Source organism: Amblyomma mixtum, chromosome 3, assembly GCF_055824585.1.
Source record: "Amblyomma mixtum isolate Tamu chromosome 3, ASM5582458v1, whole genome shotgun sequence".
Lineage (NCBI taxonomy): Eukaryota > Metazoa > Arthropoda > Arachnida > Ixodida > Ixodidae > Amblyomma > Amblyomma mixtum.
The window spans coordinates 390,932,569-391,003,376 of record NC_143014.1 but is presented as its reverse complement, the minus strand read 5'-3'; the positions used below and the strand labels follow the sequence as shown (position 1 = coordinate 391,003,376).

General features: G+C 47.9%; 2 protein-coding genes and 1 long non-coding RNA gene across 9 annotated transcripts; 1 reads left to right on the top strand and 2 right to left on the bottom strand.

The window, feature by feature from the left end:
- Positions 1-7,991: 7,991 nt before the first annotated feature.
- Positions 7,992-10,372, bottom strand: LOC149357162 (uncharacterized). Of its 3 annotated transcripts, XR_016291789.1 has the most exons (5): positions 9,636-10,370; positions 9,255-9,402; positions 8,992-9,142; positions 8,710-8,875; positions 7,992-8,339 (listed from the first exon to the last, which is right to left on the bottom strand). It is a non-coding gene; the product is annotated as an uncharacterized LOC149357162 (long non-coding RNA). The 3 variants fall into 3 exon arrangements; XR_016291788.1 differs by having other exon boundaries at positions 8,710-9,142; positions 9,636-10,372; XR_016291790.1 differs by having other exon boundaries at positions 8,710-9,142; positions 9,255-9,311; positions 9,636-10,371.
- Positions 10,373-28,201: 17,829 nt separating this feature from the next.
- Positions 28,202-49,463, bottom strand: LOC149357161 (N-terminal Xaa-Pro-Lys N-methyltransferase 1-B-like). Of its 5 annotated transcripts, none has more exons than XM_089584465.1 (6): positions 49,298-49,463; positions 48,514-48,593; positions 46,583-46,752; positions 34,215-34,404; positions 29,567-29,882; positions 28,202-28,754 (listed from the first exon to the last, which is right to left on the bottom strand). In XM_089584465.1, the coding sequence occupies exons 3-6, from the start codon at positions 46,736-46,738 to the stop codon at positions 28,673-28,675; spliced, it is 744 nt and encodes a 247-aa protein (XP_089440591.1). In that variant the 5' UTR covers positions 46,739-46,752; positions 48,514-48,593; positions 49,298-49,463; the 3' UTR covers positions 28,202-28,672. The 5 variants fall into 5 exon arrangements, with proteins under 5 accessions (XP_089440591.1, XP_089440592.1, XP_089440589.1 ...); XM_089584466.1 differs by having other exon boundaries at positions 46,583-46,747; XM_089584463.1 differs by lacking the exon at positions 48,514-48,593.
- A 972-nt stretch (positions 49,464-50,435) lies between these two features.
- Positions 50,436-64,189, top strand: LOC149357160 (UPAR/Ly6 domain-containing protein bou-like). Its single transcript, XM_089584462.1, has 3 exons — positions 50,436-50,706; positions 52,271-52,417; positions 58,357-64,189. The coding sequence occupies exons 1-3, from the start codon at positions 50,640-50,642 to the stop codon at positions 58,569-58,571; spliced, it is 429 nt and encodes a 142-aa protein (XP_089440588.1). The 5' UTR covers positions 50,436-50,639; the 3' UTR covers positions 58,572-64,189.
- Positions 64,190-70,808: the final 6,619 nt, after the last annotated feature.

Sequence of the window (70,808 nt, the reverse complement as noted above, 5' to 3'; positions counted from 1 at the left end):
AAGAGTACATGCGGGAGCCACAGTCCAAGAAGGTGAGTTGAGAAAGGATGTGGTCGTCGCAAACACCGTCGAACGCCTTGCGAACATCGACGGTCACAAGTGCGTGAACTTGAGCCGGAGTAGGTGACAGGAAGTGTGCTGAAGAATCAGAAACGTGTCCTGTGCACAGACACGGCGTCGGAAGCCAATGAGAGAACGGGGGACGAACTCCCTCGCCTCGAGAAAATTAGAGAGACGAGTCAGGGCCATTCGCTCAAGGGTCTTACCAACGCACGACGTCAGGGAGATTTGGCGGAGGTTAGATAGAGAAGGAGGTTTGCCCGGCTTTGGAATCATAGAAATGAGGGAGGAGGTCCAGGCGCTCGGCAGGTAGCCGTTGTCCCAGGCCTCATTGTAGATTTGAAGGAGGAATTCTTTGGCGCAGTCAGGAAGGTTGCTAAGTGTGGTGTATGTAATGGCATCCTCAGCGGGAGCCGAGCGTGTAGCATTAGCAGCCAGAGCCGATTCGAGCTCCCGGAGAGTGAAGGAGTGGTTCACGTCGGGGTTAGGTCCGCCCGAGTACACCGGGTAGGAGAGTGCCAGAGGGGGCGGGAGGTAGAGAGAGGCCAGCTGATCAAAAACATCGGAGGGAGTCCCCTGAGTGAGGGCTTTAGCTAGAGTGGGAGCAAGGGAAGGCTTAGTGCCAAGGAGGGATTTATATTATACTTGCGCCAGGCAAGATGGTTAAAACTGCCCTGACCCTGGTTACATACAACATGATGCCAAGGAGTGTCGCCTGGTGGGCTAAAATTTCCATTTTGGCTTCTGCGTATTGTATCGCGCGTATCACGCGCTGCCGGCTCCTTTCTTCTCGCGATCTGAGTCGCCTCGGTATACGTGTCGCACCCGCTGCACCATGCTGTCAGCAGCTGAATATTTCGCTCACCATGCAGCCACACCTGCTCTATAGTGGCATAGCCTGGCAGAGGTCCACCACAATTGTGTTTCACCTCGCCAGGCAGATTTCTGCCGAAAATGTTTACCTTCAGTAACACTTCCATGGCTGAGCGACCCAGGCAAGGGTCGTGTAATAAAGTTCTCTCTCTCTCTCTCTCTCTCTCGTGCAAACACGCATTCAGGTACAGTGACTTGGGCGCTTTGTTGCGACGAAGCGCCTGTCAAGATCGCCATCGTTTCTGTGGTCTACCCTCTCTGCCCTCCTTTCTTTATGCTTTCTATTTACTATTTGTCGTGTCCGGTCGCTGTGTTGAATGCAGCGAAAGACGCACACGGTACTTTAAGACTTCGTTTATTTAAAGCCGATGAGGGTGCGACCAGCGTCGACCAAGGCAGGAGCCGAACTGGCCGCCCGAAGAAAGGAGGGAGTGGAGAAGCGTCCACGGCAGGGAGTGGCTTCCCAGAACAGGAGGAGGGTGCGGGGGCGCACCGTGGGGGGGCATCCGGCGACAGCGTGCGACGAGGGGCAAGCGGTCGTTAGGAGGAGGATGCGAGTGGTCGTTAGGAGGAGGATTGAGTGGTCGTTAGGAGGAGGATGCGAACTGTCGTTAGGAGGAGGACGCGGGGGCGCACACACACAAAAGCAATAAGGGGACACAACACTTCCTTCCCCCTTAGAAAGTTGCCTGGTATCGTGCAGGGGGTCGGCGCTCACGCGTGGAGGCGCGCTGGCTTTGTGCGCTCGGGGGAGAAACACTTGTAGGCTGGCTGTTGTTCGCTGTGTCTCCTGGGTCTGTCCTGGGCGAAGTCTCTTCTTCCGGGAAGAGGTGCCAGGCTATGTGGGAAAATGGTGCACGTGTTCTCTCCGCTGGCGGACAGCTCTCAGACGGCGTCGTAAATCTACGCAGCTGGTTGAGATGTCGGCGTGCTACTGTGCCATGTATGTTGACGAGCCAAGAGCGCAGGCCTATGCGTCTGACAATTGTAGCTTCCTCCCAGCGTGGCTTTTTCAGAAACTGTCGGGCGAGGACGCGCTGCCCCTCATTAAGCGTGCCGCAGCGCGGAATTGCTTTTTCTTCCCGGAACGTATCTGCCTTTGGCTCGGGGAGGATGGCTGTGAGCTGGGTTCGCATTTCACGCTCGAACATCATTTTCGAGGGGGTCTCGCCTGTTGTGCTCTGAACCGTCGTGTGCTGCTTGAAGAGAAAGCGCGCAAGGCGGCGCTGCAGCGAGCCTGTCTGATCTCTTTCAAGGGCGCGTTTTAGCTCGGCTACGTAGCGCTCGGCTTGTCCGTTTGTCGCTGGGTGGTAGGGGGCCGATGTAACTGATGAGATCCCGTTGTCGCGATAAAACTTGAGGATCTCCGCAGACACAAACGGTGTTCCGTTGTCCGACACTACCTTGCGCGGCAGGCCGAACGTTGCAAATAGTGATCGGAGGTTGTCAATGACTGCTGCCGAAGTCGTCTGTCCCATTTGCCTTATCTCAAGCCACTTTGTGTAGGCATCTACGACCACAAGGAAAGTGCAGCCCTCAATTGGTCCTGCAAAATCAATGTGCAGTGTGTGCCATGGTGTGTCTGGCTTTTCCCATTCTGGGACAGGAGCTTTCGGCGGGGCGCTCCGGCTGCTCTGGCAAGGCTTGCATTCTCGCACCACTGTTTCGATGTCGTTGTCAATGCCAGGCCACCACATGTAGCTTCTGGCACACTTTTTCATTGCAACGATGCCCCGATGTCCGGCGTGGATGAGAGACATAGCTTGTGCGCGTAGTTCTCTCGGCATCACAACTCGGGACCCAAATATGATGCAGCCGCGATGGGTGCTCAACTCTGTAGCTCGCCTGCGGTAAGCGTCGAAGTTGTCCCCTTTGAGTTTATGCACGTTGCCTTGTTGAACAGCTGTGTAAACTAGCCGGAGAGCTGCGCACTTCTGCGTAGATGCTGCAACTGTGCCTGCTGTAAGCGGAGGTTCTGGCAGTGCTTCGAACATCAGAACGTCTCCTGGTGGAAATGGTTCGTCAACAGTTGCGTCTAGTGGCAGACGGCTTAGCGCATCGGCGTTTTGATGTTTACTCCCATTGCGGTAGACCAGAGCGTAGTCGTACGCTGAGTGTTTGATGGAATGCTGCGTCGGCTCGATGACACCTTGCTGCTCCAGTTTGTCCAACTCTTTTTCAACTGAATCTCGGAGAGCAAACGGCACCGGCCTGGCCTTCAGAAATTTGGGTTGCGCGTTGTCCAACAACTCCAGTGTGACCGGGGGCCCTTCGTTTCCTGGAATCTCTTCCGAGAATACTCTTTCATATTTCTCTTGCAGTTGCTCAACCATGTTCTGGCTCGGCGTCTGGTGTATGCCGCATATCATCACGCCTAGTGGAGAAAACCAGTTTCTCCCTAGAAGGCTTGATCCTGTGCCCTTCACAACAAGCAGAGGTAGCGTATGGGTCTGGCCGTTGTAGTTAACCTGCACGTTGGCAGAGCCCAATAGTGGCAGATTCTGTCCTGACCACGTTCGCAGGTGCGTGTCGTCTTGTTGCAGGGCGGGTGCGTCAGATGGCCATGAAGTTCGGAACGTGTCCTCACTGATCAGAGTACAGGCTGCGCCGGAGTCCACCTCGAACTTAATCAGCTGGTGATGTACGCTTACTTCTGTAAAAATCTTCGGTCGCGTGCCGAGATTCATGGTGTTCAGGTCGTACAACACAGATGGTGTTGCTGATGTTGTTCCATGGAGATCAGATAGCGGCGTATTCTCTGAGGCGTTGACGCTGTGATTAGGCTGGGAAGGTGACTTTATCTTGGCAAGTCTCCGTTTCGTAATGCATGCTCTTTCGATATGCCCTCGCTTGTGGCAAAAATTACACGTGGCTGACTGGAATCGACATCCCTGGGGGTTGTGTTGGTCGTCACACCGCCAGCAGCGTTGTGCCTTTTTGACCGATTTTACAACAACAGAAGTCTTGCGCACCTGGTTGCTTGTCTGGTGTACCGGCTCGGTGTTCCGGCGAATCCCTCTCTGCTGGTGACCGGCGCTCTCCGCTCGAACGGCGATGTCGTAAGCTTTGCTGAATGTGAGGTCCTTCTCAGCGAACAGGCGCTGCTGCAGTGACTCGTCACTCAGTCCGCACACAAATCTGTCGCGTAACATCACGTCCAAGGGAAGCATGGTGATGTTAGCAGAAGCTGCGTCTCCCTCCTGCCCGGTAGCTGTTGTCGACAGCGTTCCAAAATTGCAGTCGGCAGCGAGCTTCTTGAGCGCGGCTACGTAGGCGCTCACAGTTTCTCCTCCCAGTTGATCTCGTCGTTGGAAGCGAGCCCGGCTGTATACCTCGGATGGTCTTGGGTCGTAGTGCTTTTGCAGCGCTTTTACGATGTCGTCGTAAGACACTGCCGCTGGTGTGCTTGGCTGAATAAGGGCGCAGACAGTATCGTAGGTCTGCTCCCCGCACAGCGTCAGCAGGTTGGCCCTCTTCAAGGCTGGGTCTGTGATGTTGTTAGCTTCAAAGTAGAACTGAAGGCGTCCAACCCACGATGACCACGATGAGCCGTTGAACTCTGGTATCTGATTGGGAAACCCTCGCGTAGCCATGGCTTGTCAATAGCGTTGCGTAGCGCGGGTCGAATCCCATCCTCGTCGCCACTGTCTTGTCCGGTCGCTGTGTTGAATGCAGCGAAAGACGCACACGGTACTTTAAGACTTCGTTTATTTAAAGCCGATGAGGGTGCGACCAGCGTCGACCGAGGCAGGAGCCGAACTGGCCGCCCGAAGAAAGGAGGGAGTGGAGAAGCGTCCACGGCAGGGAGTGGCTTCCCAGAACAGGAGGAGGGTGCGGGGGCGCACCGTGGGGGGGCATCCGGCGACAGCGTGCGACGAGGGGCAAGCGGTCGTTAGGAGGAGGATGCGAGTGGTCGTTAGGAGGAGGATTGAGTGGTCGTTAGGAGGAGGATGCGAACTGTCGTTAGGAGGAGGACGCGGGGGCGCACACACACAAAAGCAATAAGGGGACACAACACTATTGAAATTAGTCTCAAGCTTGTTCTTCCTTTTCCCCTGCTATGGCGGCCAGGGTGAAGGGGAATATCATTCTTTCAATCATTTGTCTGGCAACTAACGAATATAATGGGCATTTACTCCGAGCCGCCATTAATTGGCGCCATACCGTCGATTTTTACTCGGAGATGCGACCCCAAAGTCTCTTCCCCCCACTGGCGCTGTTATGGCAAACACACGAATGATAATGTTGCGTGCCGGCAGCTACAAAATAAAATCCTATACTGTTTTAAACGTGAAATAAATACTCGCGAGGTTATACATACATGTTAATGAAGCAACGATGCTTGCAACAAAAATATGTATGGACATTACACACTGGAAAACAGCCAACAAATGGACGCCAATTATGAAGGAAAACACACACAGAAGGCTGACCAACAACTGAGCTTTTATTCAAGCGAAGGAGCACATATATAGTGAACTGAGGGGGGTAACAGAGGGGAAGGTGTGTTGCGCAATGGCGGGTGAACAGAAGTAGTCACGTCACTGGGATAAAACAATAAAAAGCATAAAAAGTGAAAATCATACAACACTGACAAAAATAAAAGACGCGAAATAGCGGGGTGTAAAGGGCCACAGCGGAAATAAGAAAAAAAAAAGTTAAAAGCAGCAGTGTTTAAAAACGATAAAATTGTCCAAGATAATCAAATTTTTTATCTGTCAGTGCGAGGCACGGAGTGCTAATACAGGAATCCTTGTGTGCTGCGATCGCCATTGCTTCCAAAATTTCTCTTGTTAGTTGGTCATTTTTTCACGCCAGGAAAACAGTCTCACTCTTTGGCTCCGTTTTACTATATTTTTACTTTTTATGACTAGGCTTCAATGCTGTCGCCGGACGCTCCCTCCTCAGTTTTTTTTTTCCTACATGCGGGCTTGTAGGCGTGCGCGCAACGAGCAGACCACGCGACGAACCGGCTACGCCCACCCTTCGCCCGTCAGTTAGAACGACGCACCAATGGAGTGCCTTTAGTGAAAGTTTGCAGTATGACGCCAACCCGAAGGCTGCAGAGGATGAGGCCGTTTGCTTCTGGAAGGAAAGAACGAACGGGCTTTGATTTCAATTTTTACAGCTTTTCGGGGCGCGCATGGCTCTAGTATTTTGCAGAGCTTATCCTCGATGCCTGATCTATGCAGTGGGCTTCTTTTTCTAAAATGTCGTGACCCTGGTCAGTTGCCACACGGAGGCTATCAGGGACGCTGTATTGGAGCACTCTAAATTACGTAGACCAGCTGAGGTTCTTCAACGTGCGCTAACGTCGCAGAGCACGCACGCGTTTTTGCGTTTCGCCGCAATCGAAATGCGGGCTCCACGCCCAGACTCAAACCCGCAGCCTTGGGAATAGCAGCCGATGGCCACAGCCTCTGAGTCACCTTGTGGGTTTTATTTATTATGTGGGTTTTTATTAAGTATTTGCTGTGTAAGACAACGAGTTCTTCCGAAAGTAATTGTTGCATAACGTTACTGATCGAACTCTAATAAAGACTCTAATAATTAACTCGATTTCACATGAATTTGGCGTGCAATACTTTAGAATAGCGGAAAGCACATTTCAGAAACATCATTTAGGTTTCTTTCCAGACTTCCTTCAATTTAGTTGTGGCATACACTGGCTGCCATTTACGCACTGCCTAGCGCAGACAGCCTTCGGTGGGTAAATCTGCGCGATAGCACATCTCATACGTTGCAAAAAAAGTTTGGCTGAACCTAGTCCCGAACCGGTTCGGAGCGGTTCCTTTCAATCGTTCCGGTACAGGTTCAGTTCCAAGATGGAGAAAAAAATACGGGTCTGGTTCGGTTCCGGGTTCAGGTTCGCTTCCGGTTCGACACCCTGGTGAGCAGCCCTCTAGCAAACGGGGTGCGGTGGGGAGGTGGCTGGCTTCACTCCAACGGACACCAATCTTCCGGAAAGGGGGGGGGGGGGGAGGGGGGAGGTACAACACTTTCTCAGTAAGATGCATGACTTTTCTTTTTACTCAGAAAGGGTCACTGATGACGTTATAGAAATACAGGACATTTTAAGGCGGAAGCCTTTAATGCCTCATCGTTGTAAGCAGGAGTTGTCGACAGAAATTTCACGCTTTTCAATTGGTCGAAATGGTCGTGACGTCACAGTGCGCTAATTTCAAACGGGGCCAATTGTACTTAGGCTAGTAACCATGCAACCAATGAAAGGGATGGTATAGTGATGCTCTAAGTGGGACTGAGTTTAGGCAATTAGTTAATTAACCAATTAGCCTAATTTCTAGTCACACCAGATAAATAAATAAATAAAAACGAGTAGGAAATTGGTCGGGTTGGGGATTCGAACCAGGGTCTCCGGAGTGCGAGACGAGCACGCTAACCACCACGCTATGCCAGCTCGATGGTTTGGAATGAACAAAGGCGCGTGTAGTGAATACGGTGTCTTCATTCACTCCCATCTTCCTCCCTTCCCTTACGGCGAGGTTCAGGTGCCCACCGAAATATGCGAGATAGATACATTTCCTTTCCTCAAAAACCAATTTACCGACGAGCAAGGCGTAGAGCCGAACGGGCGATGGCGTTCTGTGGACGCCCCGTAGCGTTCAGTGTCACGTTCCACTCTTAGAGGCGAAGCTCAACACCTTAACCACACATCAGTGACACAACCCACGAAACACAAAAAGCGCTAATAGACGTCTAAAAAAAGTCTCGGAAGAAAAAGCTTGACATCTAAAAGAAGTTTCATCTAAGCAGTTTTTTAGACTTAGACGTCTACTAGCCCTCTATTAGCTCTGCTAACGCTACGCTTGTATACGGCTAGAAAACTTCTGAGGTAGAACTTTTTTAGAATTTTTTTAGACGTTCCTTTTTTTTCCGAAATGGGTGCCTGTAATATCTTACGCATTTCAAGACTGATTTTTAGTGCTGCCTTTAAACCCTCTAAAGGTTTAAAAATGTTATAGTTCATTTTTCTGGTATACATTCAAAATGAACTCAAAGCTGATTTGCAAAGACCCGAAAAATGAGCACACTTTTCAGTCACTGCATTACTCTTTATTGAATCCAGTGCATACACCCACACAAAAAAAGAAAGGGACCAGGAAATTAATGTTAGAAGCCACGGAGGAGGTAGCTTCACTGGTTTGGCTGACATTACAACGGTAAGCACTTGGATGGCGGGAAAGTGTCGAGCAGCAACCAATTGTTAAATCAAAAATTCATTCGGCCCGAGGCCTTGTTCACAACGGATGCGTTGACGATCAAGTTGCTGTGATGTGGACGGCAATGAAGAGATCGCTAGGTGTTCCCAAAATCGCTTTTCTTGCAAGGAGGATGCCAACTAGACGGTATACAAGGGGAAGTCAAATCCAGCTCTGTTCAGCAGCCTGCAGAAGTGAAAAATATTAGAGTAACCAAAAGCACAGTCAGTCAGGTGCATGTAGAATGGCCAATGAGGAGTCGGAAGCAAATAAGACCAGGAAATGGCAAGGAGTGACAGCACAGGCAATAAAATAAGCTAACTAAAAACACAGATGCATATGATGTCATTGCAAGCGGCATTTCAACACAGTGCTACGGCTCACCATAAACTCAAGAAGTCAATCAGTGTGGAGGCCTTTAACAGAAGCAAAATTCAAACAGCGTGCATGGACACTGAAAGCCAAGCAGTCAATAGCAAGTGCACTGCCTTACTGCGATGCACACTGTACTCGCAGAACCTCCTAAGCTGCATCTCGCAAACAGGCTTTCTCTTACCTGAAAGAAGTGGCTGAATCAAAAGTGGTTGATGGTTGACATCTTGCACCGTCGCACGAAACCATAGAAGAGATGCTGCTGTCCTGGTAATACCTGCATCACTTCGGTATACACAAGAGATGCGTTAAATCTTGGACCTAACCTTGACAACAACACAGGGGCACATCTGAAAGATAAGACAAATAAAAGTGCGTGTGTATAAGGCTCTTAACACTGCATTGCCAAACAAGCCCTTTCTAATCTGTACGATGAAGCTCAAACAGCGGGCAAGAGATTACTTACACCACTGCACAAGAAGCATTAGTCCGGATTCCCACCTCAGAACTGAAACAATCTCCAGACCAAGTCTTCTGAACAACCAAGTACAAGGTGCTGCAATTAATTTGCGCGAAACTAGACCAGGTCCTTGCTCCTCCAGCCAACAGTTGGGGTCCTAAGGGACAAACACATAATGGGGCTTGTGGAATGAACATTAGCAAACAGCCTAGACCTATACAAGAAATCATGAAGTGAAAGAAAAAGTGTCAGCTGCAAAGCATGCTTACCAAAACTTGAGAAGTTGAGCAGGCAAGGAGGTCCTCTGAAAACCACTGTTCAACAGCCTGTACCCAAAACGAAATGCACACAGTGAAGCAGGGACAACGCCAGCTGTGCATTGTGCAATGGTTTCCCAAAAAATAAAAGCTGCCACGCCTGCAAAGAGCCGTAGTACTTCACTGCACTGTCAAACAGCCGGCACACATACAGAGCAGCACCACTGAGTAAACTAACTTTGTGCCGGCCGGGGCTCTCAATCGCAATGAAATAAAAGCTTGACGCAGTTAAGATAACCAAAAACTGAAGGCACAGCGCACGAAGGACAGGACAGGTCCTTCGTGCCCTATGCCTTCAGTTTTAACAATGTACCGACTAGCCCAAACAAATACCTTAGTGAAGATAACCAAAGCCTTTTTAACGGGAGTTTCACTGACGGCAATCACAGCAAGGAGAATTGGAGCACACAGGTGGCCAGATGAGAGTCCTTGGCAAGAATAAAACCCTGCCAGAATGCAATAGAGCACAGACTTTAATCAATGTCTAGGAAAAAATTCGCGCCTTATCAACGTACGCTTAAACAAAGCTGGTTGGTTTGAAGCTTTGTCACGTTCACATTGTCACCGCCTTGGTAAAGAAAGTAACTCGCATAGCCTAGCTGTATCCACTTAACAAAAGCTCAAATAGCACTTTGGTATGTAAAGCACTGGCTGATACTGTTTTGTGATTTGTAAACCAAAGGAGTGACACACTAGCCGACCGTTCAATCAGGCGCGTTAGAGGCTTAGCTAAAGCAAGGCCGACACTTTCACCACAGAAAAGAAATGGAAGGTTACTTACTTTTGCGGAAAACGAGGCTCACATCTCAGTGAAAAACTGGTAGTAAACGATACCGCAGAAAAAGGGGAAACTGCGAACTGCAGCGGCGTCAAGTGCCAACCAGCGCGGAAAAAAGTGCGCAGCGAAACGTACAACGTACGCAGCATCCACTTCGCGCGCGTAGCTATCGCTAGCCTCTGCAACGCCAAATGAAGTACTAAATTTTTAAACGTAAAAATATACAAATCACCAAAGAACCAAAAAAAAACAAACTGAATCTAATACTTTCATGTAAAACTAAGCACTTGCAGCTTGCGCTAAGATTTAGTTCTGCTTGAAACGGTTAAAACCACTTTGGCAAACTAGCCTGCATCGCCACCGTGCGGAGCGACACCAAGCAGCAAGCTGCGGCGTGACTCAAGAAAGATTATTGCCTCCAAGATCTGCCGACACGATAGCGCGCGGGTGACAAGCGCGCGAGCGAGCTCGGCGAAGGCGGCGGGAAGGCATATGGGAAGGCGGCGTAGGCAGCGTACGCTGCGCCTGTCAATCCGCGTGCTGCCGCCAGCTAGCCGAGGGGTAACAGAGGCGTTCGCAACATGAAGCAAATTTTTTCGCTCGCGTAACTACCGTCGGCTTTCAGGGCCATTATATGTTACCAAAATCCAGCCTTACGAGTGGCGGCTTAGCTGCACTCATGGGCGTCCGGAAGGGGGGGCAAGGGGGGGGCGGTTGCCCCCCCTTGGAATTACGGATATTATTTATGCCCTAGTAGAAAACAACTACAAACCTACCGCTTCCCCCATCCCCAGACATCGGGTGCACCCCCCTGGAAAAAGTTCTGCGGACGCCCTTGGCTGCACTCGATGTGGAACGTGATTCGGGCTCCAGAGGAGAAAACGCGCTTTCAGTGTTCGAATACAAAGAGCGGTCTGTGGACCGGCGCGCCTGCTCTTCGAAACGTCAAGCAGGAGAGCCACCCAATTTATGTGCCGTGATTTACAGCATGTTTAATCCACGGCGGCAACTCCCTGCTGATTGCTAGGCGCGTCTCATTGACGTGGTCTCAAGTTCCACGTGTTAGAAACAAGTCTAGAAAACATCTGACTGCAGATGTTTAAGAGACGTCGCAGAGGAAACTTCTTCTTGTCGACATCTATGAGACGTTTGAACGCAGCGCAAGACGTTTGTAGTCATTTTTAGCTGTTCCGAGACGTTTGTAAGACGTTTTGTGTTTCGTGGGAAGCAGCAACACCGCGCTTAAGGCTTTCGCCTCACCGCACTTTAGGTCAACAAAGTGCCCCCCTGAATTTTTGTGACATGGATGGATGGATGTGACATGGATGGATGACATCGATGGATTCCTTCGCACGGAGGAGGATGACTAGACTGACAATATGCGAAAGTTGGCAGTGCGATTAAATGGCAAGAGCTACGAACAACGAGCATGCAAAAACGGGCCCTGTACCGATATTCGTAGCAACTTTCTCCTTGAAAATCGTGAAAATGGAAAGCAAGCGTGTTTTTTGTCGCCATCGACAACACCAGAAACGCGAAGGTTTGGGCGACAACCGCAGCGTAGCAGCTCCGGTCCTCAACCCCCCTACTGCAGCTGCAACCCTTCAACGCTGCACCGGTGCGCTCCGCAACCCCCTAATGACGTCACCGCGCCGATACAAACATTCACGCTGTCGCGAACACATGCCGAAATCAGGGATCACGAAGCCGTGGACGACGGCGCCTTCTTTAGCGCGATCACAGCTATTGATGGCCAGACAGCGAGTTGACGCGAAAGTCCGACCTCTCGACTATCTAGAAAAGCCAAAATGACTCCATCCTCGACACGCCTCTAGAGGTTTCTCCGAAGGAGAGTGCATTATACAAGAACTCAAGTTCCAACGACACTGCGCGTACCCTCATGTGATGCGAAACGGACTTCTTATGTCAGGATGAGCCCACGTCTAACTTTTCGAACACTATACAGAGAACGCGAAATGGGCTACTGGCCTGCACTTTCTGTCGCTGTGTAACGTGCCTGGAAGGCTGTCCTGAATGCTAGCGCCGGAAGAAAACGCCGTGAAGCCTGCAGGGTTCGTCAAGCCCCTGCATCCATGCACTTTGTGGGTTTCTAAGTGGACACAGGCCACCACCCACCGCGGGTTCGAGCTTCGCGCGAGCCAAGGGCCCCGATCAGCCGTCACCACACACACACTGGGACACCGATGCAGCGCACTCAACCTCCGCTGGGAGGAGAGCGATTCGCCGCAAAGAAATAGGCCTCCAAGTTCACAAAGGAGACGTTTATTCACATCGTCCTCCAGCTGATACACACACACTCAATAGTCACCCCGTCCCGGGGGCGCGCGAGGAGCAAGGCTCCGCTGCGCGCACGAAGCGACTCGAGTAATGCGCACCGCTAGCACGCCGCTGCAGGAGAATGTCCCCGCGGCAGTGCTGTGATCTCTCTCTCGTGTCGACCGTTGGGCCGGTTGCGAGAGAGAGTGGGCAATCAACGCAAGGTACGCCTGTCAGAGGTCGCTGGACCCCGCTGGACAGGCTCGAGCCGCTGCAGGTCAGAGGACACGTGCGGGCGAGCTCGAGTAAGCACTGGTCCGAACGGCAAGGCCGGCACGGACAAACAGTAACGTACGCACCTTACGCTGTCTCGGAGGGATCTCTCTCTCTGGGCCCCGCTCGGACGGTCGCGGGGTGCGCGGCCGCCCAGCGGATCCCGACTTCCCGCCAAAAGGCGCCAATGGCAAAGGCCCTTGGGGAGCCGGGGCGGAGCTGTGGCTAAATGACAGTGATTAGTCACCCAGCCGCCTCTCCACCGCCTGAGGCGGGAGCAAGGGAAAGAGGAGAAACAACGCGGGAGGCCGGCTAGCCGCGCAAAGGCGACGGCGGAAAGCCAGATTCCCACATCCCCCTCTCCTTAAATGCCCTCCTACCCATCGGCAAAGCACGCGGCCAAAATAAAGAAATCAATACACAAAAAAAATAAGCTACACTTCAGTTCCAAAATAAAGAAATGAATACACAAAAAAACTAGATACACTTCAGTTCCAAAATAAAGAAATGAACACACAAAAAAAACTAGCTACACTTCAGTTTCAGCCAGAACAACGTAGGAAAACAAAGGAAAAACAAGGCAAACAACACTTGCATACGCTTCAGTAAATCAAAACAGCACGCAGATTATATACACGGTACACAAGATGTGAATACAACTGTACAACTATGTTACAGGTGGATGCCAGCCTCAAAGTTCGGTGGCGCGGCCCAGTGGGCCTGTCGGCGACTCACCGCTCGCAGACTTCAAGTTGAACAGGTTGGGAGGGCCGACGACTGATGGCGGTCTTCTTTCCGTTGATGTAGGGTGCGTTGATGACGACGGGGCCGCGGCAGAGCACTGACCTCGCGCCCTTGGACACGACATCACGTTCGGGCACAAGAAAGTTAGTGCACCCCCTTCACGCCGGCTGAAACGGGCGAGGACGTTCGGCGGCGTCCAGATGTGTAACCTTGTCCACAGCGAGGGGTCCTTCTCATCCTCGCGCTCACGCAGAAGGACACAACGGCACAACTCACAGGCGTCGCCTTGGCTCATGGCTGCGCGCGCACACAGCCACAAACAAAAACACATGTGCACGTACACCGGCACGTGTGCGGACGCTGGTCGGCGACAACGTTCCGCTCATCAGAAGCGTCCAGAGGCGCCGCGGCGAGGGTCAGAGGGTGCACTTTCCGCCCCCCCCATCGCCCCAAACGCCCCGCCAACTTCCCCTCCATACGGGCCGCACAAAACTCGCACCGCGACACACGGCTCCTTAACGAGCCAACCACCCACAGTCGGGCCGGAAATGAGAAAAGGCGCGCTGTACAAACGACACCTAATCTTATCTATTCCTTCTAGAAGATAAGAGCAAGCACGAGCGGGCTGAAGTTTGCCTATGTACATCTCGGCACGTTAGAACAAAAAACAGACGAACCAGCTGGAAACGAAAGTGGCTAGAAACTGACTCAAACAAAACAAATAAATAAATAGATAAACACGCAAGGCTGGAACTGACCATGCTGCAAAAACAAAAAAAAATAACACACCGTGCTTCGCCTAGGTAGGGCCTGACGAGAAAGCTCGCCAGCTAGCTGAGGCTGCGTGCCTTCGGTTGCGGAAAAGTCCGCCGTCCGGCATCAATCACACCGGTGACCGTCGCCTCAGATTGTACCGGTGCTCCGTACGCTTGCGTTCCGCAGCACCAGTTGTGCCTTTGCGCTTGCCTTTGATACCAATGGGTACCGGCGCAAGCTCGTCAGACCGTGACGCGTAGGCCTTCAGGTCTATGAACCCCTGCTTGCTCCTGGGGAAAGGCCCCATCAAATCGCAGGTGGCCATCTGCCACGGACGCACACTGTCAATCGGTTTCATCATTCCAGGCGGCTTGCCGCCCCGTGACTTCACCGCTTGACAGACATGGCAGGAACGGCAATAGCGGAAAATGTCACGCTTCATGCCGGGCCACGTCACCGAATGGCTCAGTTTTGCAAAAACTTTGGAGCCACTCAAATGACTGGCCAGTGGTTCGTCATGAGAGAATCTCAACAGTGCGCCTCTCAGACTTTTGGGGATAACCACCTAGAACGGGTCGATGGACTCGTCATCGGTGGCTATGTATTTCAGCACGAGCCCGTCATGGTCCAGCAAATATGAATCCCCGGGGTTCGCCGCGACACACGCTGGCTTCTGCCCCCCTGCGCCCGCTACAATACAAGTAGCGTCACGGCGCTCCGTCTCCCTGAGACCGTCGCTCACCTCGCGACAAAACGGGTCATTTTGCTGGGCTTTCAGTAGCTCTTACGGCTGAAAACGATTCCAGTCATCCCAGAGGGGAGCATGGTCTCGTCCCCACTCAGGTTTGCAGCCAAAATTTCCGTTCGCGTCGGCACCTCCGAGGCGCTCACGAAGAGCTTTGCCTCTCGTCCGCTTTGCGAAGCGCTGCTCGCCTGGTTAGCGGAATGGGTTAACCCGTTTGCGGGTTCCCCCTCCTTGCCGCCCGGCGGCTCGTCCGCTGTTTCGCCCCCTCCGCCTACAGGCGTCAAGGCGCCGCTGGCGAGTGGGGCACGGGATAGCGCGTCAGCTACCACGTTTGTGCTCCCCTTTCGACACTGCACGGAAAAGTCGTAATGCTGTATCAGGAGAGCCCAGCGCGCCAGCCGACCCGCAGGCTCGCGGAGCCGCATCAGCCAACTGAGCGCACTGCACCCCTGCCTCAGTGGAGGCTTGGGCGGGCTACACGAACGAGGGAGGCAAGGCTCCTAGTTCGATGAGCGGCGTGGTTTCCACAGGGAACCGGGCCAGCGCCTCGCCGTTCCCAGAGCAGAATTGACTGCTCGCGGGGCACGGCTGCTGCTGTTCGAAACTGCCGGTTGCGGCAGCGTGACACGAACTGCTTTCACACTGGGCGGAAAGCTTGCACAGCTGAGGCATGCGACCAGCGGATGCACCGCAGGGTGCTTCCGATACAGCTCCAATGGGAGCCGCGTGGTCGACATTTTGGGTTGTCTCGCCGTGAACCCCACTGGGGGCCGCGGCCAACCACGGTGTCTAGCTATTCGAAGGAACAGCAGCCAGCGCATCAAACGACGCTACAACTCCGTAGGGAGCCGACATGTAGCTGCCGAGTGCCGCGCTGGGGGTGGTAGACACGGTGCGCAAGCGTGATCGTCAAGGCGACCTGCTCGGCTAATGTGCCATCAAAGGCGTAAGCGCCAATGACTTAGCACGTTGGGCGCCAGTTGTGGGTTTCTACGTGGACACAGGCCACCACCCACCGCGGGTTCGAGCTTCGCGCGAGCCAAGGGCCCCGATCAGCCGTCACCACACACACACTGGGACACCGATGCAGCGCACTCAACCTCCGCTGGGAGGAGAGCGATTCGCCGCAAAGAAATAGGCCTCCAAGTTCACAAAGGAGACGTTTATTCACATCGTCCTCCAGCTGATACACACACACTCAATAGTCACCCCGTCCCGGGGGCGCGCGAGGAGCAAGGCTCCGCTGCGCGCACGAAGCGACTCGAGTAATGCGCACCGCTAGCACGCCGCTGCAGGAGAATGTCCCCGCGGCAGTGCTGTGATCTCTCTCTCGTGTCGACCGTTGGGCCGGTTGCGAGAGAGAGTGGGCAATCAACGCAAGGTACGCCTGTCAGAGGTCGCTGGACCCCGCTGGACAGGCTCGAGCCGCTGCAGGTCAGAGGACACGTGCGGGCGAGCTCGAGTAAGCACTGGTCCGAACGGCAAGGCCGGCACGGACAAACAGTAACGTACGCACCTTACGCTGTCTCGGAGGGATCTCTCTCTCTGGGCCCCGCTCGGACGGTCGCGGGGTGCGCGGCCGCCCAGCGGATCCCGACTTCCCGCCAAAAGGCGCCAATGGCAAAGGCCCTTGGGGAGCCGGGGCGGAGCTGTGGCTAAATGACAGTGATTAGTCACCCAGCCGCCTCTCCACCGCCTGAGGCGGGAGCAAGGGAAAGAGGAGAAACAACGCGGGAGGCCGGCTAGCCGCGCAAAGGCGACGGCGGAAAGCCAGATTCCCACAACTTGTGCTCTCCACAGCCCTATCCTTTTGTCGTCGCCCGGCCACATGTGAATCATAGTCGGGACGGATTACATCTGAGCCGAGACCAAGTCAATTACTCGCGACACAGCTTCTGGAGCAGCAGTTATCCCTGCACAGCATCACCCTGCGGTGTGACCCGTAACGAACGTGATTAGTGATGCAGAGACGCCGTCTGTGGCGCACCTGATCGACCAGGTTTTTGAAATTTAGCGGCATTCGGAAGACGCACTCTCTCATTCGATGACAAATGGGTTGCCCCGATGACTGAAGAAAACCATTGCAGTCATGCTCCAGATGTACTATCAGCAAGAAATGAAACGCGAACAACAGAAGTGAGCCACGAAAAACAAAATACGCAGCTCTCAGCCAGGGGAAGCACAATGCTAGCTGCTACTATTTTAATTTCAAAGGCGCGAAGACTCTTCTTTAGAAGTAATATTCAACTTTGCTTGTATTTCCAATCCAGGAGCCAATATGCTGCTGTTTTTGTGTTGCCACCTCAGTTTTCTTGTTCGCGTTTCATTCGTTGCTGATGGTACGTACGTAGACGTCGAGCGCAAAACTTGCAATGACGTGCTACCTTACTCACATTTGCGAACAACACGGCATTGCAGAAAAACATCCTTCTCGCCTTTTCGTCACGTGGGCGTGAGATCGGAGCTCGCCGGTCGATATATGCTCCCGTTCTGTAGTGCCGATGGCCAATCTTTACCGGAGCCATGCTTTGCAAGCAAGCCATAAATATTTATGGAAAGCAGAAGCATCACACGACCACATCGCGACATGGGTGCACCGTGCAGCAAAATAAAAAAAAACTGCAATCACGGGGCACCGGGCGATCGGGTGACAAGACACCAAGTGACCAAACCGAAAACTGAGGGACACCTCTGAGGATTTGGCCTCGTAGTTAGGAATTCCACTCCCTCCTAACTTGACAATACACCATTACGCCATTCTGATCTGCATCATCTCCAAAGGGTTCCAACTTGCAGTCAAGTCTTAAGGTATGACCGGCAAAGGATGTGACTGTCAAAAATGGCAGTGGCTAAACTCGGCTGAGCGAGGTTATACGGCGCGAAAGGCAACCGAACCGGCGGCCGATGTCGACGCGCAAAAGGGCAGCGGATATCCTACCCTTTTCCGCTTGAGATTATCTTGTAACCTCTGAAAAAAAATTGAAAATTGGTTTTCTGAGGAAAGTAAATGGCGCAGTATCTGTCTCACATCTCGGTGGACACCTGATCCGCGCCGTAAGGAAAGAGAGTAAGGTTGGAATGAAAGAAGAAAGAGGTGCCGTAGTGGAGGTCTCGGGAATAATTTCGACCACCTGGGAATCGAACCCCAGGTGGTCGAAATTATTCCCGAGACCTCTGCTTCTCCATACGTACCTACCGTTTTTCATCGGTTTCATCAACTAGACGAGCCCGCTTTCGCGACTTATCTCTAGCCAACGTGGCTTCGTGACGCACTCTGTCGTAGGGATCGCTAGCAGCAGCCCGGCGCCTCCAATGCTCAGTCGAAGAACAACTCGTCCCAGTGATCGGTTCTGGCTCCATGTCTGTGCAGTGTCTAGGCGACGAGCGCTGGCCTTCATTAAGCAAAATTGAATCACGGAGTTAGTCACGTGACACAACTGGCGATAGCGAGCGGTCGGAGCGGCGGTCAGCGCAGCGGCGGAACGAGCGGTAACAGCTGCGACAAGTCCCGTAGTATGAAGTCACAGCCACACCTGCGGCGAGCCTCCAGTTAAGAGGCCAAATCCAAGCGTCATTTGGCCTTCAACTTTGCATGCGAGAAGTGGAGCTTTTCGCTGCAAAATATCCATCCTTAATACCAACTTTCACGGCAAAATGTCGGTGCGTGACGTTAGCTGCATTAGTCCGAGGGCACTCTCGGCACAAAATAGTCCGGCTGCATAGTTCCGGTTTCACGATTCTGAGCTTCGCACCAGCGCACGGCAATGGCGACTATCCGTAATGCATCGGCCAGCTATAGCCGAGCACACAGCTACCTTAACGAAGCTGCGCGCCGCTTACCTGTATTTTTTTTCTTTTTCAGAAGACACCTCACCGTTCCAGTACCGACGCGTTTCCCTCGCATGGTTTTTCCATCAATAATGCGCGCTGTTAGCACGTATACTGCGGTGGAGCCTCCTTACGCGCGACGACGCCGCTTGTGGGGCGTTCCACTACTACCGCGTCACATTATAAGAAACCGTGGAGGACTTTGCTATTTTGAAACAGTTATGCTTCGAGACTCTCTGCATGCAGTGAAGCAGCAACGGAACTGCAGAAATTCGTCGTAGCCGCGCAGTTTTCAACTCCAGAGTACGTGGCCCAAGTTTTCAAAGAATAAAGTTACTGTGCCGCGAACGGCTTTTGTTGCGAAAGCAACACTACTGGAGCCCAGCTCGGCTCGTCGCGTATGCTCGTGGCGGTGCGGCTACCAAACGACCTTGAGTCGCCGTTGCCTAGCAACCGCCTCAGCTGCGCTCCAACAGATGGCGCCGCGCCGCTGCCGCCTATAGAGTTACTGTATATGCTACCAAAGGTAGCCTGCGGGAGCATATACAGGAACTCTAGCCGCCTACACACCCAGAGGGCCCCACCTTCGCACAGGCGCTCGGTTTCACAGCTCATGACGGCGTCGTGCCGGCCAGGGAGCCGGGACGAACTAAACCAAATGCGTAACCACAAGCGTATTGGAAAAAACGGCACGTACGATCTTGTGCCGTTGCCTAGCAACCCGAATTACTACTCGAGCTTACACGAGTTACTCGGGTAAGTTCGGACGAGCGTCGTGCCATCAGCGCGAGAGGTTGCTCAGGAAGAGCCACATGGGTCGCAAAATCCAGACGGGTGGCTACCCACCTGCCAGTGCAGTGGCACATCGCTTAACCACTGCGCCACTACGCTGGTAGTGGTATATGAGGACTCGCCGCCATCTATGAATCTTAAGTAGGAATTACGAATCCAGCATACATGGGCATTAACTCGCTAAAGATATCATGCCACACCCCTAAGGTGGAGTTTTAGTGCCCCCTCCAATTGAAGAATGAGCACCTCCTTTCGCAGGTTTACTCGGTTTAACTACGGTAAGCCCCTATAAATTTTTTGCCAGTCTTTTAGCAGTCATTCGTAAACTCCGACCTTTGGGGTAATTGTGACGCTTTTCCTGGTCCCTTTCTAGTCCGAATGGTTTTATAGACCTTATGCAAAAACTAGCGCCCCCTTGCGTTGACCGCGCGCGTTTCCGCCATGTTGGGGGCAAGACCAGATTTTTTTATCCTCGCACGCAGGCTGCGGGCGCGCTCCTACTCTCGAGACCAGTCGCCATCTATCGGCGCGCGCGGCCCGAGGGACTGCGGGTCGCGCCGGCGCCGCGCGTAGAACGCATGTTTACGTGTTCGCTTCTGCCGTTGTTGTGCTCCATCAGCTAAAGTATGAGGGTGTGGGCTGTGCGTCACTACTCACATTTTCCTTCTTCCAGACAGTACTGCGGTTATCTTGCGCGCAGTTACTCGTTAACCTGACATCCGAGGGTAGTCGACCAGGTAGTGTACAGACTGGAAACCGGCACTTCTAAGCAGATTTCTGCGCTGTCGTGTCGTTTGTTGTCGCCTTTTACGTGCGATATCATCTACAGACTGTTGCGCAAATCAGAGAAAATCGAAGAAAAATTCTCTCGGCTTAACCGCGCGTTTGTTCGGGCTCAAATTTCGCACAGAGGTTGCATTTAGTGGTCAGTTTTGTTTTATACTACATTTAGGTGGGGTACTTGCCTGATTCGAGCAGAATTATTTGGAAATCCCCATCGTCTGTGGCGACGGAGAACCAAAATCGAAAGACTTCGCAGCAATGGTACGCGTGGCGCCATCTCGCAGCCATCGGAGAAACGAGCTCTCCACTTAGCACAGCTGGGTTTCTCCGGTGGGTGCGAGATGGCACTACGGGTACCATTGCTGCGATGTCTTTCAGTTTTGGATCGTCGTCGCCACATACGATGGGGATTTCCAAAAAATTCTGACTGAATCAGGCAAGTACCCCACCTAAATGTAGTATAAAACAAAACTGACCACCAAATGCAACCTCTGTGCAAAATTTGAGCCCAAACAAACGCGCGGTTAAGCCGAGAGAATTTTTTTTTCGATTTTCTCTGATTTACGCAACACGCGATATGATAATTTTAGGCATCAGAATGTCGATCTATTGATTTGACTCAGTGGAGTAGTAACTGGATAGGCGAGCTGCAGACTGAAGGTTGTCCCGACGGAGCGAGTGTGTTCGATCACCAGTACGTGTTCGGCACCCTTGCGCTGAGCTTGCTCTTGTTCCCATTAAACACATTTCATGCACAGGATTGTAAGCACGACCGCTACCGATTTCTGCTGCTTTTTCCGCACGCATGTCAGAGGTATCTGGGGGGTAAAGGTTTATCTATAGTATCTTTCTGCTGTTGGTATCTACCTTAGTTTGGTTTGGTTTATTAAGGTTTTACGTCCCAAAGCGGCTCAGGCTATGAAGGACGCCGTATTGAAGGGCTCCGGAAATTTCGACCACCTGGGGTTTTTTAACGTGCACTGACATCGCACAGTACACGGGCCTCTAGAATTTCGCCTCCATCGAAATTCGGCCGCCGCGGCCGGGATCGAACCCGCGTCTTTTGGGCCAGAGCCGAGAGCCGTAACCGCTGAGCCACCGCAGCGGTGCGGTACCTATCTTATTCATAGGAAAATATGCGCAATTTCCTTACATTTTCCACACTTAGCCAAACGGCTACGCACGCTCTCACACGCGGCGAGAGCTCCTGAATAAAATAACGCGACTTCGGACCTCAAAATTAGTGAAAGCTGGATTAGCTGCTCATATCTATTCAAGCTTTTGATAAATTAAGCGAAAGTACGTTTTTATGCACCAGGTTGCGTAAACCATGACAAGATTTGTTTTCTATTTGCGCTGCGACTCAGTTGAGCTCACAGCGGTAATTTGTTGATAAACTGGCACGGCGACAAGAAAGCCCTGTTTGTGGAAGGGGGGTGCTTTATGGCCGGCCGGCACGAAGGAATAAGAGTGCATGGGAATTTGAACTGCATGACAGCCGCACACCTAATGCTTGATATTGAACGAATAGTTTCTTTGCGGTGGAGCACCACGACGGAATTCGATATAAGCACGAGCGCGTTCTAGGCGCCGGCACAATTAGCCTGAATGTCAAACTAAATGTCATTAAAACGTGTCAATGTTATCGCTCTGATAACGTAAATACTTCCTGCAACACAGCCACGCAGCGGAAATATGCTCTAGTTTCGATACCTGGGCGCCGCCATGTTTGTTTTACTCGAGCGCCGCCTACCGCCGACGCCATCTTGGACTGATAATTTGCAGCCGGTGGGCTGCAGACGAAGCAGCGTGCGATCTCTGGAAGTGTCATTCGCCCGTTTTATTCCTGCCAAGCCTAGAAATTTTTGGTAGGCGTTCGCCTCGTGTCCATCCTCGTGTGTGCTATGCCATTAGCACCTGCATTAACCAACTGGGAGCAGGCGACCATTCCTCGACGCAGCGAGCGATCAGCATCGGTGAGTGCCATGCTCGCAGTTCACGCGTGCTTTTTTGTCGCCGGTTGCCTGTAGGGCGAATGCGGCACGGTGTTGCATGTTAGAAAAACGAAAGCAAAATGTGTTGAAACACAAGATCGCGGAGAGCAATGAATATCTAGTTTTTCGTGGAGCGCAGTTTTTCATGAACGCTTTCGTTGCCTGCTTGGACATGGCGAGTGTGACAGTTTAGATGCTTAGCTTGCGACAGAGTACCCCGTTTACAAACTGAACATTTTGGAAACAGCGAGTACATGACCGAAACGAATCCACTTCTGATGATTAGAATGTTTGTTTGCGGAGATACGCGCGATGAAATTGAAATTCGGCCCCTCCTGCCGCTTGCGTAGGGCTGTTCGTACTACGAGCGATACAAGCCATGCAGTTGACTGAAAGCAATTCGCATTCTCACCTCCGCTCCCGCCAGTACTCACTGGTGCACAAATACCAGAAAATGTGCAATTACACGATCTGATAGGTTGGTACGCTAATGGAACGCTATTACCACTTACTGACAGACAGAATCGCCGCACCTGTGTTGAGAATTCCAATCTCAATCGGGTCGGGGCACTGCTCGAGTCGCTGCGTTGGTTGTATCTCTGGCACGGTTATGCATAGTGTGGATTTTTTTTTACAGTGTATTCGATGCGATTTCAGTCGAATAATTTATTACAATGCGTGGCAGAGTTTACCGTCCTGTGCATGCCGTGTATTTTTCATCTTACGTTGCCATGGCTGCATTTTTCCTCACTTTGCAGTTGGGTAAAAGTTCATAACGCCGCTTCTATTCATGCCATACTGTGCAAATTAAATTAGTATTTTTGCACTAACGACATGTTTATTTTTTTCAGGTGGCGATCCCCACAGCCTCCCGATATTGACGATCATGTGGGACGGCGAAACGAAGTTGTGGCCACATTTGTGAAGTCCTCACATAAAGTACTGCTGAATTAAAAGAACCCTGCCAAGGCCGTCCAAATACTTGATCTCTTAAAATTGTGCACAGATTATAGTTTGGTAACCCAGGCGCTGCGCTTCGTTCCGCGCCCGATATTAGGCACAGGCAGTGGGTTTGTTTCTGTCTGCATTTCGTTCACAAAGTGCGCTAACGTTTAAGCTTTTTGTTGGCGCAAGTATTTTTTGTTCCACAACTACGCCCACTGCCAATGAAACTCGGGACCGGCGGAAAAGCGGTGAAGAAATGGACACCGCAGACGTGCTGAGACCTTCACATAAAATGGTGCGCGTACATACTGGCGGCGTTTGTTTTTTTCTACTTTCGTCGACTATTTCCGCAACCGACAATAAAACAATGATGTCTAGAAGACGTTGGTGTTTCGTACAACATTGCTGTTTTTGTTGTACAGACCCAAAGACGCGCTTGACCGGTAGCTAAGCAGCCGCGGACGTTGCTCCGCGCGCCGGATTATCAGCCCAGGGGAGGACGGCAACAGTGGGGTGTCGCGCAGCGCACGTGTTTGAGAGTATTTCTCCCTCTCCTGCCCGCTCCTCGCGGAACTGCCGCAACCCCGCAGTCCCCATTGGATTGGAAAACGTTTATTGTCAGCACTGAGCCCTAGTGGGTATTATACTAGGTGGCTTCGAGCCCATGGCTCTTGGCGACCTTGTGAGCCCACTCAGTGGCCCGGACTTGCGTCAACGGGTCTGAGCTGGCCAGTATAGCCTCCCACCGCTCTAGAGAAGGGACTGGTAGTAGGTCCGCCGGTGGCGGCGCCTTTTTGCAGCTCCATAAAATGTGGTCATATCCGGCTATCTCGCCGCATTGTTTGCAAGTAGCGTTGTATTGTGTTGGATACATGTGTGCTAGTCTCGACGGGCTAAAGAAGGCTCGCGTCTGGAGCCGACGCCACGTTACCTCCTGGCTTTTGTCGAGCTTTTTGTCTGGTGGCGGATAGATCCTCCTTTCCAGTTTAAACTGATTGGTGTATTCGTGAAATGATATGAATGCATCTCTCGTGAAATTTGGGGACTCGACCCGGCTCACTGCTCGGCTGACATAACCTCGAGCTATACTGTGAGCCAACTCGTTTCCCCTGTTCCCCGAGTGTGCCGGCACCCATATTAGTTCCACCTCTCTTTGGTCCCAGTCTTTATGTCTTAATATTCGTTCTGCCTCCTGGGAGATCATACCCCGCGCAAAATTGTTGATAGCCACCTTGGAGTCGCTAATTATGGTGACTGCTTTGGTGCTGGCCATTGCCATGGCGATAGCCGCCTCCTCCGCTGTCCCTGAGTTTTTTGTTTTGACCGAACCGGCCGTTAATGTTTCACCCGAGTCGTTCACGGCCACGACCACAAAGGAGTCGCCTCCTTCGTATTCCGCCGCGTCTACATAGGTTGTGTGTTCCGAGCCTTCGAGCTTGGCTTCAAGGGCCTTTGCTCTGGCTCTCCTCCTGCCTTCGTGAAAAGCAGGGTGCATGTTTTTTGGAAGTGGTTTAATAGTGAGTAATTTTCTAACTTTGGTCTGTAATTTTGCCTGCGCGTTTCTTTCCGGAATTTTATCATGTAATCCTAGGTTGCTCAGGATCTTTCAACGCCCGCACCGCGGCGCGCCAGTCGGTGCAAAATGGCCGCGCCCGGGAAAGGCTCAAAATTCTGGTCTATATGGCAGTGCGGGAATATATCGACGCGCACGCTGGCATTTATCGTCGTCCAAGATGCCCAAATACTACTCTGTACCTTGCTGTACACAAGGAGGACTCACGGATAACCAAGGAAACAAGGTAAGAGTGCTAGCTTCGTGCACTTTTTTTTTATTTCTCGCCTGGAGCACGATGCGAGTGCGAGGCAGCAGGAAGCCTCTTGCGGGTGTCGAGTGCTTTTCGAGAGTTATCAGATCGTAGACGAAGTCGGAACACAAATAACATTTACAGAACTAAAAAGGCTAATAAGTTGGATGTTTCCTCTTCTTGTATTTGCCGAGGAGCGCTCCTGCCTGCTAGCAGTTACGGCGCACTGCGTCGGTCAGCTTGTAGTTTCTCACGCGGGATTAGTTTTGTGTCTGCCGCTCGGCTTCATGTGCCCGTTTTTTTATCCTGAACCTTCGGTTTGCTTTTATGCAAGACTTATGCAATCTTAAATTTGGGAAGTGTCACAGGCGAACGGATCCGCAACGGACCTTCGCGTAGCCCGTGTCAGTGACTTGCTTACGTAGTAGGCAGCGTAAATCGATCATTTACCGTTCGTGGTCGGCTGTTCGATCGTCGCGTATTTTGTGAAGATCGTATTTTCCAAGGTATGACCCACAGTGCAGCGTCGCCAGTCATGGTCGGGCGATCAATTTGCCGAATACGAATCGTGAGGAGCAGAAATGCGAGCAACACAGATGTTCAGGTCGTCTTTATTATTATTATTTTTACGCGCCGAAGCTACACCTGGGCTATGAGGCGCGCAGTAGTGGAGGGCATCGGATTAATGTTGACTACCTGGGGATCTGTAACTTGTGCCGAAACTTCGATATGCTGGCGTTTTCGTTTTTCGCCTCCATCAGAAAAACGACTGCCGCAGCCGGGATCGAACCCACGTCCTTCGGCTCAGCAGCACAACGCCGTAGCCACTAGGTGGCTATGCTGTCACCAGGCATTTTAGGCTTTATGTAAATTTGAAAACAGCTCATAACGTATCGTCCCTAATGCTCGACTAATTGTTGTTCTGACTTTATTTCAGATAATTAACCTCACTCTAGCATGGTACACGAAGTTATCTTGCAATTGTCCATTAAGCAGCAGTTTTCAGAAGAACATAACTACAAAATCTCTTCTTAGTTCCAATGTAAACAAGATGTTTAGCAAAGCATGCATTGAGCCAAATGCAGAAAAAAATTATTCCCAGGTATGCAGCATATTTTACTGTGCGTTTTTCTTTTGCAGGTGTCTTTCCACTGCATCCCAGATGAGCTGAACATGCGCAAAGCATGGCTAATCGCCATAAAGAGAAATTGCCCGTTCAACATTGCGACTGCCCGCATCTGCTCAAAGCATTTCACAGAAAATGACTTCCTGAGGAACATAGCTGGTGGGCGCAGGAGGCTCACTGTCACGGCTGTACCATCCGTGTCTGCATTCTCCATGCCGAAGAAAACCCGAAAGCCACCAAAAGCTCTTAAAATAAAAAACTTAAATTAAAATAACAAATAAAATCTTAAAGTAAAGCGATCGCACACGGTCCGCACCAAGCAACTACGTTGACTCCATGACCACAAGCCCCCAACATGGCGTCGCTTGCTTGTTTCGGTTTTCTTTCGGTAGATGGCAGCACTTTTGCATAAGGTCTATACCGTACATATTTCATCCTATGCAAGCCGCACCGAGCCAAGCATAAGAGTAGCGCTTTCGCGTAAGAGCACGCTGATAACGGGACCCCAAACCAAGAACCTTTAGGGCAGTTTACAGCATCGAAAAGCTTTATTTTTACCCCATGTGTGCTGAAAGCAAATTACTAACGAGTGTCCATGGTGAGCGCTTCTACAAGGAGCTCGGCAACGAAGGTTGGTAAATTTGAACTTGGTGCATACATAGCTCCAAACACTGGTGCACGAAGCGCAGTGACCACCCACAGTTTTGTTGGTTGAGCACACGTGGCAAGAGCCTGCAGAGTGCTGCATTTTACCGCTGGCCCCTGGCGCTTTTTTAATTTGAAAATCTGAAGTGTGGGGTCGACTTACAATCGAAACCAAAGCATAGCACCATAGAGGCGGTATCGGGGATGTTACAGCGTAGTTGCAATTTTGTTTGTCCTACGGCTCCATCCAGTAGCCTTCGGCCATTCTGCGCGTTTTTTCAGAAGCATTTTTTTTTTGTACTCAACTCCGCACTCGGCGCACAGCGTCCATTCTGTCCACTTTTTCGTTTGTCCTTACCTTTTCGCGCTCCATTCGTTAACCACAATCACTGACCAACAAGCCCAAACAGCCACTTTAGCTCAAGGGAGTGGTGATAGTTGATGGAAGGGCCGCTGTTCCAATCGCCGCGGAACCGCCACTCGGAGCGGCAGCGCTTCTGGCGAGTGTCGGCAGCTGATGGAAGAGCCAACACCGCCACACAGTCTCTTTGGCTCTATTGACGCATTTGACGACTGTCGTCCACGTTTTACCAATTTTTAGTGTAGTGCTCCGTCAATAGTTATTTGAGCCACGGGTCCGGTAAGCGTCCGGCCGCGAAAACGTTTTGGTAGGTTGTCAGCTGAAAATGCGGATTGCTTCGAAAATTTTTTTCACCTTCAGATAGTTCCTTCAGATAGCTCAGATGCACTTTCGATAAATTTGCTAATTTTGGAGCAGAAAAGCGGAGGGGGATGCAAATGTATCAAAATGGCGCATATGGAGCAGCTGGACCACCACTGCATGCTCAAAAATGTTAATGACCATGTGCTACTTAATTACAAATACCAATTCAATTGTATGCACAAGTGAAATGTGAGAACAATATGAGATTGCCTTGCTTGCCCACATTTTTCTTGGAGCAACCGTGCCTTACGCTCTTCGTAAGCAGTGCATGGAGGGCACGTAATGAATGACACCACTATGATAGAATATTTTCATCCAGTTCTATTTGGTTCTTACCATCCAGCCATCTCGGTGCATGTTTCCAGCCACGGCAAAGGCATGGGGCGATAACAAAGTGCAAAAAGAAATATTAACGAAATGGAGCTCCAATAAATCCTAACATCACAGTACACAGAAGGCCTCCATTGACACGCAGCCAGCATTTGACACTGCGTCCTAAGGCCCAGCAGCCGAACACTATAACCACAGAGCCATGAGGCGCTGCCTCCATTTCAAGACCAATCCATAAAAAAGGAGGGGGGAGAGGTACTGCTGCACAGAAACCTGCAGCCCCTAGAAAGTTGGGGAATTTGGTGTGCAACTCATATGCTTCTCTATGGGGAAAAGCACATAGCACGACGTGCATACGTTGGATGTGGCTTTATTAGCAAGCTTGCAGCGACGTCCTCATCTTAATGGAAGCCAACTGGATATAGCAGACGTACTGTCAGCAAGAAATGAAATGCAAACAAGGCAATTGAGCCACAAACAGCAAAACATGAAGTTCTTAGCCAGGGAAAGCTCATTACTAGCTGTGGGTATTTAATTCGAAAGTGCAAAAACCCTTCAGAAGTGTTAATGACTCTCGGTTGTATTTGCTCTCCATAAGCTAATATGTTGCTTTTGTGTTGCCACCTGGTATCTTGTTCGAGTTTCATTTGTTGCTGATCCTTTAGACAAATCTTAACAAAAATGACAGCCAGGAAGACCCAAAGGCAAAGTTGCTCGGGAGTGAGAGTACGTAATCCCGGTGAACTTCCAGGGGTTGCTACACAGCTCCACCACCTGTCCACTTGGAGAACTTTTGTTGGCCAGCAAGAGAACGTCGGCTTCCCCTCATGACACGCCGTGCAAGCCACAGAAGGACCCCAAGCAGCCATCCCTCGTAGACTTACTGCTGCCCTCTTCCATGGCCCACCTGCATCACATGACCCCACAAGGCACATTCTCAATGGTCATGCAATGTTCCATACAGGGGGAAAAGCAGGATATTTTCTGAGGAAGAACCACTCTGGCCCCCATTTTTTCAATTTTTTTTTAACGCGAAGGTTGCCCTCTCTCCATAAAAGTGCAGAGACTAACATGACCACAGACGCTGCATGCAACCTCACAAGTCCACTCTTTTAGTACCGCTTCTGCCAGAAAAAGAAAAACCTGTAAACAGTCCACACAGCCTCCAGGCAAGACCAGCGGAGTCGCAATGAAAGGCTATGCATGAAGGCCAATGAGCATTCGGGTGGAAACGCAGGTGTTGTGCCATCACCTCTTTCTTGCACTGTTTCCATGAAAATGTTCACCAAGCACTAAGTCGTTTAACTTGCTACTCTAAGTCAAAGCTGACGAGCTGCGGTGGCCACACACAAGCACAATCTCTTCTCGCACTAAATAGGTGCAAGCTGTAACCGATGGAAGCCAGGATCACACTTGCATGCTTTGCACGCATCTGTTCACTCCTCATTCCTGCAATGTGCATTTTTTTACTGTGCTACTGAATCTCTGTTGCCATTCAAAAATATGAATGAAGTTCTTATCGTTGCAGCTACATTGGAAACACAAAGTAACACAGCCGAGGCAGTGCCCATTGCTTTATGATTGAGCTGAAGGTGCACATGGTAAAACATGGAGCCTTCCCACCACAGGAAGCCCGTCAGAGAATTTTATTGAAGTGGAGTGCCAATTGGTAACGCACTAAAGGCCCGTGCGCGCTGCAAATTTTGCCAACTCCATCACCTCAGGGCGAACGTCCTCACTTCATACAGGCCCTTGGGGAACCGGTACTGCTTGCGGTCAGCGAGCACTTTGGCACCGGCCTTCTCGAAGAGCTGTAGGAACAGCTTGCGGGGACGCGTGACACTGCCGTCGCGGTTGTCCACGTCAACGCTGCTCTGAGTGATGTTGTCCTTGATCACGAAGAGGCCATTCTCACGCAAACCAAGCAGGCACCGCTGCACAAACGACACCAAGTCGGCATCCGTCAGGTGCCCGGTCACCCACTGGCACCAGATGACGTCGTAGTAGCCTTCTTCAGGAGCGAAGTCCTGCAGGCCTGCCGGGGTTGAGAAAAAGCAAACTCAGAGAATCGAACACTATCGCGCAGTTCTGGTACGTGCTGGCAACACTTGCTCTCACAAAAGCATCCCATGACATCCAGTCTACTTGTATTCCCAGAATTCTACAGCTCCTATGCCCGTACCAACGTTTCTAGATAAAGACAGTTGGAAAACTTGCTCCGGGTATGCGGCCCCTTTGTGTCGCCGATTTCATCTCAAAGAGATGCCAGCGCCATCTCTCGGGTGGTGGGAGTACCGCGTTTGTTTTCCCATGGCCTCCGTGACCAGCTCGAGCATCATCGCGCTTGATCTCAGAGGCCACGATTTCTCTTCACCGCCGCGGCGCCCATTGGCTGCGCTTGGTCACAGTTTGCTGCGCGAATGATTAACGTTAGTTCGCGACTCGCACCGTCTGCGCCGGGGGCGGCTGCTTTAGACGCTCATCTACGAATTGCGAAGTCCGCGTGCGCTCTACGTCTGGGTACGTGAGGGCAGGATGCTCGAGGTTGAGCTTCTGGCTGTAAATATCGGAAAAAACTGGAAGCCCTTCTTTCCGCGGTTTAGAGAAACATGACGTGCCGCTTGCCTCCTCGTAGTTTATGCTGATAATATTATCTAAAAACGTTGAGCTGGGAGTAGCAGACGACGCGCTCATCCTAAAGCGACCGCAGCGCCACCGCCTAGACGGCGATCGCGTGGGGCCGCTCTGCTCCCTGGCTCGCCGGCGCAGTTTCCCAACTGTCTTTATCTAGAAACGTTGGCCCGTACCGAGCTCGCCACAAGAGGGCCACCCTCTCTCGCCTTGATCCCACGACTCTGCAGCCATTCCTCGCCCACATGACCACTTCGGACATCATTTTTGGCTGCAGAGACGGTGACACTGCGTGTAAGTTTCCTACTGGAGTGCCTTCGAGCTTCTCCCTCCACTCAAAGCATTCTCTGCTATCCCCTCAATTCTTCTGGGGCCCCACATATGACACGAATATGCTCCCTCATTTCAACCAGTTTCAGTTTTATTTTGAATAAACCACTACTATTACTGCCTCGTATGAAGCACCTAGTACATCCTACATAATCAGTGCACCCCCACCACCCACACCCCCTTTCGAGCTTCAAGAAGTAAGTATACCCCCAAAGTTCATCTCGCTCCCAAAATAAGCTTACTAGTGATTTGCTGCACACAATTTTTAGAGTATCTCCTTTCCCAGTTTTCACTTCCAATGGCATCATGGCCCACGCTGGCACCCCCGCTCCAAGTTGATAATTGTTTGTAATACAGGCTTGTTGCTGGTATGCTGCGTCAAGTGGCAAATATATTGCATTTATTTATTCATTTACAGCACCCTCAATCTCCACAGTGTTGCAGAGGAAAGTAGAAATAAAAATGGATTCGTCACAAGGTTGTGCGTGCAGGAAAAAAATTTTCTACCAATAATTTTGGAAAACATAAGAGCTTAAGAGGAACAATATTAAGTCCAACAAAAACATAAAAAGATAAGAACACAGGATATATCACAAACAAACATACCAAATGAAAAAATTATCTCGCATAACAGTACAGCAGATTTAAAAGAAACATTTAACAAGATAAGTAAAACCAGTCCTTCAATATCTTCCCTGCAATAGCGGTTGCGTGGCATTGACAGTTCAACATGAAATTTCTTCGGGCCTTTATGGGTAGTGCGTGTGAAACGTTGCGTGGAGCCACGACGATGGATGCCGATGATTTGAGTGTGCTGCGCTGCTGCTTCGGCTGCAGGAGAATGCACGAAAATTCGCCACCATCCACCTCGCTATCTGACTGCGAAAGGCGTGGAGTGCTGTAATGGGCCACGCTATGGCTAGAAACGAGGAGGGGGTGGGGGATTTCTTTCAAATCTCCAAACATCCGCATCTATGGAAGCCATTTTTCGGTACGTGACTGATATTCGTACGTATCACCACGGCCGCTTGATGCAAAGCGCAAAGCGAGGTGCGGCCAGCCACGTCGCGCCGCCGACAATGGGTGAGCATGTCCTGGCGGAGTTTACAGTCGCGGCCGCTGTTTTCGGTGGGGGCGCCACTGTTCGGGGACAGGTCGCTCGGTTTCCCAGGAGTGGACTCCCGAAGCGCTCCTTGCTTTGTCTTGTTCGAGCGCGTTTGCCTCGTGTAAAACCGCGTTTGCTTTCCATATTCAATGCAAAATAAAAACCACTACTACTACTACTGACGTTCCTCATGTCTGCAGTGCTTTCTTTGGATTTTCTGCTGTGCGCATGAGTGAGCACGTTTGCCTCGCGTCTGCAGTGCTGGATTTGGACTTTTCGTGTGCGCGTGAATGAAGGTTAGCCTCGTGTCTGTCGTGCACGCTTTGGGCTTTTCGTGCATGCGTGTGTGGAGGTCAGTGACGTGCATGGGGCACGATGCCGCGCATCTGCCGTGTGCCACTGTCCGTCACAAACTCCAAAAAACAGCCAACTGTGAGAAATCACGAGTTTCCCTCCGAATACAGCGTCGAGAAGCGTGGCTGAAAATATCGCTCGCCAAGTACTGTCAGGGAAAGGAAGCAAGTGGGTGCCAAGCGACAGGTCTCCGGTATGTTCCTTGCATTTTACAGAGAATGACTACAAAAAGCAAGATCAAGGAAGGTTCTTCGTCTGTGAATGGTTCCTTCCTTTCTTGTATGACCATGCAATAAAAGTGTCAAGTACTTTGTGGTTATAAATTGCAATAACTTGTGTATATAGTAAGAGCCAAAATTCGATGTGACACGAAGCGGAAATTTACTGCGTGTGACCAGCTGTGCGTGTCCGTCTCATTCACCGTCTACATGGGGTAGCGAGAAGTGAATAAAAATCAGGGAGCACTTTGACGATCTAAGTGCGAAGAGGCGAAAGCCTTAAACCGCCTCTGTCGCTGCCCTCTGCTTGACGACTGTTGAAGATCGTTTGGCGACTCTTGAACGCTTCCGTACGGCATCGCGAGCGCGTTTCGAAGCGGGCGACATTGGAGCGCGCGCGGGCTGCATCCTTCCTCGATCAACGTTCAGAGACCACCTGAGAGAGCTCTGGGTGATACGACCATTGTGCAAACTTTTGACGTCAGTGCACATGCGCAGTTGTTAAACCACCTGAGGATTGCGCATGGGGCACTGCGCATGCGCAGTGTGCGCGTTTAGTGGGTATCATTAACTAATCATCATTACTGTTCGTACATCTACTACTACACCATTAACTATCATTACTGACTTTTCAAGTAACCATTATTGACAGCTGCCGCGGACGCATGGACGGACGGATACGCAGGCGAGTCATGAGCCATAAAAGGCTTTCGCCTTAAAAATAGAATGAAAGCTTCAGGCGCATTAACGCTACATATCCTGAGGTAGAGCCGCTGGCCCGGTCGTGCATAGTATAAGGCGGCCGTTATGGACAGCGTTCAGGCATCCAGTAGAAGGGGGATTCCCACCTGCTGCGGTGATTTGTGGCATAATCGGCGCTTCAATGACGACTTAAAAATGCAGTCTTTATTGAGGCACCAGGAAGCGCACTGTTTACGCCCTCAAATAGTGAGCAACGGGCGTACCGACGCAGCTGGCGCGGCGTTTCCCTGCGAGCAGTTGTTCCCGAGCAGTGGCGCCGCGGCGGGTGCACGGAGAACTAGGCCCAAGACGCCGTTTCTGTGGGACGTGGCGGGCCGCACCTCGCTTTGCGCTTTGTATCTAGCGGCCGTGGTATCACTCACGCACATATCATGCGTGGACACTCTGCTATACCACTGTGCAGAGTGACCACTGTTTGTGGTTGCTGCAAAAGTTCACCCCGCCCAAATGACATGAGAAACAGTTTATCTCAAGCAGAGCCTTTTTACAGCCTATGGGAAACCGATCGAATGTTCTCGCATTTTTTGTCACACTAGAGAATTTATCACAACCGATTCCATCTGAATAGGACTTTGCTACAGACGGCACCAGTATAATACATATCTGGAAACAAGTGATTAGCCATAAAACTGTGTTGCTTTATGGAGCTCTGCCCGTCCTACTGTATTATGCCCTAGTGGCACTGTGCACACTGTAAGAGCAAATAAGGACACTGGTAAACCCATAAAAATCACAAGCAGCTGCAAACATACTCATAATGTGGCAAGCATTTGAGCAATTCAATGAAGAAAAAGAAACAACTTTATAATTTGCATAGTTATCAGAGAAGTAAGGAAAATGTACTACTAGAAAGTACTACTAGAAAGTAAAGTTGCCATCTGCATTGTTACTAGAACACACCGCTTCAGCAAACTTTCCCACCGTAGCTCGTCTCCGTGGGTCCCCTGAAAGTGCATTCTGTGCCCACCTTGGCAGATGAGGCGATCGACGCGCTTTGATTCGGCACCGATGTAGGTCCCAGCTTGGTCCAGAAAGGCCTGGTTCTGCTCCACCATGTCGACGGTGTCAAACATCGGCAACAGCAGGTGCTTGGTGATGCGTCCAATGCCAGCGCCGCAGTCCAGTGCACGCAGCCTGCCCAGGGGAGCTGCCTTGTTCTGTGGGAGAGGAGAGAGCACAGGGAAGCTGACTCCTGAACAAGAACTCGGTGTCTTTATCCTGTAGTCCTTCCATGATCATATGGGACGATACAGCAAGCCACAGCTTTGTCCAATGCATACCATCCAGCAAACAACCCCAAGCTACATGTTAAGACTGCAAATGCCTGTAGTATGCACTGCACAAGCAGGTAATTAACGCAGGTCCGGATTGCTTCTAAACACACAAACAAAAAATAAAAATAAAACAAAAATGATGTGCACTGAACAATGCGTTTCGGTTTGGTTTGGTTTATGCGGTTTAACGTCCCAAAGCGACTAAGGCTATGAGAGACGCCGTAGTGAAGGGCTCCGGAAATTTCGACCACCTGGGGTTCTTTAACGTGCACTGATATCGCACAGTACACGGGCCTCTAGAATTTCTCCTCCAAAGAAAATTCCAGCCGCCGCGGCCGGGATCGAACCCGCGTCTTTCGGGTCAGCAGCCGAGCACCATAACCGCTGAGCCACCGCGGCGGCCAATGCGTTTCAGAGCAAAGCCAACATGTAGTGGTAGAAGTACTGCCGTGTAAAAATACTTAGCCAAAATTTGCTTCCAGAGTCACTGCGCTGATCCTCACCGATAACGCAGCAGCACCGTTCAGTGTGAAGTCTGCAGGGCAGCAAAACCCAGATGTGAAAACAAAGCATGCTCCAGCTTGTCAAGAACATGGGTGACATTCCCCAGCCTGCATTCAGGCATGGTAAGAAAGCATGGAGCAGATGCGAGTGGCATCTCTCTCGGACTGCATAGTTCCCACCTTTGTTCCACTTTGTGAGCTCTCTAGTTGCTAGCTGTGTTTTGTCTCTAGAGCACTGCACCACACGTACCTTTGTCAACAGCTGTCTCATCTCACCACGCCAGTGCATCTACCCCCTAGCCTGTGCTTTGAGCACGCTCTGAACACTTTCAGGCACCATTTTTTGTTTATATCGAAAACAAATATTTTCCTGCCTCAATAGTACATTTAGGTCTCAAAAAAGCCAATGTGTTAGTTTTCCAGCACAAAATGCCAGAGGACCATTTCTCACACGGATATGCCAAATTTCATTTTCCCCAAAAATGGCAGACGGCGTGTTACCCAGCTCATTGTTTCATAAAACATAACTTACTGCATTCGATACATGGCATTAAAAACCATCTGATTTGCGACATGAAGGTTTCGAAATTCACCTGAAACTAAGAAACCAGCGGTAGGTGCAGCACATTTCCAGAAAAAGCTGTTAATTTGCTATGTACACAATTGTGTTCAAAGTGCCTTAAATGTGATCAAACCCGCGTCTTTCGGGTCAGCAGTGGAGCACCATAACCACTGAGCCACTGTGGCAGTTCTACAGGGTTAATGTACTACTCTGTTCCCTCTGCCACTTACACAACCAATGGAAGTAATCTAGTTGGCGTCGCTACTTGTTGCTGTGGCCAAAGTGAGCGCAAAGAAAAGCACGGCACTGATGGCATCGCTGGCACGCATTCACTAGCAGTTAACCAAGACCTTCACGTGCGTGATGAAAATTCAATGCTATGCAGCAGCAACACGACAGGAAAAGCTGCCACACACTTCCACTACTTGGCCACCCGGTGCCAAGCGAGTGACTTCAGTGACTTCGGCGCTGGTGCTTGGTGCACCGACGAACTGGAAAGTAAGCACAATTAAATCCCCAGCTGTAACACAGGCTTGCCTACTGACCAGATGGCTAGTTCAATGACCGGTTCCGTGAGAAAGACTGACATGTCCAAAGTGCTACTGTGCCCAAGTTCACAACCTGCACAATGACTTCGGCCTCTGGTTACCCCTTTCTGCAACCTTCTAAGGCTTCCAATCTTCCGCGACAGATAACTTTTAATGCCGCGAAGTGAGAAAAAAAAATTTGCAATATTCCGCGGGAAGCCTACCGCACGTCGCTTTTCGCGCAGAAGGGGCCGCGCGCTTCGCCTCGATGGCCCAATGTGGCTGAGAAGTTGGCTTTTCCTTGCAGCTCACGAGCCTAGTGTGTGAGCTCGCCATGGGTCTCTTGAAGAACAGGGAAAAACTATATACATATTCGCACGATATTCACGGTATGGCCCCAAAGCTTACGCAAGGTTCTTTGCGAAGCAGATGAATAAAATTAAACTCTCATTATATTTGCGCAAGTACAGTAATATCACTTTCAACATATCAGTATAATGACTCATCCCATAGAAGCGTGCGGGTACGTTGCTGCCAGAACTGTAGCGCTTGCGCTAGCCTACTTGAGCGGATGGGGGAGCAAATCTGTCAAGGCAAAAGCAGAACTTCGTTCATTTACAGGTTCTGAGTTTAAAGAGAATTGAGGCAATTAAATTAACCACATTCCCGCCACTCCATTAGTGACATACACAAACACAATATCATATGGCCGCTAAAACGCAATTCCACGAAATATTCTAAAATCCACGACTTTTCGAGGAATCATGAAATCGCGGGAAACTGGGTTTGGTTTGGTTTATTGGGATTTAACGTCCCAAAGCGACTAAGGCTATGAGAGACGCCGTAGTGGAGGGCTCCGGAAATTTCGACCACCTGGGGTTCTTTAACGTGCACTGACATCGCACAGTACACGGGCCTCTAGAATTTCCCCTCCAAAGGAATTCAACCGCCGCGGCCAGGATCGAACCCGCGTCTTTCGGGTCAGCAGCCGAGCACCATAACCACTGAGCCACTGCGGTGGCGAGGGAAACTGGGGGTTTAGGCATTCTAATGCTTCACCACAATACTTGCTCCACTCCCGCCGTCTGTCTGTGCTTGCCTATGGTTGCACGGTAACATAAACCATGTTGTTTCCACTTATCTACACAGCCATCGTCCTCCATCTCTTGCCTCTGGCACATGTTTCCTTTCTACCCACCAGTAGCTACCCTTGTATGGTGGACAATCTGTGTATCTGATGGCTCCACCCTGGTGGTGCCACAAGGAAATGAAAAAAAAAAAAACTTCGATGACTTTTAACCTACCATTAAGAGTACAATGCAGTAGCATCAGAGATCCCTCCTGCGCAAGTAGCCCTCCTCTTTCATAGATTGCGGGAAGTCCTCATACCTCTGTCCAGGCAGTGCCTGTTTCAAACACAGCCATCAGTGGGGTTTGTGAGACTCAGGTTGCTCTTCCGGAGCTCTCATACGGCTCATTTTGGCACAGGTAGTTTGCACAGGTAATGGTCTCTTTTTGAGGCTAGGCAGCGCGATTTTGCACAGCTACTTTGAGTCAAAGACAGCACAACTGGTTCCAAGACCTAAAGATGCTGACACCCACACTGTCGGGCACTTGAGGCTATAGCCATTATCACTGTCATTATCATCAGCCTAATTACATCCACTAGAGGACAAAGGCCTCTACAACTGACCTCAAACTAGACTTGTCCTGTGCCACTTGTGGTCACCTGGTCCCTGCAAACTTCCTAACATTCATCCACCCACCTGACTCTAGGCTAGCCCAGCCCCCTGCTATGATCACCAGCTGTAGTGTGCTGGTCCAGACATGCGAAACCGAAGTGTACCCGCAGGCACGCTATTCCTACTAAACTCCACGAGTCATGAGCAATTTGCTACTGACACTACTGGCACAGTCACAGAAAAAAGTTTGCGGGATGCAGACTCATGGTAAAAAACTTATTCCTGCATTGCTTCGCTAGTCAGTCAGATGGCACTCTTCCGGAGGATGGAGCGCACATGTCCCATCATGCTTCAGTGCTTCTCATTAAATTGCTTTTCCTGGCTGCACAGAAATAAAATTTTTGCCGCGAGCCCACAGCCTGCAAGCTTTTGTCCATGACTGCACACATATTTATACCACATGCTATGAGTCACCAGACACTCATTGGAAAGAGAAACCATGGTACAGTTGAACCCGATTATATCGAACTTGGTTAGATCGAATTATCCTTTATATCAAATAACATCTGAGCACCGTAAAGCTACAATGTGAATGTAAAGGAAAATGTATGGCTACATCGTACAAAAATTAGCCGTGACATCCGATAGCTCGAACTTTAGGGCAACATTGGGCGACTCACAAAGCTGGCTTTCCCTCAACACATCTCCAGGGGTTAGCTTTCCCACAGGTCCTATTGAACTTCAGACAACTCCGGTGGACTCGAGAAGCTGGCTTTCCTTCAGCATAGCTCTGGAGTTTAGCTTTCCCGCACGGACCTACGGGTGCTATTGGTGCTAAGGCACTACGCAGTGCTCACAGACGAATGATGATGGGGATTTTCCATGACGTAGGTGAAGGGCGCATACCCAGTTGTGCCCACGTTGTCATGCAGTTCACATGTACGGTGCATTGTGCTGCCATCGGAAATTTTCATGGTTTTCATTGTCTGTGCGTGCACGATGGTAGCCGTGAAACGACAGAACCTCCCCTCATCCATGAAACTGGAAATTATCAAGCGAATTGAACAAGGAGAGAAGAAATCAGAAGTCGCCACAGCACACAAGATTCCGTAAAGCACGCTGAGCACCACTTTGAAGAACAAGGCTGACGTTCAGGCTAAAGCAAAGAAGAGACGCGGCGGAAAAATCAAGTCTCTGTGATGCTTGCAGAACGTGCTTTCGGTTCCGGTGGCCTACAGATCCAATCGAAGAGACAGAATGAGCAACAAACTTTTAGCCAAGTGGCTGAAATCTTGGAACGACAACCAGCTGGGCCAAATCGCAACAGCTGTGCCCAGCGCTGCAGTGCTAGTTTCAGCAACACTGCACTTTGCTTCTTGCTGCCGAGCGCTACATTGGTGCTTCGACCATTAGACCTGGGGACAATCAGTGTCGTGAAGCTTGGTTGTAGGAAACGTCCGATTGAATGGCCCCTGCAGAACCTGACAACTAGAAGAGACCTGAAAATCGACCTCTTAAACACCTTTTTTATGCTGAGTGGGTTGTGGAATGATGCCAAAAACAAAACTATATACAGAACTGCTTACGGCATCCTAGTATCTGCTTTCCCGGAGAAGACTGAGCAACTTCTTTGTCGAGTGAGTTCGACGAAGCCGTTGCGGGTCTTCATGATGTGTGGAACCAACTGTCTGAATTTCCCGGTGCTATTTGTGCTGGGGCAGTTGTAAGCGACTTTGTCTCCACGGGCGACGACGTTGAGACCTTGGGAGAGCTTGCAGATGAAGACATCACTGCCGACGTCACGGATAACCAGGACACCACTGACGCGAATGGTGACAAGGACTTTAGAGAATCTGTGGCCACGTGCTTCAACGCGCTCCACACGCTTAGCAAGGTTCGTCGCTATTGCGCATAGATAGAAAGCTGCGGTCTCAGCTGCTTGGAGTCCATCGATAACATTGAAAAATGTGTCCTTGCTGAGGCAATCAAAATGAACAAACAAAAAATTCACAGCTATTTCACTCGGTAATCTACAAGCAGCAAGTGACTATCACAGAAATCCATTCTATTCCATCTCAATGAGTGTGTTTTGTAGAGCACTGCACGGGATCGGGCTTGTGCAGTGGACGGGTACTCTCACTGAGCTCAGTATGTTGTCCTCATGGGGGGTTAACAAACGGCAGGTCAGGACAGAGCCAGTTTTCAACTATTTCCAGAGTGCGTACTTGTTAATCTTCCTGTTCTGGTGCCGGATTTCGAGCTTTGAGCGCACCATGCATGCCTCCTCCCCAGCACGCGCCTTGGCTCTGTAATGTTCCACGCTCAATAATAACGAGCCTCATACTTTCTGATAATCGTAGCATTATTTGTTCTCTTTCATAGTGTTACCCCCCTCGTGTTTTAGAGCATAGAGGAGGCTGTGCGTGCGGACAAATCTGGGCCTTGGAGAGTGCACCCAATAAATGCATAGCTCACAGCACCCTTGTAGTGTGGTTTCTTTCCTTTTGGTCTGTGTGTTCGTGCTAAGCACTTTTCATAATTCATGGCACAGTATTTATGAGACTCTTCTCTTGTCTGTCTAGTCCTGCCTTTTTTTTTTATATTAGTCAGTGCCCCAGCTTTAATTCTACAAAAGCTTTCTAAACTAATTAATTGTCTAAGATACAACAGCGTTATTAACACTCAGTTTCAGCATAGTATGGGTGCTGTAAAAGGTGACATCTTCACTGCGTAATATATCTCAGCCGAGTTGATGTTCCTACGTTTCTTTTTTACTGGATGGTAAGAGACAGTGGGAGAAATAGCTGTTTGACAGACACAAGCGGACACCTCACTGCCTTGTGGTCTTGCATGACTTCTTGCGTGTCGGTGGCGAACTGATTGGCTGTTTGATGTATGCTTGCAGAAATTAAATTAAAAACTAAGAGGCAGAAAACAGGCTTCAGTTGATTATTTTCAGCAAATTGGTATGTGTGTCACTCATGGTACTGTGTTTCTGGGCAAAGAAATAAAAAAGTACCACCAACTCAACCAGAATAAGCAACTACACAATCTTAGACCTCTGTTCTAACAACAACACACTCTTTTTCAGTGAAATTCATAGTAACCACAATTGCACTTCTGTACCACGCTTACAGCTTTTGTGTTGTTTCGGGCCTGAGCCAGACCCGCCCACTTGTCAGGCTGGGCCAGGCCGGGTACGTGAGAGCTTCCTCGGGCTGGGCGCAGGCGGGTAATAGTAGAGGGTAGCGGGCCCAGGCCGGGCCCGGGTCAGTAATTACGACCCATGCAGTGCTCTAGTGTGTTGCTAAATTTACTGCTACTTTTATATTGAATTGCATGTTATATCGAACTCGTAGGCGCTTTTTTGAGAGTTCGACATAAGCGGATTCAACTGTAATAATCACCACTGTGCTGCCGTTTCCAAGTGCAAAGCAACATTTAGAGGGACTCTGAGAACAAAGTGTCATCGTCCTTAATCAACTGATTGTTATGTTCTAATGACTAGAAGCCTACTCTCAGTGAGAACATAGCTCTTACATGCTCGAAAAGAGATAAGAGTGAAATACAGGTATCGTTGCAGTCAGCCTGTTTTCACAAGCAAATTGCACTGAGAGTAAGTGCTTCTCTGTCAGCTAATCTCTGAGGTTTGACCGCACCACCATACACTTCCTGCCAGTGATCATGGAGTCCCCCAATTCTCTCGATATCACCACCACATGTTTGAATTGAGAGATGACGAAATAATTACTGCATCCTCATCTCTCAGCAATACATCTTTTGCGAACAGAGCCAGCAAAAAGCCGAACAATCAAATTTCACAAAAAATAAAACAGTTGTCCTCACAGTCCTTTTAAACACCGTGACTGGGGGCATCTCCGGGAGATGAAACCTGAAACTTAATTAAAACAACCCTTCCCCTTGTTACACACTTGCAGTACAACGGTAGAGAAACGAGGGACACATTAAAATGTGATTATGAAAGAAGCCAACAGTTTCCTCGATTCCAATGGACGTTGGCTTCTTTCATGGTGACTTGGTAACACTCCCCAAAACATGAATAAATACTTGCGTAGGTGACTACAAAATTTTTAGTCACACCAAGACTTCCAGAATCTATCATTGGCATAGAAGATAAGGGAGTGGACAGTGCTCACCATTAGTACCAGCCTAACATCATTCCACATTGGTAGGTTTATGGGGGTTTAACGTCCTAAAGCGACGCAGGCTATAAGGGACGCCGTAGTGAAGGGCTCCGCTTTAATATCCCAGATAATATTGAGTCTGTCCAGTGCAGTGTCATTGTGAACAACTAAACCCACATCTTCGACGTATGTTAGCATCCACCTCAGCAGACATCACATTTGTTAATGAATTGCATGACGCAGTTAGTGCTGCTCTGGTATGGCACCCGTCACCCTCAGTAACTAACTCTCAGCCATTTTAATTATCAGTCAATAGATTGGACATCAGCACAACCATGTTCAACATCATATTCTTCGCATTGTTGAGCGTTCATTGATACAAGCACTCTCTTCAACTTTATAAAAGTCGCTATGGTCCCACACGCATTGCTGGCAGCTCTGCACATCCTGACCCAATCTGACCACTAACCTCGATATGGCAGGCACAATAATTTTCATGCCTGTACTCAGCTATCATTCCTTACTTCATTTTGGTGTAAGCTATATTACATCCTGAGCTACGAAAAAAATTAAGAGTTATACTTGATTACAAGAAGAAAAACTTTGGAAAGATCAACAGTGAAGTTTGCTTTTTCTCAATGACTACTATCTTCGTAGCTTTGGACAGTGTTCTGTTCAAGAGAACTGGGACCTGTCTGCAAACCTAATTTAAAACCTTACACAAGTCTGCATTCCTAAGAAAAAGCACCATGGTACAAAACATATTTAAATCAACTTTCTAACAGAAAAAAGTGCTTATTTAGAGAAGAAAAACTACAGCAAACTAAGTAATGTTGGTATGCATACACTATCAAGTCTAACACCTATACTCAAGCTGTCGCTATTGTGAAATCAAATTTTCTGAAAAACACAATCTCATCTATGCTCATAAGTAATCCTAGAAAATTTTGGAATATTGCAACTATCACCCACACCAACAAGGAGGTCCCTTTAGTTGACCAGAATGGCTTACCTGTGCCTAGTCAAGAGTGCACATCAGTTCTAAATGATGCGTTTTCTCTGAACTTTTAATCCACAAATAACATTCCATTACCATCTATCTGTCATTCGACTTCATCACTATGAAGCCAACAGTAATGGATGCGGCCGGGATCGTAAAGCTCACTGATACACTGAAACCTCATTATTCCTCTGGTGTGAACAGTATTCAAACCTCATTTAACGAACACGGGCATTACTAATTACTGGCTGCATCGAACTCTCCCTAAATATTTGCAACAAACACATGCACTTCTTACTTTATACACTGAACGTGGTTTGCCATGAAATAGATACATCGAATTGTCGAGCGCCAAGCTATGCCCACTCGGATGGCTGGAGGCAGGCTTTGCCTCGCTACTCGGGTGATTGGCAGTGGTGCGGCAAGCGTTCGCGTCACTCTTCATCTCGCATTTGCCAACAGCGCCATAGAAGATATAGCAACGAGAGCAGTTGGCAGCCAGGCGGTCGGCACCCGTTTGGCCTCTCGCACTCGTCAATAATGCCTCGGAAGCAACAACATGGTCGGTTCTCGTAGTAGCTTTCCAACAGCCATCCTCTGCTCAGGTCATCTGTCACGGAGTGCAGGCGGCGAAAACGGCAATAGCTTGCGTCCTGGAGTTCAATTTTTTTACGCGACACCGCTGTGATGCTAGGTAACCACCTTAGCTCGCGTTTGACCTGCCGCCGTCGCATGCTGCGGTGTTGTGCGGGAAAGCCAACCTAAATGGCGTCTGCGGCTCGGTTTTTTTCGGCCCCCGCAATTGCCGTGAGCGGCTTCGAAACGGCGCTGAAACTACGGAGAAGGTCTTTTCCGGTTGCTGTTCTTTCATTGACTGAACTTCACTTCTCCAGCGCGAGTTTTTGGCGAAATTTGATATTATGAATTTCAGCTATACTAAACTATTTTACGATTTTTTACCTATTCGCTATAACGAGGTTTCACTGAATACGCAAGATTCCTCACAGAAACAAATATGTATTTAACTTTTTTGTCAAGAATATTTCAATAATAATAAGATATTGGTGTTCTCCCGAACAAAGGAAACAGGCGAAGGTGATTCCGCTTCATAAATCCAGTAATAGGCAATCATCCCTTAATTAACACCCCATTTCTATTACTTGCATACCATGTAAAATTCTTTAACATATCGTCTACTCACACCTTGCTAGTTTCCTTGATTTGAACTTTTTTTTTTTATACAGCCAAACATGGTTTCTGGTTTCAGGAAGTCGTAGGTTTGTCAGGCAGAGTTACTGTGATTTACTCACTTCATGCTAACCCTTAATGACTATCGTTCTTTGGCTGATTGTATCTTCCTAGATTTCTCCAAAGCATTTGATAAAACTATTCATCGCCTTCTATAACTCAAATGCCTCAATAATCATGTAAATATTCTCAGCCAGACAAATTTTTTCTTAAAGAGACGGTCACAGTTCCTCTTTGTTTACAATAATAATTCACCATTAATGTCTGTCAGATTAGGTGTATCACAGAGGTCTAAGTTTATATTAATGACCTCCCTAACTGTATGACTTCCCCTATCCGCTTATTTATGGATGACTGCATTATTTATCATGAAATAGCTGATCCTACCAATGTTTCTCCATTACAAACTGACTCAAACAATATAGCTAACTGATGTAATACACAGGCCATGAATTTAAACATTAAAAAATGTACAGTAATTGGAGTATCATGCGCTAACCCCACACCCGCTTGCTATGTATTAAATTATATTCCTTTAGGTCCAGTTTCTTCATATACTTAGGTGTGCATGTAACAGATGATCTCAGCTGGAAGCAACATGTTGATTACACCATTAACAACACTTATCGCATGCTTGGCTATCTGTGCCAAAATTTTTCTAAGGCACTTGTTTCTGATAAATTGGCTACGTAAAAGACTTTAGTACGTTCAAAACTAGAATATGCTTCTGCAATTTGGGACCCTGGTTTTGTGAACTTGACACCCTCATTCAAGAAAGATGGTTCAGAATAATTTGGTGTGTTTCATTCTCACCAATCACAACCATACCAGCAACATTTCTTCAATGAAACTAATGCTATCAATGCCACCTCTTGAGCTCCTTACAGGACTAAAGACACCAAATTTTTGCTTGCATGTTTTCTTCCCTCAAACGATGCGCTAGACAATGAAGTACACAAAGCCCCCCGTGGTATTCGTCTATGATCGCTAAATAAGTTATAATTGAATTTCTTCTTGGAACTATTTCGGTTTCATCAACCGTACTATGTCTGTTACGTGTAGTTGATGTTTAGGTCAGGTGAGACATGAAAAAAAAACATCAATATAACTCCTGATACATCGTTCGTTGTAATTCTAGGAATCGAAACAGGCTGGTTTAAGTGCTGTAGTGAGTTAAAACTATGTATCAGCATTTATATTGCATTTTTTTTTGAGCATCACGTGACCTAAACATCAACTACACGTCGCAGCCACCATTCGGCTGATGAAACCGAAACAGCATGAAAGAAGAAATTAAATTGTATATTATCTAGCGGTTGTAGGCAAAAACAACGCGGTGATTCATGTATTCTAATGTCTAACGCATCATTTGAAAGAAGAAAACAAGAAACAAAATTAGGTGTCTATAGTCCTTTAAGAAAGTGTTGCGCCTTACATTCTCACAAAATTTATCATGACCAGCTGAAGCATGCATTCATTTCGCCGTCCCCTCCCTGCACGTCCCGCATCGACCACCCTTACAAAGGGTTGTAAGACCAATGCCCTTTACCATTCGTTTCTTCCTCGTACATCGACAGAATAGAACCGCCTTCCGCCCGATGTCACATAAATACCAGATCATAACTTAATTCATTCATCACTTGCAAGATATCCCCAGATCATGACTTATTTCGTTCATCACTTGCAAGATATCCTGAAGCTGATCCGTAACATTTTTTTCTTGTTAGCCAGTTATCTTGTTTTCAGTTCCTCGTGTTCTGTATGTTTCCTCCGCTCCAGGTTGTTGCTTCAGCTCCTGTGCAAAACTTTTTATCACTGCTTATCATTTTATTCCCCTGTTACATGTATTTAGTTCTTTTTTTTGTGCTTGCATTTAGTGTTCCACGCTGCCTTTTGTTTGGCTTAGGCTCTATTGCACTTTCTTTATTCTCGCCAAATACTATTATGTACAGGTGCGGACAAAAGTAAACGGAGCACGCAACTGTCTTTGAATATTTTTCACGCGTCACCTAATCGAAGTTTCCAGCAGTGGTACGCGCATGCTGGTAGAGGAGGTTGGTGCGCTTTCTTGTAGACAAACAACGCTTCTTCATTACCAATGGAGAAGGTGTGATTGCACTTCGAACGCAATACCGTGCTCCGTTTACTTATGGCCGCGCCTGTACCACTCCCAACTGTAACACTTATTACTTGTGGGCAATAAAACAAAAAAAAGAAATAAAAAAATGAAGCATTCATGCCTGCGCTACAGCCTTACGGCTGAGACATGCAAGAGCAAGTTCCATGGTCAAGTGTCATGCCTGCAAAGCAAGCCTCCCACACATCATCACACTGCCTGCTTTTCACTCCCAAAGGATCTGCTCGAGACGAAAGTCGGATATCAGTGCGGGGTACCTCTCGAAACTGCTTGAGTAGCCGGTGGGACGAGTGGACGTCAGTGCTGCTGATCTCGGAGTAGCCACCCAGCATGCCGTCTATGGTGGCGGGAATGGTCTCCCAGTAGGCCTTGCCCTGGCTGTAGAAGTCTTCCGAATGCTGTGCTGACGCCATGCCGCCTTGCTGCACTGCGCCGAACAATGCGTTAGTGCCCAGCTGTGCTAACCACAGGAAAAGGCCACAGTCTGATTTACAGACTGCTGCAGCAGAATCCACAAAAAAAACGGCCAAAACCTCGGTTAGTTCGATGGCTTGCAGTCAAGTCAGTCTAGACACAAAGCTGTCACTCGCAAATGGCAACAATAACCGTCAGCACTGCACTTTTCCCAATGCACTCATTATTCACATTCTCGAATATGGTTTATGGTGTATGGGGTTTAACGTCCCAAAGCAACTCAGGCTATGAGGGATGCCATAGTGGAGGACTCTGGATAATTTCGACCACCTGGGGTTCTTTAACGTGCACTGAGACCGCACAGTACATGGGACTCTAGCATTTCGCCTCCATTGAAAGCGACCGCCGTGGCCAGGATCGCTTGCGCTAAGTGCACAGTGAACATTCAGTGGCTGCCTGTGCCACATAAAAGCCTTTAAAGGAGCAGAGATGCAAAGCTTCTGCCTTGAAAGGTCCCTACATGAAAAAAAAAAAATCTCACAAAGCCATAGAGCAAGGTAACTAATTAATTACCAGTAAGTTTTTTTATTATCGATTTTGGTTGTAGTCGGCACCAGTGTACAACTCCTGTTCATGCGGGCTTGGAAATCTTTAATGCAAGGAAGACACCCCTCACCCACCAAACACCAAGTCAGATTCCGCATCACTCTTTCTTGGCAGACAAATACAGATGTCTTGACTTTCATACTGCTCACATTATACATTACGCAATGTCAATTCCTGTATGTACGGAAAAGTTAAGGCTGCATACCAGCCAGTATTAAAAATCATATTAAGTGACATTAAACTCAACAAACTTTCTCCACCTAATGTGAACATCTCACAGTAGCAGCGCTCGTCCTTGTCTGTTCCTTCTTCGTCCTTGTTGTCTTAGCGCTTGAAAAATGTCAAATCTGCACCAACTAGCCCGATCCGCTACCCTTCTGAACTTCATCTCACAGTCACGGTGTATTCAGATGACATCTTCAACACATCTAGAAAAACAGTTCAATGATCCAGGTACAATTAAGTTTTCCCTCACCAATGAGCAGAAAGGCTGCACTGTCTTGTGCTATCACTTGCTCAAAACATAATCGGGTCTCTGCAGCAAGGCCTCCCATCAGTGTAGGCAAACTGTGCCTTTATTCATTCACTCAATGGTAGAATATGTCATCTAGCAGTATGTGATACACATCCTCTGCTTTATGTGCCGAAGTAAAGCAGAGAAAGTGCACCAAATAAATAGCTAGATGCGACCCACGTTCTCTCACTGTGCAATGTAACACAGAGGGCAACCGTTTCCCTCTGTTATGCGGAACAGAGTTACGCTGCCAACGTAACTCTGTCCCGCATAACTTGGCAAGAACAAGCAGCTGCTTCCAAACAGCTAAATTTCACACGCACACGAACCCCAGAAGCCAGGCACTGATAACACGCAAGGTTAGCGACTCACAAGTTCGATACAGTAGCAGTATCCCCGACTCATCCAACACACACAACACAGGACTGCACTAGGACATGGCTCGGCGTACCATTCCGCTGCTCCTTTGTACTTGACATGCCACTCCTGGAACTAACATTACACATCCACGATTCAGGCATTAAGCTCCTGCCCAAATTACTGGTGTTCTGACTACATGGCAGCAGTGAGAAGCACGCCATAATCAGTACTGCAGAAGGGGTAGTGAAGGTAAAAATAAAGTACACAGCCTCTGCTCATTGATAGACCCCTCACCTGTTCATTAGTAGGTTGGCATAAGTAGGTTGGCTTCTCGCAATGACAGAATGCAACTGATTCCCATCAAATGAATCCGGCTTGTCAGGACAGACAAACAGAAAGGAATTTTTTCATCAAATGTATCTTTACGGCACAATAAGCAATGTATCACGGCTATGGTAAGTTGTCGCTGATATAAGCATGACTACAGGGCATAACACTGCTCTGAACTCAACAAGACACAGCTGCTTGCTCATACTTAAACAAGCTAGTTCCATGCAATATGTGCAACTCACTGCCACGACAGTGGAAGGTACAGCGGTGCAGATCAGACACTTGTTGATTTTAAAATGCCCGACAGACGAGACTGGTACCCAGCTTGCGGCAGACCAAAGGTATTAAGGTAACTTAAACAGCGGAAAGCGACAACCTGGTAGCAGCTACGACCTGCAAATAAATGTACGTTAAAAACTCTTCTGTGCAGAGAGGATCAAACGATCAGAGGCACATACAACACAAGGACTGAGTCTCCGACCCGCATTCCTCGCGCGCAAGTAGGGACTCTGACTAGTGCCTGCTGCCTGAACCTCGGACCCGGCCGTGCCATTGTAGCGACGACAATGCATGCGCCGGCACCTGAGCTCGTCCGTCTCAGAATACAGGGGAAAACCAAGCAAGCAAGTGGGCTCGCTGAAAACGCACCTACAGTGAATGGGCTAGAGTCAACCCTTAGCACCTGGAAGGAAAGGGCAACGCGGCCGCGATGCATGTACAGACTGCGGAATGTCGCAAAATGTCTCACCTCCGACCAAAATTGTGAAGTTGCTCGACACGTACAGTACGTACGTCTAATTCCAATATGCAAAAAGAAAAAAAAAAGGGTGCGGAACGAACGGGGCACGCGACCCAGCAGCACCGCACGGCCGGCCAGCTTTACCGCGCGCTCTGCTGCTGCGCGCTCCGCCGGGCCTGGCAGCGCAAGATTGTCATGATGATGATGGTTATGCATTCCGAAAAAAAGGCCGAAGCACGTCACAACCTGTTACCACGTTAGGAACCTCTTTCTGCGTGTGTGAGAAAATCAAATAGTCGCATTAAAAAATCTAAATAACAAAATTAAAAAACGAATGGGGATTTGTGTTTCAAAGGAGGCTAGCAGACGACACGCCTATGCAGCACGTACCTCGTGCCTTTCCACCCTAACCACGCATTTATCTAGATTTGAACTCAAATCCGGCCTTAGCTCTATGAATCCGGCCGTGACTAGTGGCAAGTTTTTAAAGTGTGTAACATTGAATAAAAGTTTGCATGAAACTTTTCATGACAGTTTTACTCCCTCCCCAGAAAAAAAAAAAAAGCATTGCTGTAACGTTTCGGTTATATTATCGCGAACAAAATGCCAGGGGGGTGAGTCACAGCAGAAACCGGTGTTCGCGCGGTCAGATTTATTTAGATACTGAAATGAACATAACTTCATTAGCTCTCACGCTCATACGGAAAAACAATTTCAATGAAAACATACAGTAAAAAAAAAAGTGAAATCAACAGTTTTGCTCGAGGCGACCATTGGCGGCACGAGGGCCGTAAGTGATAACCGTGATACAGCCATACAGAAAGTAATTTAGCGGTTCAGAGGAAATTGAGAGTAAAACTGTAGTGGTAAAACATAAAAGAGTGCCTGGTCACTAAGGCAACAACAGCAACCTGGTGATCTTCAACAACTCTATGCATCGCACAGCGCTCGGGTCAAGTCAAGTGTACGAGTACACTTTACCTCAAGACCAGTCATGCAGACGGGCACACGGGCGCCTTTTGCGTTTCGCTTTCGCCGCCACCTGAACGCGGCCGCCGCTTATTTGCGCGCACGCGTGACGTCAAGGGCGACATTTTTTGTTTATTTTGCGATTGCTTCGAGCCTGCACAGCCATCCGCAAGGGGACGGAGCAGCGCTAGCGTACGGCGGCGCTTCAGGAGGCGCTGGCGGGCGCTGGCTGTGGTTACCTGTGGAATGCGGTGTCAACAAAAGTTTGAAAGTATTTTCGCGATCGTTTTCATGAACGCGACGTGATACTACCTTACTTGAAAAGCGCTGAGAACTGCTGTGTACTGTATCAAGTGTCCGCCAACGGAGCACTTCTTTGGCGATGGCATCGAGCTGGTGGCTGCTTGTCGCAGCGGTAGCGACGGTTGTGAGTTGCTTCTTGGTGTCGGGTAAGCTCGCGATTTCTCCTCCTTCAGACCTGGTGGTCAGTGCCACGTCCTTTGCCTTGGAACCACAGCGACTGTTTAGAGGCCGCTGTGTAAGCATCTACTGCTCTGCTTGTCACAAGTCGCCACAACGATGCGACCTGCGGGCACGCGGAACCGACGCTACCCATGATCGGTCACACCCTCCTCTGACTAGGCCTCAGATGCGCCAGTCGTTCCCAAAAAGCTCTCCGGATGTAACGGCCACGTAATCTACGAGTGGCTTTTGCATCCAACAGGGAGCTAGGTGCAGCGGAATCCCGCTGGCCTTTTGTGTTCGCTGTAAGCCATCCGCAAGCACTGCCTTTTAGGTTCAGAGCTGTAACGGTCGGTGGACGCTGTAGGCCAGCTTCGCCGCGCGACTTGCAGCTTTCGGGAGGTGTCTGCGCCTCACCACCAGACACTAGCGCTGCTTTATTACGATGCGGTGACAGATGTAGCTTCAACGGCTCGGGTTATATTTACTGACGCCTGCTGCTCCATTTTGCGTTGTGGGATCAGAGAAATGGTGCAGCGCCGGCCATCGCCTCTGGTGTACGCTTCGTGCCACACGCCTGAGTGGCGCGGGCGTCACCAAACAAAGGGCGGCGACCTCCTGCCGATCTGCCCGCGACCGAGGGACGCAGGCCGGCCGGCAATGCGTCGCCGCAGAAAAAGCGGTGGCCCGTCTCATTCTGCATTGGTAGCGTTTACTTACGTCTAGATCGTTCGTTTTGCAGCAGGGAAGGCGTGGTGATCGCGAGCGCCAAAGCGCGCTAAACATTGCGGCACCCTTTAACGAGCGTGTTTCGTGTTTTTCACCGCCACCTGGGTGAGCAGGAGGTTTAAGAGAGCTCAGGCCTACCTCTGTTAGACCTCCTTTTCCTGCACCGCAAACAGTGAGGGGCAAGAACACTGGATTGTTTACTCGCGATTCGACGTCCAGCCAGCTGGAACCTTCACTTGAGTGAAATTCGAAGTATGAGATCATTCTGGCACTGCAGAGCATTGTGCTTGCTTTATGTGTGTTGCTTGGAAGTTGCTGGGCATTGTCGGTGCTGGGCTTCATCGCCCATGTCAGGTTGTAGTACATACTTAGCTTGGAAACAAGAGCATGAAAGCTGCAAACCTCAAGTTGCTGGTCTCACCTTTGCAAAGCTGAGGAGAGAGAACGTAATTTCCTCGCAACCTGGGCGTGCAGCCCAAGGTGGTGCAGTGCACTGCACTGGAAGCTTATGCTGCGTGAGTATTCAGATATTATGCTGGGCCTGTGTTATGTAAACTTTCAGTCTACTTTATATGCATACTTCTGGAGTAGTTTTCTTGTCTGGTTAAAGTCATTTATTCGTTACTAAAGTGGCCGTATGGGCTGGTTGTTACTGCAGTTTTTTTTTTTTTTTCACACAGCAGAACACACTGGCACCAGTGTATGTTTTGTCCTTTTTGATTTGCCTTGTCTTCTGTGCACTTACTGAAAGGTATATGCTGTGTGCAAGCTTTGCTTCAGGAGTGGAGGAAGTCTGGGTGATTGTGCTCGACTGAATTTCAGTGGAGGCCATCTATTGTCACCAGTGTGACTCCAACCAGCACCTGCACTGCTCGGAGCAGTGGGACCACAGCAGTTCACCAGAGCCAGCTAGCTGTGATCACCTGTTCGAGGCCAGCTACTGCGTCAAGGCCACAGGCATGTATGAGGGTGAGTTGGGATCAGCTGTGTGATTGTGTCTGCATTTCATTAGCCCTCCTCCTTTTCTAATTGAAGTTCAGAGCAGTGGAATGCTGAATTTAGTCCAACATGGCTTCTGTTGTATGATTGTGCCCCTGCATAAACAGAAGCACATATCACTGATGCTATGTTAATCCGTGAAGCTTCCTTGGAAGAAATGATTCCTTGTGCACTGAGTGTGGGGGATTTGCATTCTCAAAGCGTAGCGGATCTGCTGATATAGCTCATTTGCTGGTGTGTGGTTTTGTATGTGTGGGCTTTGCCTTTCCTCAATGCAAAGTAAACAAGTTTCCGAAAATATCTGTGACAGTAGGTGACATACATGGTGCATTCTTTCTTGTTAGCTGTTCTGAAAGAGTGACAGTGAGAAGGAAAGCTTTGGCTTTATAGGTTGTAGCCTTTCAGTATTAGTGTCATATGCCCCATCAGATTTCAAGATTTAAGGTAATTTGAACGAAATGAGATTCAGCATATCAAGTGGCATCTGCCCTCATTCTAACTGCCCTACCCTAGGGGCAATGACAATAAAAGATTTCCACCACCCTCATTCAATACTGCATGGTGAAGATTGTCATTCAAGGTTTGGGTTTAGGTTTATTGGGGTTTTAACGTCACAAAGCGACTCAGGCTATGAGGGACGCCGTAGTGGAGGGCTCCGGAAATTTCGACCACCTGGGGTTCTTTAACGTGCACTGACATCGCACAGCACACGGGCCTCTGGAATTTCGCCTCCATCGAAATTCAGACGCCGTGGCTGGGATCGGACCCGCGTCCTTCGGGTCAGCAGCCGAGCGCCATAACCACTGAGCCACCGAGGTGGCATTGTCATTTAAGGATGATGGCGTTGTCAATGAAGATAAAAATATGACATATGACAAGTGAAGTGAAAAACATTCTGGGTTTTTTGCGCAAAAGACACGACACAAAAGAAACGAGGTAGACAGGACAAGCGCTTGTCCTGTCTACCTCGTTTCTTTTGTGTCGTGTCTTTTGCGCAAAAAACCCAGAATGCTTAGGCACCAACTAGCCTGCAAAAACATACTCTCAAGTGAAAAAACATGGCTACAGTGGTTGAAGTTGTAATTTAACGTTAAACATTTGGAGGCACTTTCTATATTCATTTGAAAACAATAATTCAGTTTCACTTTGCTACTTTAGCAGTACCTATCCATCACAAGTCAGGACACAGCATTGTGTGAAGCAAGCAGCACACAATGACTGGGCACAAGAGTGGACGAGGTTGTGCGCTGCTCACTTCACCATGGAAAGGACACCAGCAAGCCCAGTACAGTAAAACCTCGTTAACACATGACATGAGAAGAGGTAGGATGCTGTGCCCATTTGATGAACGGTGACAGCAGCAGCGCTAGTGTACTGACTGAGGAAGACTGCCATGGGCTGTGTGTAGGGGAACAAAAAAGGCATGGACAAGGACAGAGAAGAAGTTTGAGGTAATGAAGCTATTCCTGAAGTAGCTGGCATAAAAGGCCAGCAAGCAGCCTATATAATAAGGGGGGGGGGGGGGGGGGGGGAAATGTAAACAAATTCAAAAGAAATTGGATTCGACTAAAACACAGCCGAACTATGCTTATAGCAGCTTTGTGGCAAAGACTTGACAAATCTGTGCAGGAAAGGCAGAGGGCAGTGAGGCGGGAAACCATTTCTGTCAGCCTGTATTCCGAGGTCATGCTGTACAAGGATATCTGATTAAAGAAAGCGAGCTGCTCAGATTAGCTGTGAAATAGAAGCGCTTATCTGAGCAACCAAGAGCAGGGCCCCGCTGGCAGCTGTGCCAGCTTGTGATGAATGCTTAGACACACAGACCATTCGCCCCTTGCGAAATGAAAGGAGTGCATTGCATTCTGCCCCTGTCCACTCTTGCGGTTATCATTTCGACTCCAATGAGCAGTGGTACCCTGTTTCTGGACACCGTAAGTAGCTTCAAGGTGTTGCATTGAGAGCACGGAATAGGCCAGTGGTGGCGACATCTGTATTTCGTTTTTTGGTCTTTTCTAGCTTATAACTGCTCTCTTTTTCAGTGAGAGTAATTAATCTCTTTGTGAATAGTCTGTCTTCACACTAGCCCTCATCAACGACGGCTCAGCCAGCCATTGTTCAAAACAGCGCTTTGCTGGTTTAACCCAACAAAGCGCTGTTTCGAACGCTGATTGGCATGTCGCTGATGTTTTCTCTCCCTCCCCCCTTATTTTCTGTTTTCACCACTTCAACGTCAATGAGCCGTTTCCTTTGTTTCTGTCCGTGTGGTTCTATTCTTCCAGTACCCCAGAACTGCGCGCTCATCACATGCCGTTCGCTGTCTGTGTGGTGAAGCCTCCACCCACGCGACGGTGCCACTTATGATGGGTGTGATGCAGTGGCGGTAGAGCTCCACTGAGTCTCGCAAGCCACTGCTCAGACTCAGTGGTTATGGCGCTTGGCTGCTGACCCAAAAGATGCGGTTCGACCCTGGCCGCGACGGCTTCATTTCAATGGAGGCGAAGTTCTAGAGGCCCGTGTACTGTGCGATGTCAGTGCACGTTAAAGAACCCCAGGTGGTCGAAATTTCCGGAGCCCTTCACTACAACGTCCTTCATAGCCTGAGTCACTCTGGGATGTCAAACCATCACAAACCAACCCATCCACTGAGTGCACCATGAAGGATGCAGGAGTCTTACAATTTCGGACCACACTTAGCACGCCATAAATCATTGATGAAGACGTGAAAAATAGTCATTGCTGTGCTGTGCTCATCTCAAAACCAGGTAACCATTACCAGGTCTGTCGCCAAATAAATTTAATGTGACACAGGCAGTTCTTTACAATTTTTTTTAGGGGTCATTCGATAATTCGAACAATGTTTTCTAGCTTCTTGGTTCGAATTAATGAGCTTCCACTGTAGTAGGTTGTTTGTTGGCTCTAAGTAAACATATAGTGTGTGTTGTATGAGCTTAGTGTTAAAACATACTTGCTTGATTTTTTTTGTATGGTTTCTAGAGATACTAGATGGGAGTAGCTATTTCGCTAAAGGCTTATAAAAAAAAAAGACAAATTTTTTTTTTTTTTCCTGTGTTACAGTTAGTATTGCATTTTTATTTAACTCCCAAAAACACTTGCTGGTATAAGTTGAGTGCGAAAGCACTACTTCACAAGGTCTAACCAGCTCACCGAGTTTGTGCAAAGCTTGACCTTGCAGTTGACCTTGGAAAAACAGTATAGCAACATTCCATGCAGAAATAAAATAAATATTGCCGCGACTAGGTTTCGAGCCCGGGGTGGCGCGAACAGATCAGCTTCGCTGGCCACTGCACGAGAGCACTATGCTATCACTGCAATCGATCACGCCTCGTGTTAAACTGCAACACTCTCTCGCGCTGTGCACTCCACATCGTCGCCTTCATCAACTTCCATCTGCGGTGCGAAGATATCAGATCAGCTTCACCTCGATCAGAGCTTAACCGGAGTCTAGTATTGTCGCCAGACATGCCGACGACCCAGCAAAGCAAAACCACATTAGCCAACCAGGCGAACCACATGCTTTTGTATGTCTACTTGGTTCAACTGCGTTAAGACTACCATTTTTCTTTTCTGATTTAGACCAATCCTAAAAACTTGCATTTTGTTGCGAGTCTCTCCAGAAAGTACTAGTGGCTGTGCTGTACATTTTGGGTGTGTTTTGTCGTGTCCATATCAGTACGTAATAACCTGCGTCAAGCTGTGTGGCAAATGGCAGCAGAACAGTGAAGGACACTGCTAATAATGCTACATGTGGCCTTCGAATATTCTACCCTAAATCCGATCGCAAAAGCAGAAATATGTCGATTCAAGACTTATGGGCCATTGTTTGTTCTCGTCACGCGAGGAATGATTTCCCAATCTTGCAGCTGAGTTTTTGTAGCATCATGCCATCAGAACGAAGGAAGTTGTTGAACCAAAGCCGTTTTAGCATAAGCATAGCCTGGAGTACCTCATTCCTTCATGTGGCATGCTGGATCTGCTAGTTTCTCTATTGTCCAATGTGGATGTCGACAAGGTGTTTTCGAAGTGTGAGCTGCAGTTGAGGACAACACAAAGATAGAAAAGTATGTTTGTGTATATCATAAGTTGTAAACAGCCATGTAATGCTTTTTGGCACTAGTTTATTTCATTTCATTTATTGTTTCCTTAAAGGCCCGAAGGCATTACTACTTAAGTTTAATGAAGCTTCTTGTAGCAGTTCGGCAGGTTTTTGTCGGAAGGCAGTTACAGGGAGCTTGAAACAAAAAGCTGCCAGCTTTGTTTATTGCAAAACCAATTCTGCAATAGTTTAATTTCCTGAGGAAACAAAAGTAAACGCCAAAAGACTCCCTTCAATTATGCCCAAAAATAAACTCTGAAAGGGGGGTAGGGGGAATGCTGAACCTTACTTACAGGTTACTGGCTGCAGCTCAGGTGCTTAAAGGGACATTGAGGACAGCTCCAGTTATTGTTCAAGTAAAAATCGATTCCCGGCTCTTTTTGGGTATGCTAGCATTTGTCCGGCAGCAAGTTTAATTTGTGTCTGAGAAAACTTAAATTTAAAAATTTTCCCTCTACTCAATTTAAACCCTCAATGTCGACACCAATAAGGAATGGTTGCCGCCACTTTGAAATTAACGGCGGGAGGGTGGTGTACTGTAGCCCCTGGGATCGGTGCATAAAATTTGGTGTTGATGCATGTAATTTACTTTTGAAATCTGCTGGCAATGGCGACACCTGTATTTCATTTTTTGGTGTCGGTATCTTTATCATCGTCTTTATCACCTCTCGATGCGGGCCAACTTCTGTTTTGTCCTCAGTGCCCCTATAATGTAGTAGATAGCAGTTGCCACAGCCAGCACCCATCTTTCCTTCCATTTTGATTTTGTTTTAGTTCGAATAAACCGCTACTACCACTTGTGCAATGCTTGATTTTGCGGTTGGCTTGCTGGGGAGTAAGCATATGGCTCAGGGTCAAATGCCGATGAATTTGGTACACTCATTCGAACCTAACGGTCTTAGCAGTCAATTTGAGTGGCATTAAACTTGCACACAGGGCCATTAACCCTTTCAGGCGCCATTTTTCGTTTTGACTGAAATCAATTATTTTTTCACCTAAGTAGTATATTCAGGCCTCAAGAAAGGGAATTTGTTAGTTTTCGAACGTGAAAGACAAGCAGGTAAGGTTTTACAATGATGCGGAGAATTCCGCACAAAGTGTCAGATTTATTAGAAATAATAACATCGAAATGCTCTCGTGTGTCAGGTAAACACCGTAGGGATCGTGGAACCGCTTTGTGTTTCGAAGATCCACATTACGCTCGAAATTGAGCAAAAACAATCGATGTTTTCACCCGTGGCAAAATCTGCCTGCACAAAAACGGCAGACAAAGTGCTACCTAGCTCACTCTTATGTGAAATATTATTTACTGAATTCGCTACATGGTACAAAAAAGCAACTTATTTGCAACAAGAAGGGTGCTCAACTGGATAGAAATAGTGAAATCAGTGTTAAGTGCTCCAGTTTCTCAGAAAAAGCTGTATGTTTGCCGCTTACACAATTAAGTACAAAGTGCCTGAAAGGGTTAAAAGTGCCTTTCCCTTACGTCTTCAGATTGTAAATGCAGGGGCGAGCTTTCAGGCAAGGTTGTTCTGCTGGAGGGTCTTGCACGCTATAGTACAGAGTTGTACAACCTTTCACATTCCATTATGAGTTTTTTTTTCTTTTCTAATTCATTTAAAGTCTTTCAAGAAAGTGGCCAGTTTGCAACTGATGCAACTCTTTGTGAACCATGTAACTAATGCGCTTCAGTGTGAGCAGTTGACGATAGCAATTGAAGGTCAGAGCGCATACCTGGACTGCCCTACTGACTTCAAGTAAGCATTCCTTCGCATTCTTTTTGTGGCACTCGCAGGTCGCATTGGCACATTTCGGTTCTGTTCGTCACGTGATCGAGGTCATTACTGTGACTATGTGCAACGGCCTGGAGACGATCGAGAGTACCGTGCCTGCATCTACACGTGCAGTGGGGACGGCTGCAATGCTTCGGTGGCACTCGAGCCCTGGACTGGCAGCATAGCCCTAATGCTGCTCGTAGTCATTGCCAGGGCAGCGGCCGTGGTCCTCTGAGGGCGCTGCTGTCCCAAGGTGCTTGTGTGTGGTGTGATGACGGCTGACTTCGTGCAACGGTGGCGTGCAGGAGCCACTTTCAAGTCGTGATGCGTGCACCTTAAGGAGGCAAAAAGTGCAGCTCACATCAAAAGATGACTTGAATCTCCGCGTGCTACGTGATTCAAGGTTGGAGCTGCTCCGGAAGGACTTTCCTTCTCGGGCCGTTTGGTTGTGCTGCGCGGTATTGATGCGGAAGCGCTCGCTTCTTTCCTGGGAAGCTTGTCACATTTTGTAGGCTTAATTGCAAGTGCTGTCTATGAAATTTTGTGCTGCATGTAGTCTTGCTTCTCAGCAGGGATGAATTTGCAATCTCACCTTGGAAGTGGGAGTTGCATGTTGAAAAGATACTTCTTCATCGATGAAGTGCAGATCCGTCCAGTTTTAGCTCATGGGGACATGCATCCCTCCCCCTTAAGGCCCATTTGGGGCTTTGAATCTCAAAGTTCATTACACATCATTGTGTGTCAGCTACATCTGTTTTGGAAATCTGGAGTAATTGTTTCAGATTCTGAAGTTGTGAATTGTGCTGTCAGATCTTTTGTCTGGCTACAAAGTAGTGTTTTGAGGATTTTTTAGAAAAAAAAAACAGCTTTGAAATGCTGGGCTTTGAATCTCAAAGTTCATTATGTATCATTGCGTGTCAGCTACTCTCTGTTTGTGGAAATCTGGAGTAGGTAATTATTTCAGATTCTGAAGTTGTGAATTATGCTGTCAGATCTTTTGTCTGGCTACAAAGTAGTGTTTTGATGATTTTTTAGAAAAAAAAACAACAACTTTGAAATGCTTTTTGATAATGTGACACTCAGCATGGCAGTTTTAGCTTCCAAACCCTGGCATGGAATCTCAAATGTTATGTGACTTTGTGTGCCAGGTGCATTTTTTCCTGGAACCAGGAGGGATTACTGTATTTCGACCTCCTCTAATTTTTCAGTTATGCAGTTGGATCTTTTGTCTGGCTGCATATTACTGGTTTTTAAAGTTTTAAAGGAAGTAGATTGTTGGTATTTTTATTTTTTAGCCTGAATGTGGCATTTTGTTTTGCTCCCCACCTTTCCTAAAAATTTAAACATTGGCAGCTTCACAATCCAGTGATTCATCATGGCAGCATGAAGTACATTTCACTGATCCCTTTCTTGCCATTATGATGCACACACATTTTGGGTGTAGTTGACTGCTAGACATCATTAATGCATTGTACTTTTTATTGTGACTATTTCACTGCCAAGATAAGTGGTGTCAAGCGTCAACGAGTCAGTTTCAGTAGAATGCTGTCAACCACGCTCCCTCGGTTGCAATGTTTATTCACAGAGCTAATATGTTCTTTTTCTGTGTGTATGTGTTTATGTGCAGGCTTTTAACTTTGCTGTTTCGATTAGTAAACGCCAATCAACATTCACCTGTAAAGTTTTTTGGAATTGTTTAAAACCAAACAGCCCCACTTTTGGGGCCCTTTTGGTCTTGATAAGAGCCTCATATCGTTCACAAATCTCTTGTACGTGTGCTGAGTGTGTCGGGCAAAAACGGGCTTGTTTAACTCCTTTTGGTGCACTTTGGTGACACAATAGGGGATATTCAAAATTCCGCAAGTGCGCTTTCCCGCATAACAATGTTGTCCCAAACAAGGTGGCTGACCATGCGTTTCCAGCTGAAACAAAGCAAGTAAGACTGGTTTTTTTGTTTGATTCTTCCAAAATACGTTTCTTACATTCTATCCACACCTATAGCGCCTGTCCTGTAGCCCACGTAGTTCTTTTATAGCGAAGTCGGCCATCTTGTTTGGGGCAACGTAGTTATGTGGGAAAGCACACTTGCGGAATTTTGAATATCCCCTGTTGCGTAGTGCTTGTGTGAGTAACAGTGTGTGGGAGGTTGTTAGTTTGCTGTAACTTGTGGAACATTGCAGAGGCTGATTCAAGAAACTTGGGGGGACCAGGGCTTTTGCTTTGTTGCCGTTCGCGGTTGGGAAAAGTTGGTGCAGAACGTCCGAGCAAAGGAAATCAACACATACAATGCTGCTGCTGGGTCCAGCAGTTGGGGCCACTGCACATGCTCAGACTTGAGTCCTGCAATCCATTATGCGTCTCCGCTACGCTAAATCTCTTCATCTTTTGCAGCCTTCATGTACTAGGTTGGCCCACGATTTTCTGGGCTATCTGGGATGGGATTTGCCATCTTTGGTACCCGATGATGTTCTACTCAGGGGACTTGCCTTATTGGGGAATTTTCAGAACAAAATTCGTCAAAAAGGGAATCGGTAAAGAGTTTTCAGGGAATTTTACAAACCTAAATTTTCCCTTTCTTTTTTTTCCCAAATTGCAGGCTTTTCCAAACTGCCGCGGGGAAAAGAGGCCAGAAATAGGGATTTTTTGGGTCTAATTACAGTATGGAACATCACTGTTGGTACCAGTGCACGAAGGATGCTGGGAAAGTTTCCCCTCTTGTGCTCTAACCTTCTACAGTAGAATTGCGATGATACGAGCACGCTTGATTCGAATTTCCGGATGGTATGAATTGGCAGATTTCTGTGGCTGCAGTGTACCATGCACAATGTGCAGAATTTCGGATATTGCAACGCACTGCCGCTCCACTATAAATGATACGAATGCGCAGGCACTAAGTGCTGCCCGTACAGCGCCAACCAGCATGAGTGTTAGTTGTGAGCTACACACCACGAGCAGTAAGTGGAGGTGCAGTCCGCACATGGCCCACACATCGCCAACGACGTGAGTGAGCATGTGTGCGTGGCCGTGCGTAAATCCCATCAGCCATGAACAGATATGCGTGAATGCAGTTCCCGTGCATCTGCATGCGGTTTTCGCTCATTTTTGGTGATACAAAATGTAAGCGGTGGTGTGGAAAGGTGTTGCATTCAAATACAGGTTTCCCAGTATGTTTCACTTTTTGGGTTGGTCTGCGTCAGCAGTGTTCGTTGTCGAAGAATCTGTGTGGCTGTTGACACTGATGACCCTGTGCATTGGTGACCTTTTTGTCAGTCGTGAGACACATACCCTTCAGATGTTTCTCATCATCATCATCATCATCAGCCTGACTACACCCACTGCAGGGCAAAGGCCTCTCCCATGTCTCTCCAATTAACCCTGTCCTTTGTCAGTTGCCGCCACTGTATCCCCGCAAACTTCTTAATCTCATCCGCCCACCTAACTTTCTGCCGTCCCCTGCTATGTTTGCTTTCTTTTGGAATCCACTCCGTTACCCTTAAGGACCAGCGGTTATCTTGCCTTCGCATTACATGCCCTGCCCAAGCCCACTTCTTCCTCTTGATTTCAACTAAGATGTCATTAACCCGCGTTTGTTCCCTCACCCACTCCGCCTGCTTTCGATCTCTTAACGTTACACCTATCATTTTCCTTTCCATAGCTCGCTGCGTTGTCCTTAACTTAAGCTGAACCCTCTTTGTTAGCCTCCACGTTTCTGCCCCATAGGGACAATCACAAGTACAATGGTTCAATGTCCAGAGCTATTAAGTGTTACAGTAAGGCTAAACAGGTCCCATCCAGGAGTGTATAACTACATAATAATGCTCTGCTCAGGAAAAAAAAAATAAATCCAAACTTTTGTTTCAATTCAACTTCTTTCAGTTCCTTCACTTAATGGAAAAGAAACAGCCCAGGATGCAAAGATTGTTGGACTGGACTGGTAGAATGGCTTTTCTTAACCCTTTTGGCCCTGATGTCCTTGAATGAAGATAAATAGTATTTTTTCTGAAGCCTTGTTTATATTCATGACAGTTGCTCGGATACTTTGGTGCTCTTTGTTATGCTTTAAATTGATGAAGATGGTACACAACACAAATCAAGGGTGTCATGAGATGTGTGTAGTCTAGCATTTTCTACTTGCTTTGTAGATTTTCTAAATCTTTTGTTGATTTTTTTAAACTTTATTGGGGACAGTAACCATATTAAATTTTTGCGATGGAAGTGATCATAAATCTGCTACGCCGTTTTTAACATGTGTTCATACAAGGACATCGGGGCTTGGCCATAAAATTTTTAGCCTTTCATTTAAAGGGACACTAGAGGGGAATATTAAGGTTAGTGTGATGGCATGCTATACAGATTATTGCTTAAAAACACTGCAAATGTCTTATCTGCATGAACGGTGACCATGTTACTTGCAAAATTGCAAATGAAGTTCACAATTTTTGCCATTCTTTGTCCCGCTCTAAACGTTGGGATGGTTTGTTATTTTCACGATGTAACCAGCCCTGGTCATGTCATTTTTATGGCGCATGTTCACTGAAGCTCTTGGTAGTATCAAAGGTGCCATTTCTGAAGAGCAGTAATGCCAGAAACACTTGATATTGTGGTGCAAAAAAAAAAAAGGAAAAGAAAGCCCCTGGAGCCTTGGCTCTGCTGTCACGTTTTCAGCCAGGCTGGATCGGACAGTGAGCAGAACCTTCCGGCCACGTTGAGAGAGGGTGATGACTAAACTGGTCCGCAATTCAGAAAATTGTTTTCTGAATACAGTCGCATTGTAATGGCAAGTGAATAAAGAAACTCTTACTCTGTTGGGTGCCGCTTTTAGCTAACATGTGGAGTAGATGATGTCAAGGTAGGAAGAGAAGTGGAAAGACACATTCACAGAAGTAGTACAAGAAAAAGGCAAAAACTGCGAAAACTGAATTTCTTTGCATTCAGCAAGTGTAGTGTGCTCAGCAATTAACACCATCTGCCACGCTAACAATAGAGGAATGCTATAATGTTCCCCACTGCACCGACAGAAGATGTCCAGCTTTTCCATGTGGTCACTGGTGGATGATGTTTGGTATGGCTGAACTGACCACAGCCAAGTAGCAGCTAGAGTGTAAGCTCAAACGCTATGCCAGGAAACTTGGGCTGAATTGGCAGAATCAATTACAGCTCAGTCCTTGAGGAAATCAAAAAGAGGGGAAAAAAAACTGCTTCAAGGCTCTCCAAGCCCACAGTTTCTGCCATCAGGTTAATAGAGACGCGATTTTTGTCACAACTGTTGTGTGGACCGAGCAGCATGGGTGAAAGATCATATGCCAGTATCATGACTATGGCAACCACTTCCTCGTATGAGGACATGGCCCCACTGTCCGTTACCAGTGCATGCGCCTGGTATCATTGTTTTTTGGTTACCTGGCTGCTAAAAATGCTGAATAAGCCAGTAAAAGAATTCCATGGTAGTCGACAAAAATTCAGGGCTGAAAGGGTTCAAACTTGGTTACCGAGGTGAATACAGCTTGAATTGCCATGAAAAACACGAAGTATGCATATGCAGCTAGAGGACATCTTTTCATGCATGCATGCATAGCTAGGTCACCACTGTGGCATTGCTCTCTTTTGATTCGTGCATGCTAACTAGCAATAACTATTAGTGATGCTTTTATCTATTGTCATGGCCCACACCCAAGACTGAAGGGGCACCTCCTCATTCACTGCAGTGCTGCGTGGCCGGAATGAGACCCCAGAGTGGTGATGTCATTCTGTCATGACAGTGTCAATTCCACAGTGCCTACCTTGTACAGCTGCCACTGGGAAATATGCGCCGATTTTTTTTTCAAGAATAAACAGTAGAATATTGGAAGCCTCCTTACATCTTGCGTCTCTTTCTGATGTGCTTGGTTGGGGTGTGTGGTATTGGCTTTCTGTGCGGATGTGAATACTGTGCTTCTGTGCCTTCTTTGTATCTTGGTTATTCCTTTTTGTGTGTTCAGAGTGTGCAACTCTGTTTTATACAGCAGTTGGTGCGTCCATTTGCAGTAGACTGGAATGGATCGCTCTGTCTGGGCAGACTCCAGCATTGCGCACAATGCTAATACAAGCAGGTGTGGAATACATAGTGTGTATGATTTGCATTTGAAAAGGTGTAGCATTTTGTTGGCGTAGTCAGATGCTCAAAATTTATTTTCTGGGAAGTTTGCTAATGATGGTATTCATTTAGGTGATGCGTGTCGCAGTGTATACAGAAATAATTACTAACCACTTATTGCCGATGCTTTAGGTGTTAGTGGCTATATTTTGGGCTCGCTGAATGAATTGAGCTACCAAACCTTTCTGACGTACTGTCTGGCATTACGCAACCTATGGGCAAGGTGTCCGGACTTGATCAGACAGGCATGGTTTTGCTGCATCCTAAGGGTTTGAAGTTAATAAATTTCGCTTCATAGCTCCTGCTGGTCACCTGTAAGATGAACAGCTTGTGAGGGACGTAGGTGTGCATATAGTTGAAAGAAAAAGTACAAGCTGAACTCTCAACCTGCATTCATTTAGTGTTACCAGGAAACAAAAAACTGATTGCTTGGTGGTTGAAATAACTACTTCTATAAGTGCCATTAGATGATACCAGTATTCAGCTGACATAATTCATAATGGTTGTCTGCAGTCCTGCTTTGAAGCAGACATTGGAAAGAGTCTTACGAGTTTGAGACCAATTTTAATGCATGCTTGGCATTCTGGTTTCAGACAGTGGATATGAATGCAGAGTCCATCCTTTCGTTTACAGATGTTTTCTTTGCAGTGTAGTAATGGTTAAGAAAGTGATCCAGTAGCCCAGAAACTCATTTTAGACATTTTGGTGGTGGAGCGGCAGGCGAAAGTTTGCACCAACATTTGACACCTCTCAGAAAATCGGCTTTTGCGTGTGGCTGGCATACAACACCATGCCTTGCTGCTCCGCTTGGGTACTACATCTAAAGATTTTCATATTTGTTACTGTCATTGTGCTTGTAATCTCCCTCTGGCTGGTTTTGTGCATTGTGAAACAACTAACACCCAACATATTTGATGCTGAACTGACAAGCTTCTTTCCCATCAGTGTTCATGGTCATCCATTGGTGTGTTTGAATGCACTAGATTTAACAACAAAAGAAAAAGTAAGCTGGCATTGCATTGATCTCATCTTTCATGTCCTTTATGGGGAAAAGGTAAGCTGACTCTGGGTAGTTAGTAACTGTTTTTCACAACTCATCTCCACATATGTCTGTCCATTCAATTTCAAAGCTTTCAACTCACGACTATGTAAAAAATATTGCTCATTTTGTTACCTTTGTGAAAATTGTAAAATTTAGTGTTTTCTGTTGGCTTTTTTAATGAACATTAGCCAAGGGATGCATTCAGAGCGGGGGAGTACGACGTCTTTTCAGTTGCTCTGCTTCTTCATCTAGTGTTGTGTAGTGCATCTGAGTGGTGTATAAACAGGACCCTTCATTCTCGGTATTTTATTTTTTTCCTGAAACAGAGGAGGGGATGAAATTTGGGCAATATCACTTTGTGCTCAAATTCAGGTACAAATCGAGTTATTCAACAAAGCGTTCCATAATACTAGGTTTTACGGGTAATTTTTTGCAGCAAAAGACAATATGCTCGTTTTTGTATGGGGCATAAAATTCTATAATCATGTTTTGCTTTTGTAAAGTCTACGGAAGTGGCAGGTTGCATTGAAAACTTTACCGAATCAGATATTTCATCTCTCATTGCCATCTCTTGTGCGGCACTTTCATGTGTGCAAGACCTGCGTGCCTTTTGTCTGTACACGGTGAACACATTAAGCCTTGGTGCAGGACATCATTAGCCTTGGTAGTGCTTGATACAATAATGTCAAGGAGACATCGGGTCACCATCCATGTTTTGGACTCTTGCTTCTAAAACATACTTTGCAGATTTGTGCTCAGATTAAGCTGCGTCATGAATAACAAAAATTAAGAGGTATAAGAGCATCACTAATGTAAAAGAACACTCTGGAATGACTGCATAATATTCACTAATTTTCATGCAGTATCTTCAGCTTTGTGCATGGGAAAACCATGTTCTCTAAAAGATGCATTTTCGGGTAGAAATTGGGTTTTACTCAAAAACAGGAGTCCATATGTACACACTTGCCGATGAACTGTCCGTAGGCTTATGCTGCACTTTTGTGTTTTTCAGTTCTGGGGGGTGGTTAAAGGCTCGGACATTAAAGGTGCAATTGCCGAACAGAAAGCTGGGCAGGGTTAATTAGTTCAAATGAGTGAAACCAACAGGGCATCCTTTGACAAAGCTTTCTGGATGTCTCTTTGCAGCATTTAAAATTTTGGCGATCATTTCAAACGCTGGTTATCCTTATTTTGGCAACCTGCGCCTGTCATACTGGTGACATTATACTTACTGCGCATTTAAAGAATGAACCGTCGTTAATCTGCATTCATGTCCAAAATGCATATTGTTCAGGACGTCATTCTGAACCATCAAGTGGTAATGTGGATTCCTGCTTGTGTGTAAGTGTGAATGTACCAACTTGTAATTGGTGAACTTCTGCCATTCTATGTGTGGAAAAAGAATCACTCGCCAAGGTCATGGAACAAATAACTTGAAAACACTGATGAAACATTGAACAAGGCACCCGTAATGGTGCTGAAATGTCGGGTTTTAATGTTTTGTCTTCAATGACCTTGGCGAGGGGTTGTTTTTCCACATGCAGAATGAATTTCCCCCACCAGTCTGGTTTCCGTCGAACTGTGAACGTTCTCTAGCCATACTTTTCTGCCATCGGCTGTCCGGTTTTGCGACAGTAATCTGGCAATAGCAATCGATGCAATAGCATGGCTACAGGAGGGGGCATCAAGGTTTGCATAAAGTGTACCAGCTGAGAAAACTGGATTTTTTTGCCTAGTTTTCTCGTTTTCGTGCAATGCAGGTGTTTGTTGAATCTGCAATAGCAAATACTAGCCAAGTCATTGAGCTTAAGAAATTCATCCTACTTCCTGATGTATGGACACATTAAGGGGCATTGTATTATTGTGCCATAGCAAAGCCTGGCAGGTCTTGAGATGTGATGCCTGCATTGGTATGCAGCTCAGTTTATAATAAATTATGGGGCTGTTCTCCATATTGTGTCACATAGGATGGAATTTGTGAAAAGAACAAGAGTGCCAAACAGTGTTGGGTGTACCAAATTGTATTGCATTGAGCAGATAGCTACTTCGCAAGTTTTAATTCATTTTTTCATACATGCAACGTCACTGTGTAGCTCACAAAGTTGGCAGTTTTTATTACCTTTTTTTCTGTTCTACGCAAGTTCCCCCTCATCTTTTCATTTTGTACTGGCACTATAGTACACTGATGTGTAGTGGGCCTTTGCTGCCACTTTTATATGGCAGAAAACAATGCTTGCTAAGGGGAATGTTTGTGCGCAGGTATTTTATTCACGGACTGTCATGTGCCGAAATGACCACCATTAAAGGGACGCTGACAACCAATTGAAGTTGGCTTGCATCAGTAGAATACTGCATTCTAAGGACAAAGACACCAGCCTAACTGAAAACTGAACTAGAAAAGGAAAAAAAAAAAAAAACTAAATACAGACATCGCTGCCGCCGGCCGTTTTCTCGACCAAATGGTGTGGCGCAAAGACGTTTGTGAGTGTAGACCCCTGAGTCTTGCCCACAATGAAGACAGTGCAGAGGGCGGAAAGAAAGAAACACTGTCTGTGCTTCTTCCTTTTGGCTTTGTTTCTTGTGTTTTTGCTGTTCGTGACTTGGAAGCACCTTCTGTACTTTTTTTTTCCCCGGTTTCTTGCATTTGTGCATCTTGTACAGTCTGGTACAGCAAGGAGCTCCACTATGAAAGGGAACACATTATCCACGTTCAGCCAACTATTAGTACTATCGCGCTCAATATGAGTTGCAACGTGCGGTCATCGACCGGGGCTCGTTCCGTGGTGTGCCTCCTCCAAACAGTCGCTCGGAATTCTGGGAGAAACTTTTTCCTGAGCGGGGGTGCTGTTGTTTCCTGGAAGAGCAGTTTCTCCCAGAATTACGAGCGACTGTTTGGAGGAGGCACACCACGGAACGAGACCAGGTCGATGACCGTGCGTTGCAACTCATATTGAGCGCGATAGTACATAAAGCACACCCATTCTTTTGTTCTAAATAGTTCTCGACGGATGGTGCCTGTGAGGCATTTTGAGCTTTGCTGCGGAAGTGAGAATAGCATTCACTCTTTTTGAGCAAATTCACTGTTCCCCTTCGTATTGGTGCTACCTTTGCATGCTGTTTTTCTTGCCTTTGTGTGTGAGCACTGGGCTGGCCCAATTTTGCATGCTGCTTTTTTCACTGTGCTTATTCAGAACCTTAAAGGTGACAAAAAGTGCTTGGCAAATGTGAGTGTTAGAAGGAGCATATAATGTTCCTTTACAGAGGATTGTTCTTTCACCCATGCTCATAGATGACCATTACAAGCGATGACAGCACTTGCAAGGTCTGTGTAGTCTGTGCTTTGCAGTTCGAGCCTATGCTGCCCATGTTTAATGGACCCAGCCAAGTCCACTCGAAACATTGTAAAGAAAAGAGTAGTATTGCGCGAATGGGACGGGACAGGAGAACGAGGAACACAGACTGCTACACAGGTGCAGCCTGTATTGTCGTTTGTGTTCCTCGTTCTGTCCTGTCCCATTCGCGCAGTACCACTGTTTTCTGCAATGAACCAACTAGCCCGCAAGAACGTTCTACATTGTAAAGACGTTGTGCTTTTTGGTTTTGTCCACAGAATATTGTTTCTCCGGTGTTCATTGTGTCATTTTAGACCGACTTTGAATCTGCTAAATTACAAAACGGGAGATTGTGGTTGTTTAGCCGGTTTATGCAGTCTTGTAGTTTGTCTTGACTTTAGCAGGGTAGATTTCACTTATGCTGCATATTTAGTGCTCAGAATGACATCTTTTTGTGCAGCGAAATCGCCACATTTGTCCAAGGCATCTTGCTCATGAAGTAGCAGACTGCAGCATACATAAGAGGTGCAGTATGCTGGAGTGTGTGTGAATCTTTCTAGAGGATGTCTTTTTTTCCTTTTTTTTGTGTGTGTGTTTCTCTGATTGCTGTTATATTTTGGGCCCTAATGCCTTAGCTGTGCTGAATAACGGCAGCAATTCATAATGACTGTAGTGGGCTGGAACACTTTTGTTTGACCACAGTTTGAATTTCCTGGAGTTGAAAATAATGGCTGATGATTTTCAGTGTTTATTTCTTATTCAGAAATTGGCGAACTTTTTGTGTGGTCTCTCATAAATGCTGTACATACGCTGCGATAACTGTGAAACAAAGCTACAAAAAAGGAGACAGTGTAAGAGGCTTGGTGTGGTGCTTGTCTGTGGTCTCTTTTGTATCTGCGTCATCCACTGTGCAGCACCAGCTGGCCAGCAGTGACTGCCATTAACAGAACCACTTGTGTGTAAAGGTGCAACACTGTATCGCATAGGCGCTGCCAGTGTCTGTCAAACTGCTCTGTAAATTTTAGTGCTTTTGGCAGTTCCAATATTCTCTTCAGACGTCTGTGGCACTGCCATCTCCACCGTTGGTCTTGTAACTGAAAAAAAAAACCTGTAATGAAAAGCAGCCTGCTATTTGAACCTGAAGAAACAAACTGTTCACTTTTCTAAGTAATTAAAATGCACTTTTAAACACGATGTCAGGGTCTGTATGAGTCTGGCAACACTGAGATTGTGGTGGCTGCTGCATTTTCTTAATCGTGCTATGTTTTGCTTCTGCAGAATAAATTTTGCAAGTTTGGGGATTGGTTTGTAGCTATGCCGCTTTGATTGCTACTTTTCCGCACGTTGGCATGCTTGAGCTACCACCTCTCTAAGGCCATTGAAACCTCAGTAAAGTTCGTGACAGGCCAGTTGATTTGTGAGGCTAGTAGCTTGAGGGTTGTTGGAGCCACCTGAGTAGCAGTGCTGGTTGTTGAGTTGATTCTGTATTGGTTCGACGGGGGATCAGATTGTAGTTAAATTGGTAATTTCTCTCGCTGAGTATGTTCGTTCAGTGTAGCTGTTTGCCTGAATCCTGATCATGACCTTTTAGCTCTTAAGTTTTGTGTGGGTTTCAAATTAGCTGTCATGTTTCACATTTTAGAGCAGTCTGTGTGGTACGTATTCTTGATTCTGACATTCTGAGGTAAATAGTGCAGAAATTGAGATGAGGGACATAGGCGAAAGAATCTCAATGAGCCAGTCCTTTGTATTTGTTTCTGCACTGTTCACCTCAGGATACATAACCAACAAGTCCTGTCACTGTAGTAAATCTGGCAAGAAGGATTTCTCTAAAACTGCTCCCATAGCATCCTTAAAGGGGCCCAGAAACACAATCTTAGTTAACTGTTTTGCCTGTTGATTGCATACAGTGCGTTATAATGGTGTTATTAGCGTCGGTAATACCGCATACATTCCGTTTTTTTA

Excerpts from the sequence above, each read along its gene's own strand:
- LOC149357161 (XM_089584465.1), bottom strand. The coding sequence starts at position 46,738 with ATGGCGTCAGCACAGCATTCGGAAGACTTCTACAGCCAGGGCAAGGCC. Across the intron at positions 34,405-46,582 it reads TACTCAAGCAGTTTCGAGAG|AACAAGGCAGCTCCCCTGGG; the intron begins GTACCCCGCACT and ends CCTCTCCCACAG. Across the intron at positions 29,883-34,214 it reads CGATCGCCTCATCTGCCAAG|GCCTGCAGGACTTCGCTCCT; the intron begins GTGGGCACAGAA and ends CAACCCCGGCAG.
- LOC149357160 (XM_089584462.1), top strand. The coding sequence starts at position 50,640 with ATGGCATCGAGCTGGTGGCTGCTTGTCGCAGCGGTAGCGACGGTTGTG. Across the intron at positions 50,707-52,270 it reads GAGTTGCTTCTTGGTGTCGG|TGGAGGCCATCTATTGTCAC; the intron begins GTAAGCTCGCGA and ends ACTGAATTTCAG. Across the intron at positions 52,418-58,356 it reads GGCCACAGGCATGTATGAGG|GTCGCATTGGCACATTTCGG; the intron begins GTGAGTTGGGAT and ends TGGCACTCGCAG.